General features: G+C 41.2%; 2 protein-coding genes and 2 long non-coding RNA genes across 8 annotated transcripts in view; 2 read left to right on the forward strand and 2 right to left on the reverse strand.

Annotated features, from left to right (window-relative positions):
- Nucleotides 1–7557: 7557 nt before the first annotated feature.
- LOC140529389 (uncharacterized) lies at nucleotides 7558–18586 on the reverse strand. Of its 3 annotated transcripts, none has more exons than XR_011975535.1 (4): nucleotides 18510–18586; nucleotides 9332–9405; nucleotides 8876–8949; nucleotides 7558–7749 (listed from the first exon to the last, which is right to left on the reverse strand). It is a non-coding gene; the product is annotated as an uncharacterized lncRNA (long non-coding RNA). The 3 variants fall into 3 exon arrangements; XR_011975536.1 differs by having other exon boundaries at nucleotides 18465–18549; XR_011975537.1 differs by lacking the exon at nucleotides 18510–18586 and adding an exon at nucleotides 15973–16076.
- LOC140529390 (uncharacterized) lies at nucleotides 18155–37369 on the forward strand. Of its 2 annotated transcripts, none has more exons than XR_011975538.1 (3): nucleotides 18155–18811; nucleotides 23537–23622; nucleotides 37202–37369. It is a non-coding gene; the product is annotated as an uncharacterized lncRNA (long non-coding RNA). The 2 variants fall into 2 exon arrangements; XR_011975539.1 differs by lacking the exon at nucleotides 37202–37369 and adding an exon at nucleotides 25902–26017.
- On the reverse strand, nucleotides 19230–39376 carry DYRK3 (dual specificity tyrosine phosphorylation regulated kinase 3). The gene is made up of 3 exons (XM_072648014.1): nucleotides 39082–39376; nucleotides 36453–36564; nucleotides 19230–26940 (listed from the first exon to the last, which is right to left on the reverse strand). Exons 1-3 carry the CDS (start codon nucleotides 39159–39161, stop codon nucleotides 25366–25368), a joined length of 1767 nt encoding a protein of 588 aa, XP_072504115.1. The 5' UTR covers nucleotides 39162–39376; the 3' UTR covers nucleotides 19230–25365.
- Nucleotides 39377–64419: 25043 nt separating this feature from the next.
- The window catches only part of EIF2D (eukaryotic translation initiation factor 2D), a 22521-nt gene continuing 15194 nt past the window's right edge, over nucleotides 64420–71746 (forward strand). The window contains exons 1-3 of one of the 2 annotated variants that reach the window (XM_072648015.1): nucleotides 64420–64766; nucleotides 68807–68997; nucleotides 70938–71021. In XM_072648015.1, coding sequence (XP_072504116.1) covers nucleotides 64711–64766; nucleotides 68807–68997; nucleotides 70938–71021 — 331 coding nt within the window. In that variant the 5' untranslated portion in view covers nucleotides 64420–64710. The remainder of the gene's footprint in view (nucleotides 64767–68806; nucleotides 68998–70937; nucleotides 71022–71746) is intronic. The other variant, XM_072648016.1, reaches the window with a different exon arrangement.

A 71746-nucleotide genomic window follows, 5' to 3' on the forward strand; every position in this document is an offset into this window, starting at 1 on the left:
GGGAGGGGAGGAGAGGGGAGGGGAGGAGAGGGGAAGAGAGGAGAGGGGAGGGGAGGGGAGGGGAGGAAAGGGGAGGGGAGGAAAGGAAAGGGGAGGGGAGGGGAGGAAAGGAAAGGGGAGGGGAGGGGAGGGGAGGGGAGGAAAGGAAAAGGGAGGGGAGGAAAGGAAAGGAGAGGAAAGGAGAGGAAAGGAGAGGAGAGGAGAGGAGAGGAGAGGAGAGCAGAGGAGAGGAGAGGAGAGGAGAGGAGAGGAAAGGAAAGGAAAGGAAAGGAAAGGAAAGGAAAGGAAAGGAAAGGAAAGGAAAGGAAAGGAAAGGAAAGGAAAGGAAAGGAAAGGAAAGGAAAGGAAATAATTGTCCTGACCTCAGGAAGCTTACCTTCTACTGGAAAAGTTTATGTTCTTGTAGAGGAGTTTAAACAAAGAGGCTTCTCTCTGTGTGAGGGTGAGAGAGAGAGGGAAGCACACAAAAGAGGGAGCAAGAAGCACATGTCTCCAGTCAGTGTTGTTGCTCAGTCATATCCAATTCTTCCTAACCTCTTTTAAGGTTTTCTTAGCAAGATCACTGGAGCCATTTTCTTCTCCAGCTTATCTTACAGATAAGAAAACTCAGACAAACAGGGTTAAGTGACTTGCCCAGGGTCAACACAGCTAATGTCTGAGGCCAGATTTGAACTTATTCTTAAAGATGAGTGTTCCTGACTCCAACTCTCTATGCACTGTGCCACCCAGCTGGCCCTCCAGCCAGTAGGTCAGTAGATAATATCAGACAGAAGAAACTATTCAAGCCATACTAACTGAATCATGAGTCAAGTGAAAGTAGATTTACAGCCGCATCAGAGTAATACTCCCACTTCACATTGTATTTGCCAAATGTAAATTTTGTAAATTCCAACATAAACACACAAGGATTGGGACCCATAGCATAGGACTGGGGAAAGTTGGATCTGGAGTTTAAATCCTGTTGCTGGAGTTTAAATCTTGTCTAAGTCATCCACTGACTGTGCCTTCAAGCAAGTCTTTCCACTAGATAATCTTTCCAGCCTCTTCTGTTGTGGTTCTGGAAGAGGACCATGACATCAGGGAGGGGATACCATGACATGCAAATGAATTGGATTCAAATGAAGGAAAGCTGTGCAAAGTCACCAGCCTCACTTTCTCCTCCGAAGCCATCTGGGTTCAATGGTGAGATGTAGATCAGGATGACTAGAGATGGCCCAGGGTGCAATGGGAGACCTTGGTCTTTTTAAGCCAAGGCCTTTTCCAAATCTTAATTTGTCTGATTGTAGCAATGCCTCTAAATCTATTATCCTAGGATACTTCCCTGTAAGAAGGTCCAGCTGAGAATTTTAGTAAGGAAGTGGCTAAGGACTGACAAGAAAGCGCTTGTGATCTTTACTACAAACAGTGATGACACAGGGGAGCCATAGAATCTTCTTCCTTCCCCAGAGACACTAATGTGTGATCTATTTGTCTAAGGTTGTCCTGTGACCTTGGACAAGTCTAGAGGCCTCAGTTTCATTGACTATAAATGAGGTGGTTGAGACTTGGAGGTTCACCAACCAATCCCAGGCCCCATCCCATTGCTGATCTGCTCAGGAACTTTAAGCTGTTGTTTTTCCAAACTAGACCAGTTTTCTCCTCCTGTGGCAGCCTGGTGGTCACTTCTAGCAGGGAATCACCATGTCAATGTCAAACGTATGTCAGACACCAGATACTGCAGCTTAGAACTCCTGAACTCGAGTGAGTCGCCAGCCTCAGCCTCCCCAGTAATAGGAATTACGAGCTTTTTTCAACTCATTCAGCTGTAAGTCACTGCTTCTCAAAGCAGTATATTCTACTTTGGGGCAGCTTTAACTTGGGGGAAGTTTTTCATTTTGTCACACTGAAATCTGCCTGCCTTCATGCATTGCTTCTAGTCCTGTACCACTGCTGTTCTCTCCTTGGCCTTTCATGAACTCCTGCTGGGAGAAGGGACATGAGGGGTGGTGGAAGCAGATACCCTGCTCGCTCCTGCCCCCTCCATGCAATGAGAGAGGGAGAGGGGAGAATGCACTGGCAGTCTGAGGGTCACTGCTGGTTTCCAGCTGTCTCTTGTACAGGGAAGCTGGTGTTAAAAATAGGCCAAGCTCTCCTCTCCTTGGTAAGACTTTCCAGCAGGAGCTCTGTCAATCAGCAACTTACCCAACCCTCCCCCTGGCACTCAGTCTTGGGCAAATGGAAAGGGTGACTTCCTGACCACAGCTCGAGGAGTGTGGCAGCCACGAGGCTGAGCCTCATGGGTTGTCTCAGCTCTGGCTTAAGAGTAAGGGATGCCAGCCTGAGGCAGGGAAGGCAGTCCTCCTCATGGGCCAGCCCTCAAGGAAGAGACTACATTCCCATCCCAGAAGGTCCGGGTGTTCCCCAGGGCACAGAGCTCCTTACCCACATGATCAACCTCACCATGATGAGTAGAACAACAGATGGTAAAGTTTAGATTCATAAGGCTGAGCCAAAGACACCGAGGACAACTTCCATCTCTCAGTGGCTATGATTTTAGGCTTCCTCTCCTTTTGCAGAGAACAATGGCTACATGGAAGGTACCCCAATGTACATTTTATCCCAAAATTGACCACCAGGAGGAGCCAATGCTCCAACTCAATGACTTCTGCGGAGTCAGGGCTTCTTGGACTGGAGGATGCTTGACTTCTGTCATTTCATCCTTCTCACTTCTTATTCCAGGTTGCACAAGTCAGTGTCTAAACTGTTGCCCCCAGTCTTTAAGCGCCCCAGATACTGATGATCTACCACCACTACTGGCTCTTTACCCATATCACCATATTGAGTAGCAGAGGAGAGTGGAAAGGACACTCAATCTGGAGACTTGTGTTCAAATGTTCCCTCTGACACTTACGAGTTGTGCCATCTTAGAAAAGTTGAGTAATATCTCTGAACCTCAATTTCTTCCTCTGAAAAGATGACCAATTAAACTAGAGCCAGGGTTTTTAGCTTTCCCTTTTTTGGGCTGTGGGACTTATTAGTACTATGCTAAAATATGTGGACAGCTAGGTAGTTCAGTGAAAAAAGTGTCCAGCCTGGAGTCTAGAAGACCAGAGTTCAATCTGACCTCAGCCCTGGGCAAATCACTTCATCCTGTTTGCCTCATTTTCCTCATCTGTAAAATGAGTTGAAGAAGGTAATGGCAAATCACTCTAGAATGTCAGCCAAGAAAACCCCAAATGGGGTCACAAAGAGTTGGAGATGACTAAGCAACAATAACAAAGTATGTGAACACATTTTTAAATAATTAAAAGTATTTAAATTATTAAATTATTAATGGGTAGTGGGTATCTGCTAATGGGTAGAGGATATCTACTACCACTACCTCCCATTAAATTAAATAATTAAAAGAAATGCCAAATTTCAGTAATAGATTAATGAAAATAAAGATTTTTTCCCACCCAAGGTCGTGTATGCCTTGAAATCTAGGTGTCTCTGGACCCCATATTAAGACCTCCTAGACTAGATTATCTCCAAGGTCCTTCCAGATCTAAATCCTAGGATCCCTTAATATTTGTGAAGCTGGTTGACCTTATGAGCTATAAGAAAAGCCTTCCTGTCTAGGTAGGAAGAACCAACCAAAGGGTGTCCTGGATTTCTACTCAGATATGCCTATGAGGACATATTAGTTTATTAATTAAGAGTATTAGTATTTTATTAGTTTATTATTTAAGAGCATTAGTATTTTATTAGTTTATTATTTAAGGTATTAGTATTAAGCACATATCAGTTTATACTAGAAGATGTATTTCACCCTGCTCTGGAGATACCAAAGGCCCAGGCTCTAGCTCCCATTCTCAAAGTCCTCTTTCTTGATTGACTTCCTTCAAGTCTTAGTTAAAACTCCAGTGTCTGCAAGAAGTCTTTCCTGATGCCCCTGAGATTGTCTCCAATTTATCCTTTATATATCTTGTTTGTACATAATTATCTACATGGTGTCTCCCCCACTAGAATGTGAGTTCCTTGAAAGGACTACTTTTGCCTTTCTTTGTATCTCCAGATCTTAGCACAGTCCCTAGCACATAGTAGATGCCTTAGAAATACTTGCTGACTCGACTAGTTGAATGACTTGGGCAACTTCAGAATTATAGTCCTTAACACTGCTGTATTGGGATTTTGTATTGATGGTGCCCTAGAAATAGTTATGGGGCATAATAACATGCACCAATATCACTGGTTACACTCAGCACCTGGGGTACCCCAGTAACAATTTTAACTGGGTGTTATACCACTCTGATAGACCTAATGCTAATTGACAGCTGAGCTAGCCAGTGGCAGGGACGCAGGAATGCCCAAACCAGTTCTCCTTTGCTGGTTGATCATCCATATCATGCCACCTAACTGTGGTATACCCCATGGCTCTATCCCAGGACCTCCTTCTTTTTCTTTCCAGTCACTACTCTCACTTGTCAATCTCATCAGTTCCCCCTTGGACTTAATTACCACCTCCAAGTAGATGATTGCCATATCAAATCTTTAGATCTCATCCCCTTTCTGATCTTTAACATGTCTTTTCAGCTGCCTATTGGATATTTCAAACTGTAAGACCCATAGGCATCTCAAACTCAACATATTCAAAATAGTGAACACATTATCTCTCCTCAAAAGTCTATCCCTCTTCTGAACTTCTTTATTTCTAGAGTCAAGAATAAAGAATCAATTATTAAGTGCCTACTATGTGTCAGGCACTGTGTGAATCTGTCAAGGTTCTATTACCCTTCCAGTTCATCACTCAGGGTTATAACTTTGGCATTATCCTTGATGTCTCATATATATAATCAGTTACTAAAACTTATCATTTCTATCTCCTCAACATCTTTTCACATCTATCACCTTTTCTCTACTGATACGGCTGCCATCTTCGCTCAGTCAACTGATCGATCAACAAGCCTGTATGAAGCTCTTACTATGTGCCAAGCACTGAGAATATAAATACAAAGAATGAAATAATCTCTACTCACAAGGAGTGAGTAAACAACCCCCTTCACTTAGACTACATCAGTAGCTTCTGAATTGGTCTTCCTGACTCAGGTTTCTCCCCTTTCTAATCCATTGCCCATGGATCTGCTTGTCATTTGTCTGAAGTGCAGCTCTAATTAAGTCATTTCCCTATTAAATAAATTCCAGTGGCTTCCTATTGCCTTTAGGATCAAATATAAACTTAACAGGTTGGCACTTAAAGCCATTCACAACTTGGCCCCAGCTTACCTTTCCAACCTTATTATATGTTATTCCCCTTTCTATATTCTGTAGTCCAAGCAGACTGACCTTCTTGCTATTCCTCATGACACTGATTTCCCATTTCTATGCCTTTGCACTGAGTGTCCCCTATTCCTTTTCCTTCAAATTCTTTTTTTAGTATTTTATTTTTTTTCCAATTACAAAAATTTTTAACATTCATTTTAAAAAAATTTCAAGTTCTAAATTCTGTCCTTCCCTTCTCCACCTTGAGATTAAAAGAAATTTGATATAAATTATACATGTAAGTCATGCAAAATATATTCCCTTATTAGTCATGTTGTGAAGAAAACACAAACCAAAAATTTTAAAAAGAAAAACAAAGTTAAAAAAGTATACTTCAATCTGCATTCAGACTCTATCAGTTCTTTCTCTGGAAGTGAAAAGCATTTTCCACGAAGAACCCTTCAGAATTGTCTTAGCTCATTGTATTCCTGAGAATAACTAAGTCATTCACAGTTGATTATCATGCAATACTGCTGTTATTGTGTACAGTGTTCTGCTTCTGCTTATTTCATTCTGCATCAGTTCATGTAAGGTTTTTCTGAAAGCATCCTGCTCATCATTTTGTATAGCACAACAGTATTCCACCATAATTTGTTCAGCCATTCCCCAATTGATGGACAAACCCTCAATTTCCAACACTTGATACTACAAAAAAAAAAAAAACCTGCTATAAATATTTTCATTTATGTATAGACCCTTTTCCTTTTTTCTTTGCTCTTTTTGGGGTACAGACCTAATAGTGCTATTGCTAGATCAAAGGGTATGCATAATTTTATTAACTTTTGGGCATAGTTCCAAATTGTTCTCCAGAAAGGTTGGATCAGTTTACAACTCCACCAAGGGTGTACTAGTGTCCCAATTTTTCCACATCCCCTCCAACATTTGTTATATTCCTTTTTTCATCATGTTAGCCAATCTGATAAGTGTGAGGTGATATCTTAGAGTTGCTTTAATTTACATTTTTCTAGTCAATAATTATTTAGACATTTTTTCATATGACTATAGACAACTTTGATTTCTTCTTTTGAAAATGACTTGTTTTATCCTTTGACCATTTATCAACTGTGGGAGGGAGGTGACTTGTGTTCTTATAAATTTGACTCACATCTCTATATATTTGAAATTAAGACCTTTATTAGAGAAACTAGCTGTAAAAAATTTTATAATCTTGGTCGCAATAGTTTTGTTTGTGCAGAAATCTTTAATTTAATGTAATCATAATTATCCATTTTATTTCCCATAATTCTGTCTCTGGTCATAAATTCTTTTCTTATCCATAAATCTGACAGATAAACTATTTCATGCTCCTCTACTTTGCTTATTGCATCACCCTTTATATCTAAAGATGTACCCATTTTGAATATATCTTGATATACAATTGGACTATGCCTAATTTCTGCCAAACTGCTTTCAGTTTTTCCCAGCAGTTTTTGTCAAATAGCAAGTTCTTGTCCCAAAGGCTTTCTTTGGGTTTATTAAATATCAGATTACTATGGTCATTTACTACTGTGTATCATGTACCTAATCTATTCCATTTTCTATCACTCTATTTTTTAGCCAGTATAAGATTGTTTTGATGATTACCACTTTGTAATAAAGTTTAAAATCTAGTATGACTAAGTCATTTTCCTTTGATTTTTTTCATTGATTCCTTTGATATTCTCGACCTTTCATTCTTCAGATGGGTTTTGTTATTTTTTTCTAGCTCTATAAAATAATTTTGGTAGTTTGATTGGTATGACACTGAATAAGTAATTTTTTCTTTTATTCAATATTTTGTTTTTCCCCAATTACATGCAAAACCAATTTTTAACATTCATTTTTTTTAATTTGAGTTCCAAATTCTCTCCCTCCCTACTTCCCCCCCCCATTGAGAAGTCATGCAATTTGATATAGGTTATATATGTGTAATAATGGAAAACATATTTCTATATTAGTTATGATATAAAAGAAAATACAGAACAACCCTCACTTACCCCCAAAAAAACAAGAAAATAAAACAAAAAAAAGTACATTTCAATCTGTATTCAGTCACCATCAGTTCTTTCTCTGGGGATGGAGAACATTTTTCATCACAAGTCCTTCAGAGTTGTCTTGAATCATTGTAGTACTGAGAATAGCTAAGTCATTCACAGTGGATACAATGTTGCCATTACTATATACAATGTTCTCCTGCTTCTGCTCATTTCACTTTGTGTCAGTTCATGCAAGTCTTTCTGAGAGCATCCTGCTCCTCACTTCTTATAACACAATAGTTAATAAGTAAATTAACTTAGGTAGAATTGTCATTTTTTATTATATTAGCTCAGCATATCCACAAGCAATTAGTATTTTTCCATTTGTTCATATCTGATTTTATTTGTGTGTACTCCTAGAATGTGTGTACTTCTTAGAATACCTTTCTTTCCTTCAGAACTCAACTCCTCAAGCTCCCAAGCTGCCTTCTACAGGAAGTCAAAAGGAGGTAGCCTGGTAGAGGGGAAAGAACACAAGTCAGAGGGCCAGGATTCAAGTCCTGCTTCTGATGCTTACTACTTGTGTGACCTTGGTCAAGTTGTTAACATCCTTCAACCTTGATTTCCTCATCTGTAAAATAAAGGAGTTGGCCTAGAGGAAACCTTTCCAGTTCTAGATCAACAATCCTTTAAGTCTTTATTAATCCTCTCAGTTTCTGGTTTCCTCCCCTCCCCCTTCAAAAAATTAACTTGTATTTGTTTTACATATGCACATAGCATCACAGATTTAAGATTGAAAGAAAACTTGAAAGTCACTGACTCCAATTCCTCATTTTATGAGATAAGGAAACTCAGGTCTAGAGAATCAGGCCTGGGCGATGACTTGCCCAGGGTCATACAGCTAGTATGTATCTGAGGTTGAATTCAAAACCAAGTCTTCTTAACTCTGAGTCTGCCAAACCAGAGGTTGGAAAATGATAGCCTGAGGGCCCAAATCCCTCCTACTATCTGCTTGTGAGCTAAAAAGGGTTATGTCAAAAAAAAGCTTTTTGACGTAAAAGCCATTTTTAGCTTCAGGATCATTCAGAAGCAGATAGCAGGTTACACGTGGCAATAGTTTGCTCACTCCTTCACTATAGCATGATAGAATGTAAACTTTCTGAGGGCAGGGACTGTTTCATTTTTGTGTTTGTATTGCTCAGTGCCTACCACAGTTGCTGACTCACAGTAGGTTCTTCATAAATGCCTGTTGATGGACTTATTGGTTGGTTGGTACTTTCAATATCTTAGACATACCAATATACCCTCTGACTGTCCACCTGCTATCCTCCACCTTACGTGCCTTGTCCACCTCCTTTTCTAGTCATGTGTGTCTTTGATGATTAGTGCCAATCAATTACATCATCTCTAATGTTCATGTCATGCTTGATAATATGTAACAGACTACTTACACCCACAGGCCGTTGAATCACCCACAGTTTCAATTCTTCTAAAAATTCACACTTTCCATTTTTGTTGCTCTGAAGCATTAATGGGGTAAATTTTCCTAATGTCAGTATTCTCCTGATGTGCTATGTGGGAAACCATATGTTATAGTAGGGAAAGCAATAGGTCTGGAGTCAGAAGACCTGGGTACAAACCTGAACTTTGACACTTATGACCCATGTGAACTTGAGCATGTCACCTGACTTCCTTTGCACCTTCATTTTATGATCTGTAAAAGGAGAAAATTGGGTTAGAAGGTGTCCAGTATCCTGTAGAGTTCTAAATCTATGATTTATAAAGCAGAGAACTGAATCCAGAATCTAGAAGACCTGGGTTCAAATTTCAGATACTTACTAGTTGTGCAACCTGAGAAAAATCACTTAACCATTCTGAACCTCAGTTTCCTCATTTTTGAAATGGAGATGATAGAAATAGTCTCATGTAGAGAGGTAATATGGAATAATAGATAGCAAATTAGCCTGGGAATGCAGAGCCCTGGGTTCAAATACCACCTCTGACACATAATAACAGTGCGTGCCTCAGCAAATCATTTAAGCTCTCACTGTCTTAATCAAATCTCTAAGACTCTAAGTTGCAGTGAATGTACTAACCTGCTTTACTAGAGGGCATTTTCTCATCCAGGAGGCATATGAGTAGGGAGAAGGTGATGAACGTGAAAGATGTTCTAGAGACAGAAATGACAAGATTTGGCAATTGATTATGTTGCATATTGTCTCTCCCAATAGATTGTAAGCTTCTTGAGGACAGGAATTGTCTTTTGTCTCTATTTATATGCTTAGCATAGTACCCTGCATATAGTAGGCACTTAATAAATGTTTATCAGTCAAGTGATTATTGTGCACTCCTAGCAACCAGGCACCAGAACCAAAGGAAACAGAACACATAATATTTGCACTAAAGAAACCTTCCACTTATTTCTGGAGACAGGTGACCCTGCCTAGGTGATACATCCAGAGCTACTTGTTCAGTCTTGGAAAACTGTCTCCCTCAAAAGTAATTCTGTAGAAATATTTGTTTAAGAATGTAGGATGTCAGAGACACTTTTAGTAAAAGTCTAGAAACTAAGGAAGACCCATCAACTGGGAAATAATAGAGCAACTTATGGTATAGGAACATAATGGAATGTTATTGCTCCATAAGAGATGACAAAAGGCAAAGTTTCAAAGAAACCTGGGGAAATTTGTATGAATTGATGCAGAGGGAAGTGAGCAGATCCAGGAGGATGATTTTTACAATAAGAGAAACAGTGTAAAGAAAAACAACTTTGAAAGAGTTAAGAATCATAGTCAATGAAATGATTAATCACTATTCCAGAATACCAATAATGAAGCCATGCTACCTATCTCCTGACAAGAGGTGATGGGGCTCAAGATGCAGAATGAGTCATATATTTTTAGATATGACTGATGGGAATTTGTTGTGCTTGACTATGCATATTTGTTACAAGGATTTTGTTTTTTCCTTTTTTTGTTTTTCCAACTACATGGATGGGGGTGATAGAAGGGAGAAGAGGAAAGGTATAGCATCTATTTCCCCCTCTACCCTCAAAATAAGAATAGAACAAGAAGACAGGGGGAATTACAGACAAAACAGACAGCTTTGAACATTAGGTGTTGAATTAACTACATATATTAAAGGAAAAACAACTTTCACATTAGGGAGATTCAGATTCATGTATAATCTTTTGTACATGGAGATGCTTGTTTTATTTGGTGTTTATTAAGTTCAAAATTTTTTTTAAATGACTAACAACAACAAAAAGAATGTCAGAGCTAGTAGGGACTCTCAGAGATCTTCTTGTTCAAACCCTTCATTTTGCTGGTGAGGAGAGACAGACCAAGAGAGGGGAAGTAAGTTTTCCAGGGCAACACAGCTAATGTCATTGCTTCATTTGTTATTTTTCATGATGCTTCACCATGACGTTTGAGTAGGGAAAGGGTACCTGAGTTCTAAAAGTAGAGTGAGGTACCAGAGATGACAAGGGTCCCTAGATTATGGGGGGAAGATTGTATTTAGCAAATAATTTGTAAATGTTCCAACCACATCACCTCTGCAGGTCCGTAACACAATCACTCCATAGTGAATAGTTTTCCATCTCTTTGTCCCACTGTCCTATCCTTACAGAGCTGATCTTTCAGGATCTCTCGGTCTTAGCTTCTTTACAATCCATCTATTACTTACAATCTTAGAGAATTCTGTTGTTCAGAAGTTAAATGTCTTGACCATCATCACACAAGTGAGTCATGAACTCAGGCTTTTCTGACTCTAATCCATGCTGCTAGTTTCCCTCTCTTAATCTAACTCATGTTAATTATCGTGCTTTATTTACAACAGGAGCTGAGGCACTCACTACTCTCTCTCTCTCTCTCTCTCTCTCTCTCTCTCTCTCTCTCTCTCTTTCTCTCTCTCTCTCTCTCTCTCCCCCTCCCCCACCCTCTGGATCTCCAGGGATCACGGATCCTCAAATGAGCCAGCCATTTATAGCTACTGCCAATCCCCAGCAGCTGGGAAGTCTCTGGCTATGTCCCAGCGTTAAGATCAAACTGAAAATGCCCCTGGCTTAAGCTGACAGCTGGGGAAGTTGTGCCCCCATGTGCCACTTACAGCCCAAACTGGCAAAGACCTGTTCATTCCTGACTCCTTGATACAGTGCTGGGATTGGGAATGATTATTTTCTTTCAAGGGAATTCCTTCAGCTTCTTCTCTAGGGAGCAGGAGAATAAATTGGGCGACCTGAGCATTGGACTTGGAGTCAGAAAGACTGGGATTTGAATTTTCCCACAGACATTTATTAGCTATGTGATTCTGAGCAAATCATTTGATGTCTCTGTGCCTCAGTTTTCTCATTTGTAAAATGAGGAGGTTGGATTGGATAAACTCTAAGGTGGTTTTCATCTCTGAATTTATGATGCGACAATTTCTCAAAGTCCATTCCAGAGCAATGAATCTTTGTCAAGATATCATAGTCACTATATCATATGGATCTAGGATGCTTTGGAGAGTCTGGCTGAGTTATCAATTTCATCATTTCTTGACTCTCCAATGGGCTTGAGTACTATACAAAACATTTCAGACATAGCTCCTGTCCACCACTGGTTGGGTCTACTTTAAGGTAAATCTCATAGGATAAACCCTGGGGAAAGTCTAACGTTAATAAAAATAAATGACATCTAGAACTTGACAGTTTACAGAGCACTTCACATGCATCATCAAGCTTGAGCCCCATAAAACAACCCTTCTGTGAGGTAGGCACTTGAAGTACCATTAGCCCCCTCTTATAGTTGAAAAAACAGAGACTCAGAGAGATCAAATTACTTTCCCAAAGTAACAGAGCTAGTAGGTAATAGAAGTGGGATTGGAAACCATATCATCCTGAAGCCATAACTGATGCTCAAGCCTCTGGGTCTACCACTCGGGTATATCCCTAACTACTTGTTGGTGCATATAGTAAGCTGGAAATGAAGCCTCTGCTTGGTATAGAACTCCTGCCTGCCACCTGACCTTGTTACTGCACTCAGTGTTAGCACAAAAAGTTTTTTTGTTTGTTTTGTTCCTGAACCCCAAGATAAGAGGGGCACCCTACTTATACTAATACTAAAGGATTAAAAAAAACTACCTCAGTAGCTTGCTGCTTAAGGCTTTCCCAGTCCCTGTCCCTATCCTTCAAGCTGAATTTAGTTTGTTCTCTGTTTGAGTTGTTCTTCATTTGTTTGGGTTTAGGGTTTGTTTGGTTTTTGGTTTTTGCTTTTTGCTTTCTGTTATTTTGCATAGATGTTTCCTGATTTCTTTACAGACCTGACACCTATCTGTCTTAATAATATTATGCTTGTCTTGACACATGAGTAATGTATCCCATTACATTAGTGTACCACCATTTATTGACCTTTCCCCTACTAATGAACATTTAGATTCTTTTCATTTTTTTTTTTTGCAATTACAGACAGCACTGCTATGAAAAATCTTTTTACAACTGAATCTTGAAAAAAACTTTTTGATAATGCTTTCAGGGTATGTTTCCTTAAATGGAGTTAACGGGACAAAGGGTATGATTATTTTTATACCTTTTACCTTGCAGTCATGTTTTGTTTCTCTCCTTTACCCCACCCTTACCCTCTCCTGCCCCCATCCTGTCTATTACCATGTGCTGCCAATTCTTTCCCAGTCTACATTGTCCCTTGGTTCAAATTTGCTCTTGCCTCTGCTCCACTGCCATTGCCACCATCTTACTCTAGACTCTGCTGGACTGCTGCAGTCTAGCTTCTCCCTACTCAGCTACCCTATGCCAAGACGTTTCTCCTCTGCCACCTACAGAGCTCAATTCTGCTCTGAAGGAGGCCACACGATAGTATGTTGGTAAATGTTTAACAACTAGCTCTCTGGATGGGAGTGGAAGGTGTAATCACAAAACGCTCAGTTTTAATTTGCATTATTGACTTCTCTCCATCACTTTTTTAAGTCTAGACCAGGGGTGGGGAACCTGCAGCCTTGAAGCCACATGTGGCCTTCTAGATACTTAAGTGATCACTTAAGGCTACAGGTTCCCCACCCCTGGTCTAGACAATCAACAAAACAGTAAGTCAAACCCTGATTTATTATGCTTGCTGATTTCCAAGGTGTCAATGCTGACACTGAAAATTTAACTATGGAAACAATTAGCTAGCACCAACTCCCTCCCCACCCCCAGCCACATAGCCAGGCAGTAAAGGCTCCAGAAATTTGGACATTCCCTCCCCTCCCTTTTCTCTAAAGTAAGAAGGCAAGAACGAAGAGCTCTAGGCTCTAACTTCTCCTAGAAGCCCAGGAAGATTCCATCTCTGAGCAGGAAGGAGATATGGAGGGTTTTATTTTAGAAGTAGCTTCAAATTCTGATGCTAACTACTTGGATGATTTGGGGCCAAGTCACTTAATCTCCCTCAGTTTGCTCATCTGTAAAAAGAGGAGATAAGACTAGGTGACCATGAAGATCGCAATTCTTAACCTCTGATTCTATGAGCTGAAGTTTTGAGATTCTGAGTACAGCTGCAGAGGAAAAGAGAGAAGAAGAGGCTGATATGTGAAAGGGTATCCCAAGTCAGGTCACTAGAGCTCAGGCAAGGAGTCCTCAGTTACTTCATTTGGAAAACTGGGAGAATGAATAAATGAAAAAGCATTTATTAAGTCCTTATTCTGTGAGGTACATACTACAGGTAACTGGGTAGTGAAGTGGATAGAGTCCTGGCCTTGGTGTTGGGATCACCTGAGTTCCAAAACTGCCTTAGGCACTTACTTAGCTATGTGCCTGGGTAAGTTACTTAACCTCTCTCAGACTCAGTTTCCCTAATTAGGGATAAAAATAGCATCTAACTCCCAGGGTAATGAGGTTAAATTTAGATATTTATAAAGCATTTTAAAAGTCTTAAAACCCTACATAAATGGTAGTTATTACTATCATAAGAATCAAGAACTTGAGGGTGGAGGGAGGGATAGAATTTGGAACTCAAAAAGTTTTTTTAATAATAAAAATTGTTTTAACATGTAAATTGGGGGAAATTAAATATTATATATAAGAAAGGAAGGAAGGAAGGAAGAAAGAAAGAAAGAAAGAAAGAAAGAAAGAAAGGAAGAAAGAAAGAAAAAGAAAAAGGAAGAAAGAATGAATCAAGGACTCGGAGTCAGGAAGACAAGAGTTCCAATCCTTGCCAGGAAAAGTCACTTAACCTTTCTGCCTCAGTTTCCCCATCTGTAAATAGGGACATTAGAACCTATTTCCCAGGTTTCTTATGAGGATCAAATAACATATAAAAGTGCTATATAATCATAGGCATAATTTGCTAAGTAAGTGCTGCTATGAAAATCTTAACAACTAGCTCTTTTAAAATTTTGATAACGCTTTCAGGTTATATTTCATGAAACAGAATTTTTGGCACTAAGATTCCCTTGGGCCACAAGAAGGGCTGTGATTTTTATGTCTGTTGGAGTAAATGAATCCTTTAACCAAGGCCTGAGGCTTTGCAGCCTGGACAGAGGCAGGGCTCTCTGCAAACCCAGGCTGCCACGAGGCCAGCAGAGGGTGCTGTGGACAAAGCCTGGGCCAAGCCCCGTAAGAGTTTCTAGAGGAAGTAGCCACATGGCCCGCAGGCACCATGTGCTTCTTCTAGGAGCTTGATACGTAGGGGGAGCCTGGAGGCCACCCTGCTGCTCCCACGGGTGTGTGAGTATAGGGGTGAGAAGCCAAGGCTGAGGACTGGCAGGGGCTCCCTGACTTCATCAAGCAAGTAATGGGGACCCGCCTAGTGCCACCCAGGCTGTTGCAGCCAGAGGGAGAGGAAGCAAAGCTCCCTGTTTGCTGTGCATGGGGGTGGGGGTGGGGGTGAGAATTGGGAAATTGAGAGCGTGAAGCTGGGAGTGGGAAGACCATTAGGCCAGCCTAGTCTTGCCAGAACAGGAATCACCCCCATTCAGTCATGCCCAACTAGTGGGAAGCTGTGGGGTGGTAGAGTTTGGAGGAATAAAAGGTTGCCAAGCTGAGTGTCTTCTCAACCCCCCCTTCCCCACCCCCATCCCCTCCAGCCTTCATTCATTCTGATCATCCCCTCCACTGCCAGCCCCTGCTGACTGATGAAGTTTAAAGCATGTTTTGCTCTTTGCCTGGGGCAAAGTCCCCCTGGCAGGATCCTAGGCTTGGCCTGAGTTGCTCCCTACTCCCCCTCTTACTCCCTCTCCCAAACCTCTCAGGGCCCAGAATGAAAGGCTAGCAATCCCCACCTCCCCCCATATCTCACACTCCTCACACTGAGCCAGCTCCCTTTGCCAGCAGAGACACTTGAGCTGGGAGATTACCCCGGCTCACTCAATTACCAGCAGCAGCTCATGTGATTGGCACTTGTCCAGGGAGACATATGCAGTCCAGACCTTCAAGTTGGGCACACAAGGCTATTTAGTTCCTGCTAGGTCCAATGCTGGAGAGAGTAGTCTGGGAATGGCTTTCCTATTGTGTGCAAGACCTGTCTGGCGCCTGACCTAGTCCCCTCCCCCAAGACTAGGCAGGTAAACCCACTCAGCTCTTTTTGGGGGAGGGAAGAGGAGTGGGACGGGAAAGAAAGGGAGCAGTGAAATAAAGTATGAAAGATGTAAGAATTCTTATTTTGTGAATTTGATCACAAATAGCAATATTTACTGAAAGGGAAAAACTAGAATACCTGGATATATGCCTTAGCCCTATGCCTTGTGTGGTACTGGGCAAATATCTTACCTTTGGGAGCCTCAGTTTTCCACTGTCAGTTGGTCCTAGGAATGGGCACAAGAGGTTAGAGAAGAGGGAGCTGGGGCATTGCAAGTAGGGCTGGTGAACAGGTAGCACCTGTGATTGAGGAAAAAGGGGCAAGAATGGGAAGAATGGGGGTTGGTGATCTCTGGTACCACCCATGGGGTATATTCACAGAATGTTATGCTTGGGATCAGAAAGAGCTGGTTATAAATTGCTATGGACACTTACCAGCTATGTGACCATGCAAGACTTTAAGCCTCAACTTCCTCATCTGTAAAATAGGGGTGATAATGGTACCTACCTCACCAGGTTGCTGGGAAGCTTAAATGAAATACATACATAAAGTACTTTGCGAGCCTCACAAAGTGTCATGTAAATATGAATAATAATTGCTATTATTCATGAAATGGGGCTAACACCTATAGTATCTACTTCACAGCATTGTTATGAGGGTCAAATGATAATGCTTTACAACTCTTAAAATGTTATAAAAATGTCAGTTCTGATTATTACAAGGCTGGGGGCATAATTACCTTGAGGAGGTTGCTCAGGCTACTAACAGAACATACAATATACACACAACACAATACAAATATTCAGCAAACATCTGTGGAATGTATCACTGAGTTTAGGATCTTGGAAGGACTTGTAAATAATCTAGTCTTTATTTTACAGGTGAGGAAACTGAGACCCAGAAAAGTTAAAAGATTTTCCCCAGAGTCATAGATCTGGTTAGTGGCTGAGCAAGAGCTAGAACTCAGATCTCCTGTCTTGTGGCCAAATGTTCTCTACAGTATCATGAAACTGCTTCTGGAAATAATAATAATGCTTACTATGTGCTAGGTACTATGCTAAGCACTTTGCAATTATTATTTCATCTGATCCTTACAAGAGCCTTGTTGTAACCCTGTTATTATTCCAATTTTACAGATGAGAAGACTGAGGCAAACAAAGATTAATTGACTTGCCCGGGGTTATATGTCTGGTAAATGTCCAAAGCTGAATTTGAACTCAGGTCTTTCCAACTCCAGGATCAGAATTCTATCCCCTTCACCACCTAGCTGCCCATGGGGTGAATGGAGAATAAAGCAGAGGATGGGTAGAAGAGTGGGTTTGGTATGCTCTAGGGATTCTCTCTGGGCCTCACCACTGCAAAAGTCTGAGCACTCCAAGGAGGGCCTAAAATACTCCTAGATTTGATGTCTCTTGTGTTTCTAACTTTACAATTCTGCAATGTGGGGAAACCTATGCCCTCCCCCTCTGCAGCTGAGGCTATTCCCTATCTCTTTTCTAGGCTCAAACTGGAAACCGTTTTGAAATAACATTTGACTCTTAGGAGGGAAAGGGGAAGGAGTAGGGAGTGAAGGAAGAAGGGGAAGAAGGAAGGCCATGACAGCTGCTGTCCAGCCACTATTTCAGGAAGCCTTGTGGAAGAGTGAGATGCAGGACATGTGTGGAGGGCGGAGCTTCTGGGCCCAGACCCGCCGGTGACACTCAAGACCTGCCTCCTTACAGGAGGAAGAGTTTGTAGCTAGTCACTATGTTTTTAGCTTCTCACAGATCTCTAAAGCCCCTTCCATCCCCTCTGGAATCCCGTCCTTTCTGTGGACTCCCCCAACATTATTTAGCAGGTGTGGTCCCTTAGAGAAGAGAAAGGGGTCTTGAGGACTGAACAGAGAAGGGAGCCAAAGTTAGACATTTGGAGCAGCTGTTCCAATAGAGCCAGAAGGCACCCTGTGGCTGAGGTAGCCTCATTCATCCCACATACTCACCTCTGCCCCCCGGACTCTGTTTTGGTATGTTGGTGGGACAGAAATAAAACATGTTGATTTAGCAACCAAGGAAAATAGCAACCAAAGCCAGCCTGTTGCTGGGGGAAGCAGAAGAGAGAAAGGGAAGAAGAATCATGAGGGCAGCTGGTTTCTCCCTCAGGCTTCTCCACCTGTTAGAATTGTTTGGGACCCACATTTAGGGTAGGATTTGGGAGGGCTGCTGATGGGAAGAATCCAGCTCCATCTTCATGGTCATGAAATCCCCAGGGTGACAGCTATGGCATTCATTCTCTAATCCCCATAGCCCACCAGTGGCAACTGGGTAAAGGAAGGTGTGACCTTCTCATCCTTTTCACCTCTGTTTAATCCTTAATGCTCTTTTTCTCACTAAATGAAGGTCACAAATAATTATCTATCTAGTGGACATACTCAGAGCGCACCCTCTGACAACGATTTCCCTTCACTACACCTATTTCTCCTGCAAGAACCCAGGAAAGAGGGAATAAGAGAACTAAATTTTCTTTTAACCTGCTATGGCCTTGAAGTCACATGTGGCCCTCTGGGTCCTCAAGCACAGCTCTTATGTGGCTTTGAGGTCACAGATTCCCCACCCCTGGTAGATTTCCTCTAAGCCTTAAGCACCTGAAATTTGTAGGTTATTGTTTCGCATCCTAACAAAACACTCCCTGGAACCTATCTCTTTACCTCTCACAAGGTGACAAATATTGGTTATCATATACTTTTCTGTACCTAGCACGAAGCTTTGCATATGGTGGCTACTTGATATTTGTTCAACAAATGGCCTATAACCTTACCCACTTCAAATCAGCTGAGAAAGAATTAAGACTCAGAACCCTTTAGCGATTTGACCATGGTCACAATAACTTCATTATGTACAGAATTGGTTCTTATACTAGAACTTGGAACTCTACCGACCATTCAAGGGATGATGAGAACCTGAGTTCAGATGTAGAATGTTTGTTCTGGACCTTTTCCTTCATCAAAGAGCTCTTCAACAGTCAGAAAGCAGAACTGGGAAGAACTCAGAACAGGTAGGTCAGATCCCTAAGTAATTTTGAGCCCTTTTGTTTTCACTGCTTTCTTCCCCACTGGACAGGATCAGAAAGGGCAGGTTCCAACACAGACAGTCTCCCAGAGTTGTCCCAGTCTAGTTGCCCTGGCCATCAATCTGCCTGGCATATATTTCCCAAACATCCAGGAAATAACTGAATTTCCTAAGCCTGAATCAATCAATCAATCTCTCTGTCTCTGTCTGTCTCTGCTTCTCTCTCCCTCCCTCCCTCCCTTTAAATGGGAGAAAAAGCTGTGGGAGCCCATAAAGGTATGCTAACTCCCCCCAGGAAGATTTAATTAAATCACTGAGTATTCCTTTAATTGCCACCTGGAGAACAGTTATGTCCAGCAACCCATACACCTCATGCGCAGGCATTCACAAATTCCAGAGACCAGTAGCATTTTGAAAGAGTGTAATTCAATCTCTCAGAGGATTGTTCAGAAACTAAACACAGCTCTACATTCAGTTGAAAAGCTATATTCCTCAGTTAGCAAATCTAAGGAAAAGAAGACTTTAGCACAATCTCAAATCAGTCTTGGTTGCCAGGGCAAAAAATGATTCAGGATCCATCCAGGAGAATCCCAGAGTTGAGGCTGTAGTTTTTGTTCCTTCTCTTCCTTTTCCTTGTTCTAACTTTCAATTTCTTCAGCCAGTAAAGGGATTCAGCACAGACTGAAAAAAGCACCCAAACATTTAAGCTGCTCCATTCAACCTAATCTTTAAAGCCAAGCTTGAGGCCTGGGAAGGGCCCCGTACCAGTACCAGAGCAGAGGACTGATAGCCAGGGTCCCAGCTGGGTGAAAGAGCCCCAGCAACATGCATAACATTTATGCCATTTCTTTCCACCATAACACTCTTATGGCCATGTAACCAGGCCATGAACATGAGCTTTGTTAGAGGTTTGGGATGGATCTGTAGTGGTGGTATTCCCCATTCCAAATCCTCCTCTTTACCCCTTTCCTACATAGCCTGTTTCTCCAACTCTATCTGAAAACTTCAAGCTGGAGTACAAGGTATGTGGAAGCAATAGCAACAGTAATTCATGAGTTCCCAATGGAACTCACACTAGGATATCTTATAAAAGGTGTATTTTACCCAGAGACTGTTTGCCCCCTAAAACTGATTCCTCCTGAATTTAGCAACAGTTCACCTAAAAAAAATTTTTAATAGAAAAACTGTTAGCAGAATCAATCTCATTGTAAAAGAATTAAACAACCCAGAAATGGTTAGGAAATGCGGTTGATATCTTGAGTCTTAAGAAACCACCAACCTAAAGCTATTCCTTGGCCAGATCTGAAAGTTTAAGTTTTTCCTTTCCCCTTAACCAACCCTAATCTTTTTTGAGCATGAGAGGAGAAAGCGACAAGACAGCCAAGGAGAAATAAAGGTTCTTATTCACTATAATCAAAGCAAATTTCCTAGAAAAGTACCCATTGTACAAAAAGCTATGAGGTATTACAGAGGCTAGGCTTAATTTGGTCTTTGAATCCAACTCTTTCCTTGGACAGATAAGGAAACTGAAGCAGAGTGACTTGCTCAGGGTCACACAGCTAGTAAGTGGTCAGGATCTGAACTCAGGATTTAATGACTCCGTGTCCAGCTGTGCCCCACGCAAATAGGTTTCTCTCCCATGTTTCAAGCTATGCTGGATCCAATCCCACCCTTCTGGGAGTCTAGACAATGTATTTGTAGCTCTGCCTTATCTTAGAGACTATGCCTTTGTAGGACAGAACTATATTCATTCCATAAATGGATATACCAAGTGTGGGCTCTGAAATTAGCAAGATTAATTTTGACACACAATTGGAAAGACCCATTATCCCCAAGTGCAGTGTGGCTGGAGGCAGGCCCTATAAGTCAGTTCATTCAAATCTTCAGGACTGCAGTTGTGTTGAGGTCACCACAGGGCAGAGGAGAGAGATGTTTTTAAAAGGACTATAAAAGTACAGCAGATCCACTCTCTGTAGCTTGGTGCTGGCAGTGGACAACTCTTAATTTTCCAATCCTGTCCCGCTCCTTATTTGTTCAGACTCTAGATTCCTCTTTCATTGATGTCTGCCCTGGCTGTGACTATGTATAGCACATTATAGTGTTTTAGGGATCTGTAATCTCTGGCTAGACATTGAAGAGACTCTGATGAGATTGTGGAAAAATGCTGCTGTGTTTACATGTCAAATGCACCTGATACAAAAGAATGTTATTTGTGCCACTCTCAGAGAGCCCTGCAAAGGAGGAAGAGTATCCAAGAGCATTCCTGGTACTGGTCTCCTTTCCAGCTCTTCCGTTGTTAGAACTGAACAACAGATGCAAAAGAAAAAAAATATTCAGTGTGTTGGAAAAAAAACTTTCTATGACTCACCCGAGTGGTAGGAGTGATATTCTGTTAATAAGTAAAATTTAGAGTAGCTCATCAGCTGCCACCCAAAATTTAACTTTAATTATGCTTAGTTATTAGAATTCGGAAGAACAGAAAAGTTTTCACAATACAAAGTTATCACAGTTCCAAACTCAGATGCCCAATGGCAGATTTTATTTAAGCTTTTTTGTTGTTGAGTTTACGCAAAAGCACCCCATTCTCAACAGATTAAATGTCATGGAAACCAAAAACTTAATGAGATTGACTAGCTGATTTTCCTGTCCCCAAACTCCTTCTAATTCCTAGGAAAACAACACACTCATACTGCCACCGAAAGCAAGAAGCTTGTTCACCCTAGTGGGTGAACAGTGAAGAAGCAATCTTGACTCATTTCCAGTGCCAGGTTGTGGGAAAGCAGGGCCTATTGGCACAGGATTTTTTCAGTGATCAGATTAAATATATCTGATGGTTTAAACAGGCAGTTCCACAAATCTCCCTTCTGATTCCACTCTCAAAAGAAAATTTGAGCATTCTGGGGGTCACTACAACAGGGGACCAAAGGGATAGTGTGATTTATAATTTACTCAGGGACCAGAAAACTTCCACACACATGGAATTTCTACTGGTGAAACTAAGCACCCATAGGGAGCTGGGTATTGTACTAAGTATACTGAGGACATGAACTTATCCATGAGAAGTATACATTCTAATACAAGGAATGAAATTTAATGATGACTATCGAAGGCAGTATTAAGTCTGATGGGAAAAGCAACAGGATTAGCCAATCTCTTTTGGTTGGAAATTTTATGGTTGGCAAAGCTCCCAAAACTGTCTTTCTTGATAGCTTGTGAGATAACAAAGAATGAAAACCTTAGAGCTGGAAGAGACCTTGCGGCACACCCAGGATAAATGTAGGAACAAAGCCCATAATAATCTCCACCTGATTCATTAGTTACAAAGCCTAAGGGTGAGAAATACTGGGATTATTGTTGCAATGCCAAGGAACTTATTGACTTGGTCAACTGAAGTGAACTTTGTTGTGGGCACTCCTTCTGTAAGAGAAGATCTGAACATATCTAAGCTTTCTCATTCCATGTGACTCCATGCCCCTCCATGTATGGAAGCTCTACTCAATGTGCTACAGGCGCTCCTCTGGTTCTATTCATAATTTTGTGGATGGTAATACAGCACTTGGCTTGTTCCTCTGTTACTCCTCATTAATTCAGTGTGAGGTGGGAATCCTTCAAATAGGTTAACTTAATTAACCAATTGTTTGACTGGAAATCCTATTAACACCTAAACAAGTTAGAGAACTTGCTGAATAATAAAGCAGTCTAGTAGTTACAAAAGCTCCGAGAGAGCAAGGACCACATTTTTTGCATTTCTTTGCATCTCCATCACTAAGCAGTTCCTGGAACATGGTAAATGCTTAGCAAGTGCTTGTTGTTGTTGGTGATGATGATGATGATGATGATGGTGATGATGGAAGCAGATACTAAAAATCTACCACACAGAAAACAGTTAGAAACCTGTCTCTACCCATCATACCCATCCAAAAAACTCCTCAAAACCATCTGTACAATAACCAGCATGCTTTAAAACTGCCCACTCTCCTCTTCTGTAATTTCCCAAATGCAATCAGCTCTTGGAAGGCAGAAAGGCCAAGTCAAAATGGCTATACTTTGCGTCATTGTCTGGGCTTCGAAATCTGAACAAAAAGACACAGAACTTCACCTTTCCAGACAGCCTTCCAACATTTGTCTTCCTAGTCTTGTCAGCTCTGTCCCTACTAGCTTTTCCTCCCATTCAGCTGAGTTTCAGTAATCCCAAAGTCAAGCCAAAGTATTCTAACGCGGAAATCTCTCAATAGAAAAACCCATCTTGGGCCCTGCAACTGCAGAGATTGCCAGCTGAATTAAAGTAAGGTCATTTTAAATTAAAGCACAAAATTTCCGCAGGCTATACCTTTTTTTCTCCTAAGAAAAAGATATCAACGGTGTTTTAGAGCTTGCTTAGAGTGTGCCTCCATCCTGATAACAGTTACCATGGTGCCCTCAACTTATGCTATGTCTAGATAGTAGAGAAGCTTCCCAAACAACCAGCCTAAGAAGCCAGAGAACTCAGCAGGAGGTACAATGATCTGCAGGAGTTGGATGAGAAGTCTTCCTTCTGCAAGCCAATACTAGAGATAAGCAGTGTTTTGAACAGTGTTTGTGGTTTGTTTTTTTAAAGGACCTTCTCAGTCATGCTAGTTAGATGCAAAATGCTCTCTCCTCAACCACCAAAAAAGAACTGGATATTTATAAGGAAGTATCAGTCTCACTTTTACCATCTCTATTTTTTCAGAGAGCCATTCTGCTTTGGATACTGAGGCCAAGCTGAAGTCTACTAAGTTTGGAAAACTACTCACAAAATAGCCTGACCCTTAATAGGTACTTTATACATGTTTATTGATTACTGGGACTTCCCAAGGAAATCAGGGATGTTTTCAGGCCTGGATAGTAAGTTCATAAATTACATATATGACATTTTTCTTTCTTTGATCTATCAGAAACCCAGGATCATAGGTTTTATAGCTAGAAGAGAATTTAGAAACCATTCATTCCAGGGTTTCTACGAATTGAATAAGGGAAGGAATTCCCTTCCAGGTAATTTCCAGTTACAATTCTACATACAGCAATAGTGAAAAGATGGAAAGGGATTGTTCTGATAATATATCCCAAAGAATCCAACAGGGAACTGAATCTTTGTTCCAGGGATAGGTGTTAGTGGGACTGGGGACAGGAGAAGAGAAGGCAACTGAAATCAGTGGATTACTTGAAAACTGTCCCTGCTTTTCCCTCTGGATGGCTAAGCAAGCCATTTGGCTAGTAATGATTATTATTTGCCACTGTTCACATTTTCAATTATATCTGATAAAGGTTGAAGGGAGAGGAAATAATGGGGTTACCCCCATATAAATAATCGGGGTTACTAATAGTTTTGGGATGTTCAAACTGACTGCTGTACAAATAAAAGCTCTCTGCTTCTCACCAAAATCTACCCTGAGTCAAGGATGTTACCTTAAGTGACAGTTATGGCAGGAATGGAGAAGAGAGACAGATGGAAAATGGTAGATGCTGACAGGCAGAGGATAAGTTACTTTGCATTCCTGGTTCTCCCAACGCTGGATTTTCTACTGCTAATATTGTTTGTACATGTATGATTTGGATTTGGAGGAAGGAGTGCTGAGACTTGGGATGAAAAGGGGGAGTCAAAGAGAAATATATTAAGAGGCAACTTAGTAAACTGAGAAGCAAGTTAAAGAACCTGAGTTTTAGTGCTGATTCTGCCTCTAGCACTATGGTTGATCATGGAACAATTGAGATGTCTTAGAGTTGGGCTTCAGTTCTCAAATAAGTCTTCAGGGTTATTATGAGAATGAGGAATAAGGACTTTTATGTCCTCCAAGCTTCTAGAAAACAAGTTAGAAGCATAAGAAAAGAAGCTGAATTCTAAGAATTGGGGGAAAAGAACAAGACCCACAAGATTTATCTCTTTTTTTCCCCCATCATTCCCACAAGGGACCTTTTTTTCTGTAATGAAGACCTGAAAACAGCTTCGTGGGGCAAGAGATTTTTTTCCACTTCAACTGTCACCACATTACTAAAATCATCTCCACTCCTGCCCGTACTCCTCACCATCAATTCAAAGGGCAAACAAATATAATTCTGAAATGTGGAGCTTTCTAGTATGGAAATAACATTCATAATTCCTATTTTATCCTCTTTCTTAAGATGCTCTGCTATTTTGATTTCCTCAGCTGCTCATCAAAGGAGAGAGATGCTAGGGAAGAATGAAGATCATAGCCAGGATACATTTTCCTATACATTTTGTCCCAGGAGCGCGGGATTTATCCCAATAAAATACATTAAAGTACATCTAAACTTATTGACCAACAAAGTACACTGACCTATAAAAAGTAATTTAATAGGTACTCCAATGTGGCTGAAACAAGGCGGTTAGATAATTAGCCCTTAAAAAGTTTATTTCCATATATATAAAATAGTTTTGCCTTTAAAAAAGTCTGGTCTGTCAAAAACAGGGGTTCTGAGGATGTTGTATTTTCCAATCTGCAGGCTTTCAGGATGATTCAAAATATCATTTATGCACATTTCCACACAGATCACTCTCTACTAGCTGATGAGTTTGGGCAGGACACTGCACAGAGGTATACTGCCATTAGTTTCTGACATTAAATTAGCTTTAAGCTTGTTGGCTATTCCAGTGACTGGAGGCAACTTGGAACCCAATCCCTGCAAAGCATTCACAGGATTTACTATCCGTTTCCCTGACATTTTGTCTGTAGGGAGAGGTCTAGGCACTGGTTTACTAATCCAAGGGTGTCTCAAGGCCTGAGCTGGGGTCAGGCGGGCAGAGGGATCCCAATGAAGACATCTTTTCAAGAACTCTATAAACAAGTAGTCATCACACCCTTTTAGAGCTGTTACCCAGTCTTTGCTGCCAGGGGGACCTCGCTTCTTACCCCGGCGTGAACGTCCCCCTACAAGGACAGCCCTCCCATCTGCCTGAGTCGTCACAGAACAATAGCGAGGCAGACCCTTGGAGTTGATAAAGTACTTGGCACGCTTAGCTTGCTCAAGAAGTTTTGGAGGAGGCATCCCTAGAAGCTCCATTATACAAGCTAACTGATCTCCCTCATCCTCTCCAGGGAAGAGAGGCTGTCCAGTCAAAAGTTCTGCGAGAATGCAGCCAAAGCTCCAGACATCGATCGGCGTACTGTAGCGACTTCCCAAGATGATCTCTGGTGCTCTATAGAAACGAGATTGGATGTATGTGTAGAGCTTCTGGTACTCAAAACAGCTGGACCCAAAGTCAATTACCTTGGTTGCGCTGCGGCCGTGCTGTTTGAGAAGAATGTTTTCTGGCTTCAGGTCACAGTGAATGATCTTGTTTCTGTGGAGAGCATCCAGGGACTGCAAGATAGATTGAGCAAATTTGCGCACCAGCTGGATGCTGAACCCCTGAAACTTGTTCTTTTTGATCAGCTCATAGAGGTCCATGCTTAGCAATTCAAAAGCCATACAGACATGGTTCCGGAATGTAAAGCTTTCTAGCATGTGAATAACGTTCATGCTGCCTGTTTTATCCTGTTTCTTAAGATGCTCTAAAATCTTGATTTCTTCAGCTGCTTGTCGATGAAAGCGCTTTTCATTGCGAACCATCTTCAAGGCAACATACTGGTGAAGTTTGTGGTCATAGACTCGAGCAACTTGGCCAAAGCTGCCTTTGCCGATGATTTTCAACACCTCGTATCTATAAGCCAAATGGTCTCGAGGTACGTGGATGTAGCCTCCCTCAGCGTCATCATATCCCCCGTTGTTGGGGCCACCCATGACGCCATGCCTTTTCTTAGCATTTGGACCCACAAAATAAACTTCAGGATAATTGATGATTTCGAGCTTCTCATAAGGAGTCAGGTGATGCTTATACTGCTTAAGTGCTTGTTCAGGAGTCAGAGGTACCACTTTTAGTGCTTTGGATGAACTACCAGATTTGACAGTATTCAAACTGTCTGAACTTTTACCCTGAGCAATAGTGGGAGGATACTTTTCAGAGGTATTTGTTACTATGGATTGAAAAGCACTAGTTCTTCTGTTGCCATATTCTTGAAACAACTGTTCCACCTTAATGTCACCTCCGTTTGGGACTGCTTGAGTGTGGTTGGTTGTTAGCTTTTCAGTAGTAATCTAGAAAGAAGAAGATATATGAGACTTAAAAGGCAGCAGAAAAAAATGTGAAACTATTCGGAGAGAAAATGAACCATAAAAACTCCATAAACTCCTAAATTTAGTAATGCCCTTTATTAAACTTAAAATGACCTAAAAGGGAGAAAGAAAATTGCGCTAGAGATCTCTGGATGAAGCTTCAGGAAATAAGTATTACTGGTCCTGATTTGGTCAATAGCTTGTTATTAGACCTTAGGCCACTGAATAACTCAGTGTCCGATGAGGATGGTACAACAAGTCCAAATTTCCCCCCTCTGGTTTTTAGGGCCTTCCATACTCTGTCTTTACCTTATATACCCAGTACTGTATTCTTCTACTCCCCAACATGAATCTTTTGCTTCTTTCAGGACAGCCTCCTAAAAGTCCCCCACATATGCCATGTTTGTTCTTGTCTGCGTTCTTTTGCTGATGCTGGCAATGTCCTCTCCTCTCCCTATCCAAATCTCACCAATTTTCAAAGACTGGCTCAAGCCTCACCTCCTCCACTGAATTATCTAAGGTTAGCCCAAACTCAGAAAGCCCTTTTCTTTCTTTGATCTGTGGAACTTGTAATCTCTACCACAAAATTTAATACTAAGAGTTTTCTATTGTGTGCTAACCATGTTTGCATCCATTTGCATATATCATGTAATTTTTGTCTAAAAACATTCACTACATGGTGATCAACTTTCTGGAAATAATCCTCTGTACTAAACAGGCTGCTTCTCAAAGAACAGACAGATAGCAGGGTATAGCTTAAAATAGAAATGACCATCTTTTGCCATGGATGGAGTATACAATGGATTAGTAATAAGATACCTGAAATCTTACAAATCTAATTAAAAAGGTTTTAAACTAAAAAGGAAGGGAAATGGAAAGAACTGCCCAAGGAAATGGTATAATGAAGGAAGGAAAATACAAAGACTAACAGAGAGATGGCCAAAGCCAAGAAGCAGTGAAATTCGTGACCTCAGTTATCTCTAGACAAATACTAAAAATGAAGATGAATTAGCAATCCATCCAAATGAATTCAGGCAAATATGATCTCAGAGGTCTCACAATTAATGGGGTGAGAGATCCATGACTGAAAAAAGGTGTGGAAGGATATACTTTATTCAGAAGGAACAGCATAGTTTCAGAGGCTGGGGAGAGTAGCTCCATATATAAATACTCATGTATTTCATGAGAAAATTCAGGTACCAGAAAGGAAGGCAGTATGGTATAGAAAATTTGGGTGAAGATCAATCAACAAAGGCAAAAATAGAAAAAAAAATTGTCATTGAAGTATAGTACTGAGCACCTGATCAGAAAGAAGAGATGGAGAGTTTGAGGAAAAGATCACAAGCATAGTATGGGAGCATCATCATAGTCGTGATGGGGGTATTCAGTCATCTAAATATCTTCCTGCGCTCTCTTTCTCTGCCCAAATCAGAAAAGTTGATACACTTTAAGGATAATTCAATTCTTCAGAAGGTAGAGGAACTGATTACTAGATTGGAAATGATAGGAACCTTGCGGGGGAAATGGCCATTTTATCTTGAAATTAACGACAGAAAAGAAGAGAAAAGCTGGATGTTGTCTGATGTGCACTCTACATTTTAGGAAAGTAAACTTCAGGGAGTTAGGGGAAGGGCAGACTGGCTGACATATGGTTAAATTCACTAAGAGAGATAAGCTCAAGCTAGGCTTCAGAATAAAATTCTGAAGACACACAGAGAAATACTACTGATAAGAAAGAAAAAGCAGAGGAGATTCATTGACCAACATGAGTTTTTAAAGGCAGAATACAGAAATCAGAGACAAAAGCAAATTAGGGGGATTTTTTTGATCTAGACTTAAAATTTCATCAATTTAGGGAATTCCTGGTGTGTGAATTCCCTCCACACTGATAGATGGATTATACTAATTTAGAGCCTTCAAAAACTGCCCATGGTATAGCAGAGTTAAGGGATTTGCCCTGAAAAACAGCCTCAATTCTTTAAGGAATGGTGTTACAGGTACTAAAGCTTGGAACAAGCCAAACCTGTGCAAGAAAGCAAAGGGCAATAAAAAGTAGGAAACTTTAAAAAAAAAATTTTTAACTATAAATTGAGAGAAGGGAAAAATTTGCTCCTAAATTAGGTCAATGGTTTGATGATAACTGATGGAAGAGAATGTAGAGTTCTTCAACCCTTATTTTTCATTTTAATCTGCTAAAGAGAAGAATCTTTAGGGTGGAAAGAACAAATCAAAACTGATATTAACAGGTGGTGCAGTGGATAAAGAGCCAGGCCTAGTCAGGAAGACCTGAATTCAAATTTAGCATCACACACTTACCAGATGTGTGACCCTGGGTAAGTCTTTTTACCCTGTTTGCCTCAGTTTCCTCATCTGTAAAATGAGCTAGAGAAGGAAATGGCAAACCACTCCAGTATCTTTGGCAAGAAAGCTCCAAATGGAGTCACAAAGACTCAAACAAAGATAACAAACACTAAACTAACTAAACACTAAAAAAAAACAAAACCCTAAAAACTAAAACAACTCAACAAAAACAAAATAAAATAAGAGATAGGAAGAAACCACCTAGCTCCTCTTGAGGCAGCTAAATGGCACAGTGAATAGATTTCTGTACTTGGATTCAGGAAGACCTGAGTTCCAATCCTGCCTCAGACACTTCCTAGCTGTGTGACCTTGTACTCTCTCATTCTCAGTTTCCTCATCTGTGAATGGGGATAAGAAGAGCACTTGTTTCATAGGGTTATTGTGAGAATCAATAAAGATAATACTTAGAAAGTGTTTTACAAACTTTAAAACATTGCATAAATGTTAGCTTTCGTCATTATTATGATAACTCATGAGCTACAGTCACCAATAATCTACACTTGGCAGCAGTGATTGTTCAGCCCTTCTCAATGACTTTTAGAAGATCTTGGAGAAGGGCAAAGATTACTCCAATTTTCAATAAAGAGACGAGAAAGGAGTCTATAAATTATGGAACAACGAGCTTGACTTTGATTCCTGACAAAATTCTAGAACTTATTATTAAAGAACTGGTTAGTGAATATCTAGCCATGGAAGCAATGATAACTATTTAGAATGAATGGTTTTATCAGGAGCAGGTCATGGCGGACTACTCTAACTTCTTCTTTTGACAGTGTCACAAAATCGAGAGATCAGGAGGATGGGATAGATATATTTTTCTTAGATTATACAAAGTTTGCAGCAGAATGTCTCATGCTATTCTCGTGAAAAAGATAGGGAGATGTGGGCTAGATAACAGTATACTTTGATGGATCAAGAATTCACAGAATGGCCAGACCCAAAGAACAGTCATTAATCATTTAATGTCAGGTTGGGAAGTGGTCTCTAGAGCAGCGCCCTTGAAATCTGTGTACTACCTTGTGCTGTATAACATTGTTTAAACAGGAACTTGGATGAAGCCTTTATATGAGGCTATAAAAGCTATGAAAGCATAACTATAATTTTCAATTGAAAATTATGACACACAAAAAAATGACACAAAACTGAAAGACAGCAAATATACTGTATGACTGAATCCAAAAAAAATATATCTCAACAAGGTAGTATATAAAGCTGAATCTAGTCAAATGAAATTTAATATAGACAATGCAAATTGCATTTGAATTCAAAAGAATAAACCTCACAATTACAAGATGGAGAAAGTGTGGCTGCACAGCAGTGAGAGAGTAAGACAGACCTAGAGGTTTGGAGGCCTACTTGGCTTGGTAGAAAAACCACTGGATTTAGAGTAGGGGCCAGGACTCCCAGCTCTGTTACTTATTACTTGGTGGTCTTGAGCAAGTTACTCAGCCCCTCAAAGTCTCAATTTCTTCAGGCTGTCATTTTGTTAGGCATTATGCTAAGCACTGGTGATAAAAAGAAAGGGAAAATAAGCAAAACAAACAAAAAAAATGAAGTGGTTGAGCAAGATGACCTTAAGGTCCCTTCCAGCTTTAAATCCATGATCCTATGAACAACAGAGAACCCATTAACAGGCCTCAATACCTTGTATTAATTTCTACTGAGGCACTGGGTCAAAGGGTTGTGCCCTCCAGCTCTGAAAAGCGTGTCAGTACTCTGAGATGAGGTTTTATTTGGGGGCTTACTCATTGGAAGTGTTTGTTTGGCCAGACTAGACTCTGGGCAGCTGCTAAGGAGCCCCCTGGCTTTGAAAACCCAAATGTTGGTGCTTCTCTCTCTGGCAACTATATATTTATGGTCAGACAGTTGGAAGCCCTGTCTTTTGTCCTTTCTGTCTGTAATTTGTTTGTATTTTCCATGAAGTTCAGGGTGGTGACTTTTTCCCCTGAATTAAGTGAATGATACATGTGCTTGATTAAAATAGATTGCTGACCCCTCAAAAGTTGCTTCATAGCAGGCCCTCTTGTGTATGTTGGGATCCTTGCTGTTACAGCATCAAACTTCACAAAACTCAAAACAGATCAGTAAAATAAAGCTTTTCCTCCTAAAAATCCCAATATTCTCTAGTCTCCACTGCATTCTATTTTATTTATTTGGTGATAAGCAGTGATTCTTCACAGGAAAGGTCTTATAGAAAGATGGGAACAAAGGGAATGTTAAAGTTAGAGGTTGAAAAAGGAAAATTAAAAGCAACAGTCAAGAACCATTTGTATGAATGATGTGGAAAAGGTTAAGAACAATAGAAAAAGGGAAAGAAGAGATTTAAAACCCTGGGATATCTTAAAAGAGTTATTTTTAGTATATTTTAAGGAACTAGAACCCTAATCATAATATGGATAATTTTATGCTTTCTAGAAGCAGAAGTAGATCATGTTTTGCTTATTTTGCCTACTTAGCAGATCACTTTAGATCAGAGGTTTTTAACCTAGAGTTCACAGACACCCACTCACTCTGTGAGCTTGTTTTTTATTTGTAAAAGTTACTTTGATAACTGTATTTTAAACTGTATTTCAATACATTAGTTTCCTTTGTTATCCTTTGTATTTTGTTTTAGGCATTAAAAAATCCCTTCCAAGAAGGGGTCTGTAAGCTTTATCATAATGTCAAGGGGGTCCATGACCCAAAAAATGTTAAGGACAAACCTCTGCTTTAGATGAAGGCAATGGCCCTGAGCCAGAGTTCTGGCCTCTAGATCCCATAAATAATGTGATAATCATCATTAAGATGATAATCCAAAAGGGCCATACCTTCAGAAAATGGAATTTAATCATAGCTTAAGCAAAAAAGCCATTGGTACTCAAAATGTCCTAGCTTATTGTAAATCAAATCAAATCTAGCCTAAGAAAACATACGAAGGGGAAAAAAAAAAGATGGATGAAATGCAGCTTTAAATAACTGGTTGCAGATTGCAGACAGCTTCCCCAAATAATATTCCTTGTAAGGGCTATTAATTAATTCTTGGCTCCTTCTAGGTCACCAATGGCCCAAGTTGCCAAAAAAAAAAAAAGTGTTACACTCTCTTAAGCAGCATCAGAGCAGTCATTACAAATGTGGCCACAGATGTTTCCCATTTTGGTCTTTAGTTTTAAAATAAAGAGGTGAGATGTGAGCCAGTCTCAGCCCCAAGTTCCAAAATTATGGTTTAGCAGCAATATTAATAGAACTACAAACACTAAACAATGGAACTCAAATACATAATTCTTAAATTGTATTAGTAAACAGTGTATCCACTCAGTAAGCTTAGAAAGTCACATAAGTACTCCTACTCTTAGGGGTTGTAAGGGCCTCAGTTTCCTCCTCTGTAAAACAAAGGAGCTTGAATAAATGATTTCTTTCAGGTCTAAAATTCTAGTGTTCTATTCTAGGACTATATTATGCTGAACTAGAGAAAGAACTTGCCTATTTGGGGTTAGTTTCATTAGAACTGAGATCTACTTATTAATGATAAAAATATTTATATCCATTTCAATCATTACTTCTTACATTTTCCATCTTACTTAGTGTTTCTCCTTACTTATCTTTGGAACTCTTCAGGGTTCACTCTTAGCAAAATGGAGAAGTTGGCAAAGCCTATATCTTTGGTAGTACCCTCTTGTCTCCATTTCAGTATCCCTTACTTCCCCCTTCTCTATTCCTCACCTAGCACCCAATACTCTTATACTACTTCCAACCCCCCCACCAAGAAGGCTGTTCCCATCTAGGAAAACCCATTGGAGATATTCTGACTCACTTGCCTTTATTAAAACCTGCCTTCAACTAGCTATTCAAGTTAATGTGCTACTTTTCCATTTTAATGAAGAACCAATTCTCTTTATTGTAGTTAAGTTATTTTTCTTGTGTCCACCTCTCTGTGATGCCATTTGGGGTTTTGCTGGCAAAGATACTGAAGTGGTTGGCCATTTCCTTCTTCAGCTCATTTTACAGATGAGGAAACTGAGGCAATCAGGGTTAAGTGACTTGCCGAGGGTCACACAGCCCTGTCTGAAGGCAGAACTGAACTAACAAAGATGAGACAGAGACTTCAGGTCCAGCACTCTATCCAATGGGCCACCTAGCTGCACCACCCTACCCCCAAAACAATAAAACTCAAATTGTAGAATATGAGTCAACAATAGTCTGATGGGGAAGATAGTTGGGGATGGGCACATCCTGTGCCCTTTACCTCATATTCTACATATAAAAAGCTGATTTTGCCTTTATGTTCATGATAGCAGTGCATCTCAGATGCAGAACACTGAAAAGGACAGATGAATCTCCAAGTAAAAGATTTTGTTTCCATAGAAATTTAAAAACAAGATAGAGGATACTATTTAAAAGGAATTGAAAAATTCCCACTAGTGTCTGTGAAAGTTTTCATCAAAGACACGAAATGAGGGAATTTTTTCCAAGCAGGGAGGGGTCCTTCTGATGGATGTTTTCCTTTTGTGCAACCAATACAGATTTTTGGCTCATATAAATTAGGAATTAAGTGCTCTATGCTATAAATAAAATCTTTCCATTGTTCTAGAGAAAATCTTCCACTGCGCACTCAGCATATTAGACTACAAACTAGCTACAGAACATTATACATTTCTATTCTAAGGTTGGTCACAGTGACACGGCAATTTGTAGCTGATTCTGAACGTATCCAACTACTACAGATGTTAAACCAAACATGGCTAGTCCACCTCAAGTGTGAACAGCTAACACATCATATTTGAGAGAATGTACATATTAAATGTTTTTAAAAGACAAAATTTAATTGGGGGAGGGGGACAGGGATAGCAGCTAGATGAAGCAGTGCATACAGCATAAGACTTGGAACCAGGAAAACTAGTATGCCTCTCATACTTATTAGCTATGTAGTCCTGGTATAGTCAGCTAACCTCTCTCAGCCTCACTTACCTTATCTGTTAGCTCAGGATATCAATAGCATCTAACTCACAGGGTTGTTGGAAGCATCAAGCAGGAACAAAATGAAAAGAACTTTGCAAACCACAAAGCAGTATATAAATGCTAGTTATTATCATTGCATTCAAAAGAGGATTTTATTTTACATCATTCTGCGTAGCCAGCTATGAAGTCCACATATTTCTTTTATGCTTTTAGTTATTGTTGTGTTGGTCAGTAATTTTTCAGCTGTCCCTGACTCTTTGTGACTCTATTTAGGGTTTCCTTGGCAAAGATACTGGAGTGGTCTGCCATTTGCTTCTCCAACTCATTTTACAGATAAGGAAACTGAGGCAAACAGAGTTAAGTGATTTGTCCAGGTTCACACAGCTAGTAAGGGTCTGAAGCTAGATTTGAATTCAGGAAGATGAGTCATCCTGACTCCAGGTCACTCTATCTACTTAACCATGTAGCTGTCCACATCCCTTTAGTAACATACATACATACATCATATTGCTGTAAAGTCAGAATTTTAAATCTATAAATTAATAGATTTAAGATTAATATAATCAATATTTATGTTACATCAATATATCTCTAATATATATTATACATATCATTTTATTATATATGATATACTTATATTACATCAGTATAATAATCTAATCTAATCTAAAAAATATTGAGACCAGAATGTAGATTAAAATTAGTACACAAATCTAATAGCATACTGAGTACAAAGTGACAGGAATTAAATACCGTTTGCATTCTCAGCAGTATGGCTCCATTATGCCATTGCAGAGTGACTGCTGAAACTAGAATTCAAATGAACTTACTTTTGAGTCAGATTACTGACAAAGTAACCCACTTCTAAAAGTACTTCACTTTTTTCACTCAGTTTCCCTGAGACACACCATATGGTGGCTGCGAGCAATTAAGAGATCTGATGGCTATCTGAAGGGGTATAGTGGTTATGGAACTGTTAGGGATTTTCACATGGTGCAGGAAGCAAACCACTGTATGCTATGAATGGGAAGGAAATGATACTGTACTTCAGAAAAGAGATAAAAATAGAATGACTGCCCTTCCAAATGTCTGGCCTTATGTTCTTGGCACATGCTTCAAATAGTATGCGTCTAGAAAGTAACAAGTAAAAAGGATGATTCCACACTGGCTTCTCATTAAACAGTAAAACCTGAATAATGCATAAGGAAGAGAATGAAGATTAATGATTTTCCTTTCTTATAAAAACCATCTTAGGTATAAAACAGGAAAGCATAAAGACTATCACATATAATCAACTCAATTGCTCACAAGTTTATAACCATAGTAAATTTATTAATTTCCGGACAGCTCCTCCCTAACACTTAGCTTACATGGGGGCCACTAGTCTTACTTGAATGCAAATAGCAGATAAATTCACTTACCCAAAAAAAGGAATTCAATGCCAAATGACCTTTGGAGTAGCAGGTGAGATGGAGCATGGTATAGAGGATAGAGAGCCAATCCCAAAACAAAGAAGTCCTGGGTTCAAATTCCATTTCTGACATATATGACTATGGCTGACTATATGACCCTCACTATATGAGCGAGTCACTTAATCTTTTAGTGCCCTGGGGTACTCCAACACTGCATTGGTAGAATTTTGTAAACTGGGATTTCCCTATATCATTAAATCAGGAGAAGTGAGGCTGGTGACCTGCATAGCCCTCCCTCACTCAAAACAAAGTCAAGTGCAAGTCATGTCATCATTTCTCTGATGGCATGGTCTTCTTCAGGACAAACACACAATATCATTAAATCACAGTTCTAGTCCCTATCTTGATGTTATCAATTATCTGTAAGTACTCCTACTTCTAATATCTGATGGAGGAAAACTATGTGTATGTGTTTGTCCTTTGTTGCCAGAGAAGAAGACCACTTTAGAAAGTAAACACTGCCTACTTAAAAGTAGCACACTGGATTTTTTTTCCCTAATGATTTATATTTATTGCAGTAATCAAGATAGGAATTGGGCTTTGTTCCAAAAATCATTCTGTATATCTAGTAGGGGGGCTGTGGGAAGGAGGACATAAGTGTTTTGAGAAACAGGATCAAATCAAATCATGATCTACGATGAAGCAAATGACCAAAGTCTTAGAGAGTCTAGTAAAGCTTCATTCTTAACAAAACAATTAGTAAAGTACAAAGGATAAATTACTTACATATAATCTTCTAGGTAGAGCTGGTTCAGAAGGATTGCAGGCTGTATTTGGGCCAGATGGACATTTAGTTTCATCTAACATCATGAAGGTATCATACATACCATCTCCCAACCTAGTTGAAAACATTAAGCAGACATTAGTAGGGAAGTCATTATGATTGGCATTTGTCTGCCCCACCTCCCCCCAAAAAGGCTTTGATGTTAACTTCTATGTTTCCAAGGAACTGTTCAGACAGCTATAGGAAGAACTCTTTGACATCAAATACAATGAAAAACGATTAACTGAAATAAGACTAGTAGAGCAGTTTTCTTCTTTTTTTATTTAAATGATTTCATTTCTGTACCTGTATTTTTTAAAATTAAGAATTCACATAGATCTCATTTTTCAAATAACATAAAACATTTTTCTTTGATAAGTTTCATACATTGTTCAATGAAAAGGTTTTCTTTCACACTGCTTCAAAATTGAGGTTAGCTTAGACCTAAAGTTAAAAAACTCATTAAGGAAGATGGAAAAGAATACTGGAAGCAGAATCACTGCATTCTCATCTACCTGTGATTGTGCTTCATTTGGAGTACTCAGCACCCTGGGCCTCAGATTCTCTGTCTACAAAATGAGAAGGCCAATTCCTCCCCATTCCCTGCTTCACAGGATAAAAAGATAAGATTACAGATAGCAAACTGATTTGAGTGAACGTCACAAAATGTATCAAGATTTTACATTATTTCCCCCACTTCACTTTCTGGCAGGAGAACAACGTCAATGAACAAAGAAATTATCTACAGAAATGACAAAATGAAGAGCCTAGAGAAGAAAAGGACTTGGTTAATCTACAAATTTATTCCACTGGTTAATATGTTCTATTTGCTACTAAGGATTTAGATTTCTTAAATATACGCTGTGTACGCTGTATTTGCTTTTGGTACATTTTGTCACATTATTTTTCCTACTGGTGACCAAGATACCAAGGATTCCTGTACTATTTTAATTTTTTTTCAAACAGCCAAGTAATGAAAAAAAAATTTAAGGAAAGACATTTAGTAAATCACATAACTGAATTACTCACAGGCACCGAAATAATACAACTACATGTTATGGTAAGAAGCACATTAATAACTATGTTACCGAGGAAGTAACATTTTTTTTTAACCAGTAGAACTGATTTTACACTTTTGCATGGCCAATTCTAGCCTTGTAGTTTAGAGGCTATTTGAAAATTGCCTTTGGGGAAGTAGTTTAAAATACCAACAAAAAAACAAAACTTCTAAATGATTTTTTTATAATATGACCCCCTTGTACAAATGTGGCATATTTGGACTAATTTAGGTTTTTAATTGAATTCTGTTTCATTGTCAAGGGCTAAGAATTCTAGACTATCTGACACTTTGCCAATGGGCTGCAGAAAACATGCTAGAGCCAGACAAGTAGCGACAGAGTAGAGAAAAAGACGCTAAAGACCTGAATCATTGGGTAATATCTGTGTGACCTTGGTTCGCTTAACTTCTCTGTGGCCTCCGTTTCCTAATTTGTAAAATGACAAGGGCTGCACTAGATAGTGCAAAAGGTCTCCCCCTGCTTTAAATCCTACCAGCACCAAAACATCATCTAATTATATAAACAACAGAGGAAATAAAAGATAGGAATGCCGCCCCAAAACACTAAGTGAAGGAGGAAAAGAATTAGAAAAAGAGAAGCTCCGTAAAGTCTTACTGGGGCATTTTACCTATTCTAAAGCCAGACCACACCCCACCGTGCAAATCCCCAAATGTTCAGTCCTGTTTTTATCTCCCATGACCAACAGGGATTCTCTGAAGGAATTTTGGTCCCCAGCTTTCCCAGTTAGCAAATGGCTTGGCTTTTCCGTTTTTCTTGGCTTATGCCTCCCAATCTAGCTCCTCTTTCAGGATAATCCCTCCTTCTCTTTCCCCTCCTAGGCTCTACTCCAACTCTCTCCCCCTTCTTGGGTGGCAGAAGGCAGAAGAAGAGAACCTACAACTGCGAGCAGGGGGTGGAGGTTGCAAACATCTCCCCAGAAAGCTCACAAAGCTTTGACAAGTTCCCTCTCTCCTCTTCTGGGGTGTCTGTGTGATGTTTACCAAACCTAACCCCCATTTCCCCCTCTACTGGGGTCCTCTTTTCCAAACCCAGTCTCTCCTTTCTGCTTGGCCAGCCCTACCCCAAACTCAGACCCCGCCCCAAATCTCCTGAGATGCCCTTCCCCACTGCTGGACCTCGATCTTCTACAAGAGTGCCCCTCCCCAAACCCAGTGCCCCCTTTTTCCTGCTGGCCCCCCTTCCTCAAGTCAATTTCCCCCTCCCTACCTCCTGGGGTGCCCTTTCCCCACTGCTAGGTTCCACTTTTCTGCTGGGTTGTCTTCCCCAAACCCAGTCCCCCCCATTTTGTGCTACTCCCCTTCTTCAACCCACCCCCACCTCATCTCCCGGGGGGCTCCTCCCCTCTGCCGGTGTTTCTCTGTTGCCCCCTTTCTCCAAGTCCAGCCCCCCTTCTCATTGCGGGGGCTCGCTTCTTCTCTGCTGGGGTCCCCCGCCTCCAGGCCCGCCCCTCCCTTTCCCGCTGCGCCCCTCCCCCCGGGTCCGCAGGGCCCCGGCCCCAGGCGCGCGCCCCTACCTTCGTGGTTCCTGGGCCGGGGGCCCCGCTCGCGCCGGCCCCGCATCCTTCCTGCCGGGACCGCGGGCAGCACCGCCCATCGCGCGGCCCGGGACCCCTCCACGGCGAGGGGAGAAGGGGCCCTGGGAGGGACTGGCCGAAGCCGCCAGCGGTGGCGGAGATGGCGTGGGGGCCCGGCCCAGCCCTACCGAGCGCTGCTTCCCCGGGAGCCGCGGCCACACACGGCCGCTCCCGCCAGCGCCCGCACACGTCTGCTCCCTCCTCCCTCCCGCCCTCCCAGGGGCCGGGCGGGAGCCTGCGAGGGGAGGAGGAGGCGGGGATAGCGGCCTGGTTACCGGGGCAACAAGGCACGCCCTGGGGACGGCTCCCCAGACCGACGTGGTGACGCTCGGCGGGAGGGGGCTCGAAAGCATCCCCTTTTCCCCTCACGGCTCTCCGGGCTCTGCCTGTCCCTTACCTGGTACCCTCTGCCCGCGGTCCTGCTTCCGAGTTTGAAAATGGAAAACTGGGAGAAGGAAGGCCAGAGAGAAGAGGAGTAGTCATTGTTCAGTCGTGTCCGACTCTCCGTGACCCCATTTGGGGTTTTCTTGGCGGAGATACTGGAGTGGTTTGCTATTTCCTTCTCCAGCTCATTTGACAGATGAGGAAACTAAGGGGAAAATAGTGTGAAGTAATTTCCCCAGGCTCTCACAGCTCGTAAGCGTCTGAGGCTGGATTTGAACTCAAGGAGTCTTCCCCACTCCGACCCTGGCACTTCAACCCCCGCTCCACCTAGCTACCCTAGGAGGGCGAGGGACCCTTGCTTTGTATCTGTTGTCTCCCTGTTATATTGTCAACTTCTTGAAGGCAGAGACTGGCTTTTGCCTCTTTCTGTGTCCCCCTGTATTAGCACAGCGCCTGGCATAGAGTAGGTGCTTAATGAGTATTTATTGAATTAAATCCCTTTTCATTTTGTAAATAAGGACCTTGACATTTGCAGGGGGGAATTGATTTACCCACAGCCACACAGCTAGTAGGTATTAGAGCATCAATTTAAGTACCTTCAGATTCAATACTCCTCCTCCAACGCTATGAGGAAAGAGTTAGGAACAGACAATATACATAGGATGAATGAAGGGAAACATAAAGAGTATATTTTATTTTAATCAATTAAATATTTTAATATATATTTTCTAGACCCTGTGCTAAGTACTTCACAAATATTTCATTTGATTCCCATGACAACCCTGGGAGATAGGTGCTTTATCATCCCCATTTAAAGTTAAAGAAACTGAGACAGACAGAAGTTTAGTCATTTGCCCAGGATCACAAGACCAAGTAAAGTATCTGAGACTGCATTCAAACTCAGTTATTTTCTACTCCAGGCTCAATGATCTATCTATCCACTGTGCCCTCTAGCTGCTTCTAGGACATAGGACAAGAGAAATGCCCCCAGAGGAAGGTGTATGAGGCTTTCAAGAAACATGGAAGGTCATGGTTGTCCTCGATGATAACATCCCAGGATGTCACTCCAGTTTCCCTTAGTAGCCAGTTTTCCAGATTTGTGGTTTGTTAAGTTATCCAGCCCTTTGGAGGAATCTATTCATATTTTCAGCTTGTACCACCTTTTCTTTTGAAAGTAGCAGTGGGGGTAGAATGGAGTTCCAAAAGTTTTTTTCCTGCTGAAATAAAAGCAGAACTAGCATCCAGAATTACAAAAGGAGGCCTTTTTCATGGTTACTGTTCATTCATTTCAGTCGTGTCTAACTCTTCATGACCTCATTTGGAGTTTTCTTGGCAAGATACTAGAGTGGTTTGCCATTTGTTTCTCCAAATTATTTTACAGATGAGGAAAGTGTCTGGGGCCATATTTGAACTCAGAAAGATCAGTCGTCCTGACTTTGAGCTCTTTCTGCCTTAGCACTCTATCCACTGTGCCACCAAACCAGACCTCAATTCTACTTTCCTTTCCTAAGACCTCCATTTCTCCTCTGCTGCCTTTGTTAAGAGAGTGATTCTTGAGCCATCTCATCTATAAAGGCCTTCCTAGATTTACATCCCCTCCTTCCCCTCCCATTGGAAATTTTACAATTAGAATGTCAGAAGTCTATCTTAGAGGTCTTAAAGTTCAACTCTCTTGTCCATCTCCTTCCTCTTACATCCCATGGAGGAGAACTGATTAGACTAAAGACTCACAGAAAAGAGTCGAGATTACAGGTCTTTTGTCTCTGGATCCTGTGTTCTTGCTTCTTAGAGTCACATGCGTGTGTTTCAAATTGGCTCTGTAAAAAGTTGGCAGGTTAACACTCTATCTGCCTATCTTACCTAGAAGTTGGCCTAGTGAAGGACATTTCTTTAGCATTAATTGAACAAGGGTGAGTTGAGTTGAGTTACATGAATCCAGATAGTAGGAAAAGGGCTAATGTTTAAATTGAATTCCAAACACTTTAAAGGAATACAGTTGTAAGCCTCAAGTATATTTTCAGATCATTACTGAGCCAATAAACTAGTTGGAACAATCAAACCCTCAACACCGAAAATTAAATTCATTGCAGACATTGTTCAGCGGATCTCGAAATTCTAGACACCAGCGCCACATGGTGGCACTAAGAGGACTCAACACCCTTGTCAATTCAGACCCAAGGCTAGCCAAAAGGCATATAGTCCATTCTCCTTCCAAGGCATAGTGTATCCAAAGTCTTAAGACCCCACAGACTCCTCAGACTAAGGATACATTTCCTCCCATTTTATTCTTCTTAATTTTATTGTTGTTTTGTTGTGGAAAAATACAAAAAAGTGGAGTAAAACATTCATTAATTACTCGACATTAGAAAATTGAAATCTGGGTGAGGATAGGAAATTAAAGATCCACTGGGATCTGAAGGAAGATGGTGGTCAACATGACTGTGGTGGTTTGACTGACCCATGCTACCCTCTGCCTCTCAGGATACTACTTTAGGCAGGCTAGCTTGTTCTGTAAGTGGCAATTGGTTGACAGATATCGGGAATGGCTGGCTTTTCCACAGGAGTTGCTTACCCAAAATAAAAAGGAATCTGTCCTGCTTAAAAATTTTAGCTCTTCACACGTCCAAGCAATGTTGTTTTGGGCACTTATGCATCAGACTTACCAAAAACACATAATAATAACACATTTATATAGCACTTTAATGTTTACAAAGTGCCTTACAACCCCATTAGATAGTTAATATAACAATTACTATTATCCTTATTTTACAAATGTGGAAACTGAGTTCAAAGGTTAAATAACTTGCCTAAGGTCATGAAGCTACTGAATGATATCAAGAGGATTCATATCCTTTGACTCAAAAAAAATATCATGTTTTCAACTGAACCCCAAATACTTGCTATCTCAGAGGAGATCAGTGAAAACCCTGATTAATATGGTGGGTTGCCTGAAATCAAATGATAAATTTAAAGGGCATAGACCTTTGTCTGATTGGTCCCTGTCCAATGATGTTATCATAAACATGTAGCCCTGTGCTGAGAGATATCACCTTGCACATGACACGGAATTATTTATTAGTCTCTAGTGACTCGGGCTTCCCTGATTATAGTTGTTAACTGAGAGTCAAGAGTTAAGACTTTTTTCAAGTTATGGAAATAGCTCTGCTTTTCTTAATTCCCAAACTTTTCCAGTGCTATCTCCCTCTTGGATTTCTAGCAAGAACTTCCCATACCCTTTGTATCTACCCACCAGTGACAATAATTGCTTGCAACATTAGCAATGACAGTGGGAAATGTACTTTCCTAAAAGAGATTGAATCCCTATCTTTCTTCTTTTCCTATATATTTCCTTCCTAAACATAGGTCAATGACCTAAGGGGTACCTAAAATGAATATTTTCCAGCTTTGTTGGTTATTTTGTGAGTTAAGAATGTCTATGTTCAGAATTAAGACATCAACCGAATAGGCGGATAATTTCCATTAATCAATTCCTTGTTGAGTTGCACCACAGCTAGGATCATTTTGTGTCTGAAAAATTAAAATCCGTGCTTCACCTGGTGTGGAGAGGTGGACCTTGTGAGTTATTCAGATAGTACAGATCCAAGGTGAATGAGGACGTACTGCTCAGCAGTTCCACAAAGTTGCCTTTACCTTCCTTCTGAAACAGTACAATTAATGTAATCGCTCTATGAGATATTTTATGTTTTAAATATCCCCATCCCAGCTGAAATCACTCCCCCAAGTCATAACTAGAATGGCAAGATGGGTCTCCAGAGGGTGTAGAGACTCTAGGGGTAACTGTGAGTGGCTACCTTGATAACATGATAATTTTTCATGGGTTCTTTCCCTTAACAATACGCCAGTAGTCTTAATTTATAAATTTATTTTAAAAATTAACAAAATGCCTTTTAAGGCATTTGAAAGTGAGTGGAACCAGGAGAATGTACACAGTAACAGCAATATTGTAACAAGAATCAGCTGTGAAGGATTTACTGACCAAGACAATTCCAAAAGGCCCATGATGAAAAATGCTATCTCCAGAGAGAGAACTGATGAACTCTGAGTGCAGTTTGAATTATGCTTTTTTTTCAATTTGTTTTTCTTATTTGTTTGTGTGTTTTCTTTTGCAATATGGCTAATATGGAAACGTGTTTTGCATGACTTCACATGGATATTGATTTCACATTCACGTTGATATTATATTGCTTGCCTTCTCAAGGAGTAGGGGAGGGACAAGAGGGAGGGAAAGAATTTGGAACTCAACATTTTAAAAAATAAATATTAAATTTTTAAAAATGAAATTGGTAAGTATTTAATCAAATAAAAAAATTTTTAAAGCATTTACTCAAATGGTAGAGCAAGAACAGTAGTTACAAACAGCATGGACACAACAGTGTCCTTTCTATAGAGAATCTTCACAAAATTCACTGTGAGACTGGGTATCATTGTCAGTGACAGGTGAATTGATCCACTGATGGATCTGGCTGGCTCCTCTCAAGTCACAGCATCTCTCCTGGTCAGGCAGATAAGCTAACCAGATGAGTCAATCCACTGCTTGACTGGGCTGGGCAGATCACTTGGGCACAGGACTGCAGCTGGATTGGGCCAATTCTGCCTCTAGGCTGTAACTGTCTGGGTTCTGGTGGGCTGGTCAACTTCTCTGCTGCTGAGTCATTTATGGATCTGGGTATCTCTGCTGGATGGATTAGTTTGCTGGACTCTCCAGACTCACTCTTTGATATGTAGTCCTCACCACCTCCAGCTTGTGGATTGTCTAGTTGTCCTAGCATTTTTTTCAGCTAGCCTATTACACTGCTATTTTTAGCAAAGGCAATGACCGTTATCCTAAGATGGGCATTTTTGAGTCCCTCAGAGTCTTACCTTGGAACCTCCCCTTCTTATTATCCCCTTGTTACACTTCCTAGTTTATGAGCCACTACCAACAAAGGTATAGAGCAGGCCTGTACAATATATGGCCCACAGTCTGCTTGTGGCGCTCCAAAGGATTTCAGATGGCCCATGAAAATTGTGAAGGATGTTGGTGTGTTTTTGTTCTCAAAGAGGACCATGATATCAAGATGATGACATGACTAGCAGTTGACTTTGATTTGAATGAGGGAGGGTTGTGTAACGTCACTAACCTCACTCTCTTCTCCAGAGCCATCTGGGTCCAAGGCCTGACATTCACCAGGACAACTGGAGATGGCTCAGGATGGTAAAGGATGTAAAAGAAAGTACAGATACAGCAGGTGCTTTGTCCACACCTGGTTTAACCCACCTTCCACTAGTCACTATTGTGCCTGGCATGTAACTTGGCAGGTGGGTTGCCACTGTGCATTTGTTGCTGTTTGTCACGACCCATGGCAACCATCCATTGTCAGTCTGTCTCTAGTCTGAGAGGAGCAATTTCATGACAAATAAAAATCTTAAGTAATAAGTGTAATTAATTGGTCTCAATTGAAATTTCCCTTTTAAAATATTATTTATTTGCAAAATAGATTTAATCACTAATTATACCTTTACTTGGAAAGTGAAACCTAAAAACCTATCTGCAGCCCAAAGAAGTTTAGCCTGTTTTAATTTTGGCCTCTACCTACTGCCAAGTTGTGCAGGTCTGATATAGAGACAGCCTGTACTCAAGGGTCAAGTTCATTATTTCTGATGACCTTTTCAGATGAATTTAAGCTATTCAGACCATTTCCAGGAATGGAGTATTGTCTTCACTTCTGAGAGACCCTTTACATTTCAACATCCCTGTCTTTTTGCCCCTTCCAACCTTCAACTTTGTTGAAGTCTAAAAGGATGCCTCCTAACATCTGCATTTGCTCATGTGTCTTTTGCATCTTATTCAGTGATTTCAGGAGAAATAAACCACTCTCCAATACCTGTTATCTGTCCTGAGGACTAAATTTTTTAGATAGGATTCTGTAACCTACATATTAGGGAGTCATACTTAAACATCATTTTAGAAATTTCCCTAAAGTTACTCTTTTCCCTTTTTGGGGTCAGCCTCCCCTCTCAATATACCTCATGTCCCAATAGGTGCCAAAAAATATTGGACTTATACAGAACAGGTTTATCCTAATCACTGGGCACCAAGCAGGCATTCTGTGGATCATCCCAACAATACAGTGTCCCTTAACAAGGAGCAGGTGCATATATCCAGCTTCATGGAAGATGGTCCAGTCTAGCAAAGGTCTATGCCTTGTAATTTCATGACACGGACTTAGTTGGGGACTAACCAAATAAAATGGGGATCCCTGTGATCATCCTTTCTTTATCCTTTTTCATGTTCACATGAACAGTAGCTACAAAGCATTGCCCCACAAAATTTGGGATGTACTCTCCCAGTTCATTTGTTATCTCAGAACCTATGTATAGACTGTCCATGTTTTACAATCCACTTCATGCTTTCCTCTTTCTTATCAAACATAGAGTTACTTCAAGGAAGGCTCAGCTTTGATCCTCATTCCTTTACCACATCAATCCTAATCCCCTGCTGCCAGGGTCATCTATCTCTTGAAATGACTTTGTCTTTACTTTGTATGTATTTTGTATTCATGTATTTCTATTTGTGTTGCTTCCCTAAAAAGAAGGTAAATGTCTCTGAGGCAGCAACTGTTTCTTTCTTTTCTTTGTATTCCACCACCGCCACCCCTGCCCTAGCATGTAACAATGTCTGGTGCAGAGAGTAGTTCTTTAATAAATACTTGTTGAGTGAACAAATGACATCCCAGTCCTCTTGGATTTTCTATTTAAGAGAGAGATTAAAGAAGATATAGTACCTGATCAGATCACTTTATTGGGCTCTGAATACGCTAGTGGAGGCAAGTATGTCCTCAAAAGCCATTTCTTTGCACATCAGATAAAGGCTCCTCTCTTCTATGTATAATGAACTTCCTTAACATTCAGAAGAACTTTTAAGGCAAGAAGTCTAGAACAGTGGTTTTCAAAGTAAAGGCTAGGGCCTCCTGGAAAGCCATGGTGGCCTAACCCAAAGGGATGTGGATCAACCAATCAGAGGGTGGGAAGACATCACTTTCCATCCCCGCTGCTATAACCATTTGTAGAATTCATCTGCAACACAATCATATGAACCTTTATCCCCTAACACTCCCCAACTCCTCTCTCTTTGTGCTATATAAGCTCCCAACCTCCCCTATTCAGAACTAGGTATCAATCACTCAGGGTTACTGCCCATAGTAGCAGTTCAGGTACCACTGGAAAAAATTCTGTCATCATATTCTGCCTTCCCCTAGGTCCTATCATAGCTGAGGAGTCCCTCAGACAGTGATCTCTGTGTGCTTGGGGACAGTGAAGTAAAGGTCCTTCCTTTCTTCCCACTTTTTTTAGGAGGGAACAAAGTGAATCACACAAGATAAGTGGATGTGGAAAGATTGTGATCATAGATTTCATTATATCAATTTTCTCCCTAAACCTATCCATCTCCCAGACTTCCCTATTACTGTCAAGGACAGCATCAGTTACTTCCAGTTACTCAGGTTCTCACATCCTCAGTGTGATTTTTGACCCATCACTTTCCCACACCCCACATCCACATAGTCAGTTGCCAAAATCTGTCAATTCTCTGCCCTTACCAGTCACATCTGTCCCCTTCTCTCAACTCATACAGCCACCACCCTAGTGTGTAGTCCATCCTCACTTCTCACCTGTACTATTTCAATGGAACACTCAATTCTTTCCTCTCTCTTTTCCATTCTCTAGACAGCTGCCAAAGTGATTTTCCTAGAGTGCAGATCTGATCATGTCATTCCCTTACTTACTAAATTTCAGTGGTTCCCTATTGACTCTGCTGTTCAGTTGTTTCAGTTGTGTCTGAATCTTTATGACCCTGTTTGGAGTTTTCTTGGAAAAGATACTGGAGTGGTTTGTCATTCCCTTTTCCATCACATTTTACAGAGGAGGAAACTAAGGCAAACAGGGTAAAGTGACCTGCCCAGGATTAGGCCTCTAGTAAGGGTCTAAGGACAGATTTCAAACTCTGGTCTTCCTGACTTCAGGCCTGGCACTCTATCCACTGTACTACCTAGCTACCCTAATTAACTCTAGGATCAAATATTATCTATATTTGTTTCATCCATTTTATTTCTTAAAATAAGTTTTATAATGTGTATAATTATTAGAGCAATGGATAGAGCACTGGGCCCAGAGTTAGGAAGACTTGATTTGGCCTTAAACACTCACTACCTATGCGACTCTGACCGAGTCATTGAACCTTGGCCTCAGTTTCTTCATCTGTAAAATGGAGATAATAATAGTACCTACTTCCTGGCTGGTTGTGAGGATCAAATGGGATAATGTTTGTAAGGTACTGTGCACACTTTAAAGTGCTACATAAAAATGAAAACTCTACAATAATAGTAATATATTATTACTACACACATATTAGAAGTACCTGCTCAAAAATCTTTCACTATATTAGAGGTACATGACTAAAAACATTTAGAGACCACTAGCTTAAAGAAGCTCCTTGTGTCTTTTCTTGGTAAGTAAAGGATATTAGGCTTGGAAATTGAACGAATTCAGGACTTACCAGTTTTTATTCCATGCTAGGGATTAAACAGAAGAGCTAATTAGGAGCAAGTGTGATCAACTGAACAAAGTTAAAAGATAAGGCCTTCATTTGGGACTTAGATTACATCATTCTGATAAGTATGAACATCTCTACCACAAAGAGATGGCTTGTGACATCACCTTAATGAGGTGTGAGCAATGACACTTCATGAGGACGGAAAATTGAATCATCAGGGACTCTTTCAGGTTTAAGCTACACCCTTTGAACATGGCCTATAAAAAGCAGCAGAACCAAAATGAGGGGAGAACTCTAGAAACATCTGAGAATGTACATATAGCAAATTACTGTGTATCTATATTAATTATTAATGGTGGCAGTGGCAAAGCTCTTTATGTTCTGATTTTTGTTGTTATTCTGTCCTGTCTGACTCTTCGTGATCCCATTTGAGGTTTTCTTGACAAAGATACCAGAGTAATTTGGTATTTCCTTCTCCACCTCATTTTACAGATGAAGAAACTGAGGTAACCAGAGTTAAGTGACTTACCCAGGGTCACACAGCTAGGGAAGTATATGAACCTGGATCTGAGTTCAGGTCTTCCTGACTCCAGACCCAGGGCTTTATTCTCTGTGCCCCCTTTCTGTTCCCTACTGAACTGATTGGTGACTGCATTCATAGAAACTCCAGCCTTCTGGAGGAATGTAAAGAGTAAATAAAGGCCTGAGATCATATAGTGTTTGGCTAGAGGAACAACAAGGAACTGAGCCACAGCATAGAAGAGCAAAATTTGAATTTTGCTTGGATGGTGTAAGATCTGAATGAAAAGGAGTTATCTTTCTGCAGAGCCAAGTTTATCTAAATCCTTATGGCAGTACTATAAGTCTGAAGGACTTAGAGGTTATAGGACAACAAATTTGGAGCTAGAAGAACCCTCAGAAACCATCTAACTGATTCTCTTCATTTTGCAGAGGAGCAGACTGAGGTTCAGACAAATAAAGTGATTTGCCCAATTTTATGTAGTTAAAAAGTAGTTAAAGCAGGATTTGAACCATCAGACTGTAAGTGTAACACCCCATACATTGTTCCGTATAGGTCTAAGACTTCACTTGGATGTAGAAAAGTTCATTTCCCTTCTAAGGCAGACTGAACACTTGATGTAGTATTTCATTAAACAGACCAGAGGCCCGTTTGGGATCCTGGGGTGGAAAGTGGAAAGAAGAATGTCTTGTCCCTGTTAGTCATTATGGTTTTTCTCTGTATTTGCTTATGGGATCCTTTGAGTTCCTTGTGTTTTCTGCATTGTTTCTGTGACCTAAATAAATAATAAAATTTAAAATTATTTTTGTGATAAACATTATTAATTTAAGTGCTTACTAGAGAGGGGAAAACTCTTCCCCCACATCTGTGAAGACCTGAGATCTGATATTCCTAGGAGAGAATCCAGGTGGAGGCAAAATGAACCATTTTGAAGTTCCTAGGAGAAACCTTTTCCTAGGACAAGCTAGAGAGGAAACACAAGCCAAAAGAAAGGATTTTGAAAAGGACCTTATTCTCGGTTGGAACCAACTCAGGTTATTCCCCTGGGAGTTTACATTCAATGTTTGAATGAAATGAAGCCCTCATAGGACATTGAACAAATAACAAGATTTACTAAACCATGGCAGGAAAAGGAAGTTCAGTGGTTATGCACTGAAGACTTCCAGAGTTGATTCAGCTTGCCTATTGCTCATTGTGGCCTACCATCCAACATCAGAGTGAGCCTGGAGCTCTGGTCTTCATGGTTGTTTCATACTCAGGCAAGCAGGAAATGATGTCAACAGTCTGTATTTTAGTCCCCTGAACCAATGGAGTCTTGAAAACGGTTTCATTTTCATTTCTCAAAAAAAAAAAAAAAAAAGCAGAAATTTTATGGATAATAAATATATTTTTTACATTACCTGAATTCCTCTCAGTATCTTGTTATATGCCATGGTCCACACTAACTGCAGGGAATACAATATAAGCAAGGTCTTAAGTAATATTCTACTAAGTTAGATAATACATAAATTCCCAAAATGATAAATGGTCAAAGGATATGAATAGGGATATGAACAGAGGAAGAAATTAAAGCTATCTATAGTCATATGAAAAAAATGAAAAAAAAATCACTATTGATTAGAGAGATGGAAATCAAAACAACTCTGAGGTACCACATCACATCTATAAGATTGGCTAACATGACAAACCAGGAAGATGATAAATGTTGGAGAAGATGTGGGAGAGTTGGAACACTAATTCACTGTTGATAGAGCTGTGAGCCGATCCAACCATTCTGGAGAGCAATTTGGAACTATGACCAAAGGGCTACAAAAATGTGCATACCCTTTGACCCATCAATATCTCTTCTAGCACTATATCCCAGAGATCATAAAAATGGGAAAGCTCTTTCTGTGGTGGCCAAGAACTGGAAATCAAAGAGATGCCCATCAATTGGGAAATGGCTGAACAAGTTGTGGTATATGAATGTAATGGAATACAATTGTACTATAAGAAATGATGAACAAGAAGACTTCAGAGAGGCCTGGAAGGACCAATATGAACTGATGAAGTGAAAGGAGCAGAACCAGGAGGACTTTGTACACAGCAACAATCACAGTGTGTGAGGAATTTTTCTGGTAGACTGAGTCCTTCACAGCAATGCAAGGACCTAAAAAATTCCCAATGGACTCTTGAGGCAAAATACGTTTGACACCCAGAGAAAGAACTATGGAATTGGATCGCTGAATGAAGCAGATGATTTTCTCTTGTGTTATGTTTTGTTTTGTTCTGTTTTCATGGTTTTTTTCATTCATTTTAATTCTTCTATGCAACATGACTAAGGTGAAAATGTATTTAATAAGAATGTATGTGTAGAACCTATGTAATTTTGCACACCATCGTGGGGGAGAGAAGGGGGAGGGAGGGGGAAAAAATCTAAGATATATGGAAGTGATTGTAGAAAACTGAAAACAAATTAATTAATTAATTAAAAGATAATACATAAAAGGGAGCTGGGAGAAGTAGGGGCGAGGTAGAATAGTAGTCTGGGAAGTTAGAGGTTGGTGTGATATTTCCTCAAACAGATGTTCTGGGGAGGAACTTACCCACTGGAAAAGGAATTGCAGGAGTGGAAGCATTGCCAGCATGAGAGGGTTATGGGGGTGAAGGTGGAAAAGTATTCAGTGGAGTTGGAGATTCACCCCACCCACAAGGACATAGCCCTAAATAATCAGGTCTGTATGGACCTGGACCATGACAAATCTTTGCAGTTCCCAGTGAGTATCTCTATGTAAAGAAATAATCATAGCAAGAAGCTACACCAGGAATATCAGTTAAAACAAAGATGATGATGCTTCTGTCAGTCTCTGACTTTTGTCTTAGGGCAGGGAGAACTGTCCGGTGTCACCACTTGCTTAATGTCCTTCAGTACATCAGCGCTGGGAGCCCCATGGAGGAGAGGAGAGGCAGTCTCTTAGAAGCCTTTCATGGGGCAAAAGTTTTACGAAATCTTTGCCCCATGAGACGCTTCTGAGGAACTAACTACCTCTCTTCTGGAAGGACAGGGTAGATAATTGCTTCCCCCTTGTTCCCAGAAAACAAGCTTCCTGACAGCAATGGCACCCCTTTGTCCGCCATTCCCTCCCTGGAAGGAGTTGTGCAGTGATAATGAAGTGTTGTCCAGTTAGCAATGCAGAGACCCCAATCAGATCTAGATTACAGTAAACAATGAGCTGCAATGGGCCTGCTTTCTCCCACTGCCCACGCTAGGGCCCACTCTTCTGTTGCTGAGCTGCGATTGCTTCTGGGAGCCCCTCAATTCTCCACTGCTGTCAGCTGTGCTGAGGACATCTCTGTTCACTACCTTCTGGCCATTACTAGCAGGGTTCAAGTCTGCCCACTGGCCTCTGATGCTGGGGCGAGGGGGGGGAGGGGGGGGTCCTGTGCTTCTTCCCACTCTGCCAGAGTCACTTACTTTCCCTGTTTGCAAGGACTATGTGCTTAGGTACTACCACTGCCCTCTTGTGCCAGGGCAGGTCAAGTGCCACTGCTAGGGCCTGAGGTCTCCTGCACTAAGTCAAATGTTGCCCCTTTCCCCATGCTAGGGCCTAAAAGGGCTCCCCCCACCCCCATGTTAGAACAGAGTATTGCCTTAGGCTTGAGGTCTGCTGAAATTCCCTTCTATCTCCTCATGCCCTTGCCTGCCTCCCTCTGCATAGCTTTGCTGAGAGCTTACACTACCACTGCCCTGCCCTGTTTGGCAGGAATGCTATGGGTATTGCTCCTGCTGGGGCTAAGTGCTGCAGGCCAATGAGTCCCTGGCTACTCCACCACTGCTGATGATACCAGTAACTGTCACGCAGGATGACTCAGGCAACTCCAAAGGGGTGGATTTCACCTTACCCTCAGTAGTCAGCCTCTCCAGTGAAGGAAATTCCTCCTGTTCAGTAGGACCCCAATAAGGGCCTGAGGGCCTGGCATCTCAAACTCACAATGCTGCCATGAAAATTGCAATTAAATTTTAAATTTCATCTTTAAATCAAATTTAATTAATTTCCTATCTACATTCAGGGAAAGACACACAATAAAACAAAAAAAACACCTCAGAGTTGGAGACCCCTTTAGGCTAGTACACATGCTCTATCTGCAATATCCATTTCTGCTATGGTGGGGGAGGATGCTGGTACCTGAGCTCTGAGTGGAGTAGGGTTTGGGGATAAGGGTGGGGATGGGCTTCACTACAAGTTGCAGAAAAAGGGAGATACAGTTCACAGTTTGGGTATGAGAGTGGAAAGTTTTTAAACTGATAAGACACCCTTGTTTGTCCTTAGAAAAGTAACTGGGGTACAATTGGCAAATTTGTCCATGTCCTCAATTCCAAAAATATCTCTTGCCTCTTGGAAGGAATAACATATTATCTTTTCAAATTGAGTCTCCCCTATTGCTTTGCACCAGAGTTACAACAAAGTTCACACTTAAATTCTTCTTGGCCTCTCAAATACCAAATAAAAAAAAACCAAACTGAAATAGTTCCTCTAGCATGGATGTTAGGTGATCCTAAAATTCCAAGGATCTCTGTTGTTCTGCATTCCTTCCTTGCTCCTTTATCCCACCCCTCACTTGGCTGGCTATGTCCATATACAGCTATGGGACTGATGACTGCTTATTGAGTTGCAATGTCATTTCCAAAAAAACTATGAAAAATCAAACTTCTTTCCCCATTCACACGCAGATGTAACTCCTTTAAAGTTGAGAGGGGCCTTCTTTTAGTAGGCACCCACTGAGATTAACAGAGGCAGCTAGAGAGTGAAATGGATGGAGTGCTGGGTCTGGAGTTGGGAGGATCTAAGTTCAAATTCTACTTAAGACACTAACTATTGGGTGACCCTGGCCAAGTCACTTAACCTCTGTCTGCCTCAGTTTCCTCAACTATAAAATGAGCATCACAACAGGGTTGCTGTGAAGATCAAAAGAGACAGCATATGTAAAGTACTTAGCACTGGGCATGGCCCGTAGCAAACACTACATAAATGCTCATTCCCTTCCCCTTCTCAACAATACAAAGGCATACAGTTCCAGCAAGAAGGAAGCACATCTCATCCTTCTGTATTTGTCCTTTTCTAATGAGGGCAAAATCTCTTTAATTTCACCCCTGCTCCCCCATTCAATTCCTCCTAGCTACTTTGAAGATAAATTGAATTTTGAAGAAATCACCCAGTGGGATTCCAAGGACACTTAAATCACCAAGCTGGACAACCCATGGACACCATGGTCAGTGGGCTTAAAGACATTTTGCCCCTGTAATTTTCGAAGTGCAGTTCTTAAAGACATAGAGCATATTCCCATCTGTCTGTCATTCCTTGCTGCATCACAATGGAAAGTTTGCTCTCAAATCTTCCAGGGAGAGGAACGTCTCACAGGAGGAGAGAAGTAGGCAATGACTGACATTAGTAGAGCAGTGAGGCATCAAACCAGCTCCATTTGGTTTCTCATCAGAAGGGTGAGGGGAAAAAAGCCAGTTAACTCAAGCTTGGGATCCCTGTGGGGAAAGTCTCATGTACAAGGAAAGAGGCATTCCCTCAGAAAGGAAAGGAATTTTTTTCTTTTCTTTAACTGTTTTTGGGTTGAGGGAGGTGCTGTCACAAGCAGCAGGATAGGAGGTAACCTCTTACAAATTTAAAAATTGATGTTTGTTTACTAACTTGTATCACTATGTATTTGGGAGTATGGAAGAATGTTTATTACTGGATATGACTATGAACTATGTCACATCAACTTTTCTAGATAGTCTTTAGGAACTGGAGAAGGTACAGAAAGGTTGTTGTTATTCAGTCATAATCAACTCTTCATGATCCCATTTGGGGTTTTCTTGATAAAGGTACTGGCTTTATCCACTGAGGCAAACAGATGTGACTAGGTAACACAGCTAGTAAGTGACTGAGGCCAGATTTGAACTCAGGAGTCTTCCTGAATCCAGGCCTGGTACTCTATCCACTGTGACAACTAGCTGTCCCATAGAGTAGTAGAACCTTCCTAAGCCACTAACGGGCTCCCAGGATTTGACCTTTGCCAAAGGAACCCCTGTAGATTTGCTAAAAACAGTCTTAAAACTTAAGGAAGTATATAAAGATGGAGTCAAAACCACTCCATTTTAACTCTGGTACTTTAGCTAGGTGAGAACATGCCTCAGTCATTTAAAAGACTTTAGATTAAATGAAATGCAGCATAAGAATCTATTATTTTTCAGAGGGACTGAGGAAATTTGACCCTTGGCACATCTATAAATTGTAAATCCAGTTAAGAAGAGAGAGACAGCCTGAAGTTTGCGTGTGGAGTTTTAGCTGAATTGGTCTTGAAGGTTGTCCAATGCATAGTCCAAATAGAAGAAAAATTCCCTAGAATGCTAGATGGTGACATCTTCCAGATTGCTCCTATTTGCATATGATGTTGTACTGATTTCATGAATTATTGGAGCACTAATGAACCTCTTAAATGAGATGCATAATCACTCAAAAGAATTTGGCCTAATTGTCCATGCAGGAAAGAAAAATAAGGGCATCCTATAAAGTTGTCCCACTAGTAAGGATCTTGGTCAGATGATGTAGGTGGAAAATGAGCTGGCTTGGAATGAAATAGGAGGGGCTGGATTGCTTTTGGAAAATTGCCCAGTTCTTTTTAAAAATAGATTTTTATTTATATCTCTTGCTTTTACATTGCCTATATGTCTCCCCTGTATCCTTCACCATTTCCTCCCAGAGAGCCATTCCTTATTTTAAAGAAAAAGAATTATCTTAAAAAGAGGAAGAAAATTAAAAAAAAATAGCAAAACCAGTCAACACATTGAAAATATCTGAATTTATATGTTGTATTTCATACGTGTGGTCCACTTTGGTAAAGGGGAGTTGTTTTCTATCTCTTCTTTGGGCCATACTTGGTTTTTATGATTTCACAACATTCAATATAGATTATTTCGTGGTTGTTGTTCTTTCCGTTTACATTATTGTCATTGTGGGCATTGTTCTCCTTGACACACTTACTTCACAGTATTATCTCATATATCTTGCATCATTGTATTCATCATGTTTATCATTTCTTATAGCACAGTAATATTCCATTGGAAGATAGGTGGTACAGTGGATAGAGTGCCAGGTCTGAAGTTAGGAAAACCCATCTTCCTGAGTTCAAGACTTACTAGCTGTGTGACCTTAGACTTAACTCCGTTTGCCTCAGTTTCCCCATCTGTAAAATGAGCTAGACAAGGAAGTGATAAACCACTCCAGTCTCTCCGACACAACTAAAGAGTCCGACACAACTAAAAAACAACTGAACAATGACAAAAATACTCCCTTACACTCATGTACCACAATTTGTTTGGCCATTTCCCAGCCAATAGACATTTAGTTTGTTTCTAGCTCTTCACTTCTGCAAAAAAAAGTGTTGCTATAAAAAGTTTAGAGTACATGGAGCCTTTCTTTTGAAAATGACCTCCTTGGTTGCCAGTGCTTTTAATGACCCCAGGCTTTTCCCTGAAACAAAGGCCTATCTTTTGTTAACACCAATATGATGGTATTGTATAACTGAAAAAGAATGAAATTAAATGAAATTAAAAAGAGTAAAAGAATAAAAAAAATTAGCAAAACCAGTCAACACATTGAAAATATCTGAATTTATATGTTGTATTTCGTACCTGTGGTCCATTTTGGTAAAGGGGAGTTGTCTTCTCATATCTCTTCTTTGGGTCATACTTAGTTTTTATGATTTCAAAATATTCAATATAGATAATTTTGTATATTTTTATATTGTATTATTGCATATTTTATATATAATCCCTGAAGGATTAAAATTTCACTCACCCAAAGGGCAATGGGGAGTTGCATGGCTGACTCTCTTCCTCCTTAATATTTATTTATCTATTTATATACCCATTCTATCCCTCACTTCCTCCCTCACTATACACACCCACTTCCCTGAAACCTTAACCATTGTCTTGCCTCCCTTACCCTGTGCCCTGGGAAGAGAAAAATACATCTCAGGCTCCTGTTCCCAGCTTTGGCCTTGCAGAAGATAAAGCCCTCTCTTTTCTCCTTTTTCCCTGCACTGGATTTCTTGGCTAGTGAGATGAGCCAAGCTTATAAACCCCAGGATCCTGGGCTAGGGTCTAAACAACTCTCCCTATGACATAGGTCCTCAGCACAAACCTGTCTGTTCCAGGGCTCCATCAAGCAGTTGCTACAAGGATGATGATGATGACAACAAGGATGATCCTTTTAGAGTCGTGCACAGTCTAGCTCTAGCTGACCTTTCCAAGCTCACTGCACATTACTCTCTCCTATATGCCTTAAGATCCAGCCAAACTGGCTTTCTTGGAATGAGATACACATTTTGGGTGTGGCCAATATGAGAATTAGTTTTCTTTGATCATACATATGGTTTTCTTTTTCTTTCTTTTTTTTTCAGCAGAAGGGTAGGGCAGGGGAATAGGATAGGCGGGAGAAAAAAATAAATATTCATTGAAAAAAATAAATAAACTGTCTGCCTTCATTTCTTTATATGGTATATTCTGTCTCTTTTCTCGATATAGTTATACAAGCTATCCCTCCATGACAGGAATGTACTTTTCTCTCCTCACTCTTCCCTCCCCTCCACTTCACAGAATCCCCAGTTTCCTTCAAAGTATAGTCCCTCCCCAGTAATCCTAATCCCACTACTTGCTAGGACCCCTCTCTTAGAAATTATTTTGTATGTATTGTTTGTAACCCTGGCTACATTTATATTTAATTTTATATGTACATGTCATTCCCTTCCAATGAAATGTGAGCTCCTTGAGGGTAACCAATGGTATGTTTTTGTCTTTGTAGTCTTATTTCTTAACATGGAGCCTGGAATGGTGGTCACTACAAAAACTTTTGGTGAATGATTGCATGGATGGATGGATGGATGGATGGCAAATATCTCTATTACACTCTAAGATTTACAAAATATGACCCCACAAATACTTGTCAGGAGAGCTGGTAATAGCTCCATTTGACAGATGAGGAAACTGGTTCAGGAAGAGATCACTTGTCCATAATGACAGCAAGTCAGCCATAACCAAAAGGATAGAAAACCTTTTCCCAAGTTCTCTACCTGCCAGTTCAAACTCAGAGGAAAATAGCATTACCCTGAGCACTTCTTAATCTTCTACTTACCTGTATTGTTTACACAATCAAGTAAATCTATACTGGCAATAAATACTATGTGTATTCAGAGAGAAACTGCATAGAACCTTGTGGTCATCTCTGATTTTTTCTTCTGTATCAACCTGTTCTCCTTTTGGGCTAACAGGCATTTCCCTAGAGAATAGTGGAGGAGGGGACTCTGGCAGTAGAGGAGGCCTTCAATCAAAAAGGCTAAGAACAAGAATTTCCAGTCTCTGTAGTGATCTGTGTATATACACATTACACATATATACACGTGTATACATACACACATACAGAGCTGTTACTTGGAGTTGGCAGAAACACAAATCAATCATCAACTGACCAGCTTTGATTAAACACCAGCTATGTGCCAGACACTATACTAAGTGTTTATGGGGTGGGGAGGTGGGGGGGGTACTAAAAAATGAAATTTCTGCCCTCAAGGAGCTTCTGTTCTGTTGAGGATATGGATATGTACACATATAAGTATACAAAATTTAGACACATAGTAGGGGCCATCCCCCATCAGGTAGGATGGGTCTGCACCTTGATACCTGCCAGTACAACACAGGTGCCTCTTATTAATGGATGGATGATGCAGTAATCCCTTATTGATCCCCATTGCTGTGGAACTATGTTGAAAGTGATTAGTGACTGAGCCAATAAAAGCCTTAAACTTAATATCAAGTAAGGAGAAACTTCCTCTCTTTGTCTCTTTTGAGTGTCATTTGGAACTCTGCTGCCTTTCTCTTCAGCTTCTTGATGGGTAGGGAGAGGGAATTTCTCTCCCTTTCCCCACACCAGCAGTAATGGCAGCTACATACTCAGGGCATTGTGATATGAGCTTGACTAGCTGAACTAGCCCCAACATGGCACATGCTCTTTAGCAAGAAGCCAGAGACCTATGTGTCACTGGAAGTGTCTTCAGCAGATGCCCAACTCTGTAGAAAGTTGCAAAAGTCACCTTTCACTAGCAATATAACCTTGACCCCAAACTCTTGAGCTAATGAGGTAGCCACTAAGGCAAAAAAAGTCCACTGATCACTGTTTAGTCATCTGTGCTCAGGGATAGACACACAAACAGAAGGGGGCATCCAAGGGCTTCAGATTTTGTCTCAGGTTCACCTAAGCAAGCACATATTCTGGTTGCCATGTGTATATAGCTGCCATAACTTCTGTGGGGAGAACAAGGGGAAAAAAAATCTCCCTCACCCAATTAGGAAGTCCAAATGAGAGCTGGCAGAATTCCAAGAGACATGCTTGAAAAGGAGGAAGACAGAGGAATTATTTTTGTGCTGAGTGCCTCTTATAAACTACTGAATGAAAAGTTCTTCCTGGCTTAAAACCTACTCATCTTTTTTTTTAATCCCACAGTTACAGGGAACAATGAGGACCATAATGACATCCCAAGGCACGAATCCTTCCTCAAGTAAGGGGCCAGAGCTCACAGGTGCCCCAGCAGGGACCAAGACCCAGGCCCATCCACACTCATGCTCCAACGATCACAGGTAAATGCAAGGTGATTTAAGAGAGAGGCACCAGCAGCTGAGACATCAGGAAGAGACTTATATTTGAAGGTGTTTTTTGAGGAGGTAGGAATTAAGAGGGTGGGGACATGATCACTGACTATCCTCTCTGAACTTTTCCACCGCCTGAGGGGGTACAATGAAGAGAAACCTGACCCATAACCTTCAAACTTTACCAACCTACAGCTTGTTCAGACCTGTCTTAAAAAAAAATTCATTTGCAACAAACACCAAGGCTTGTTGCCAAGGAGCTTTCACAAAGGATCTCTGGTGACTTTGCTCTTGCTATGAGTGACAGCTAGCCCAATTAAACCTGACTCAGTGTGCCCTTTTAAAATCAAGGAGGAACTGCTTGTCTTAGGTCCAAAGTTAGACTAGTTGGAGCCAGATATGGAGACCTATTTAGCTGAAAATGGAATTCCTTCTTGATACCATGGATCACAGCTCAACATTTGACCACAAATTAATTAAACGTTGGCTAGAATGGACACTAACTTCAGACAGTACAAACATGTCTATACACATCCAAACTTCCTTTACTGTTGAAGAGAATGCTAAAATGCTATTGAGAAAGTTAATAGCTACCAATGTGGATCCCTCCAAAATCCAAATTAATGTTTCTTTTGTTAGGTAAGATACCTCTTCTGTACTTGTTTATAGAATATAGCTTTACATCTATAAAGAATCTTAGAAGCATCAAACCTCTTTATTTTATAGAATTGTGACTTACCCAGTTCCACAGATCCTAAGTGACAGAGGCAGAATTAAATCCCAGGTCTTCTGACTCCAAGACCATTTTTTTTCTATAGAAACACACTGACCTTGATTCAGGTCTTGGCTCTGCCACTTTCACTGTAATTTTGGGCAAGTTGCTTATAACCAACTCTGATGAACAAAATGTACTCTGTGCCATAGTGCTGCTGGGGATTGATGATACAATGACAACACAAAATTCTTTGCTCTCAAAGAGAGAATGTTATTGTTCTTGAGTATAATGAGGTGAAAAGACAGTGACACAACAGGGAAATTTACCTAAGTATAGACATGATATTTTGAGGAGGGAAAGAGTGTTACTAGCTAAAGGGATCATGAAAGGTCTTATAGAGGAGGTGGTATCTTAGAGAAGCCTAGAAGGATCCTTCAGATTCTAAGGGAACAAGTACATTTTAGGTATGGGTAACTAACTGTCTGTAAAAAGATCAGCAAGTAGGAGGTTACATGATGAATTCAAAGAAGAGCAAATAGGCCAGTCTGGCTAAAAGGTAGAATGAACGAAGGGGAGAAATGTGAAGAAAGCTTGGTATGTGGGCTGGGGCCACAATGTGAGTTCTAAATGCCAATATAATACATATAGACTGGAGCTCTTTATTAGAATTCCCTAACACATTGACAAGTTGGGTCTTTCAAAAAGGGCTAGCTATGTCTCTCCTAGGGATTCTAGGGGTAGCCATGAAATGATGAAGTTTTCTTTCTAGAGCTATAGAGCTCACCAGCTCTATAGTGAGCTCCCCCCCCTCACCATTATCAATAGATAGCAATTAATCAGCCTGACTTAATCAGCTTTAAGAAATGAGTATTTACTATGGTAACATACAACACTCTGTTACTCCCTCTGTTTCCCTGACCCCGCTGTCTGTGAAATATTCTCCTACAATAATACGATGTTCAATAGAAAGCAGTCTCCAGCTTTAGAGTACACATGTTTGCTGGCAGTGCTTTTTTCCCCTTCTGGGAGTACTCAGGAATTTCTCCTTGAGCAAGTTGTAGCTTTTCTGTTGGCCTCCTGGTGAAGCCTTGAATCTGCCTTTCTGTACTGAGGACATTTATTCTTGGTTCCTGATGGAAGATGTGGCCAATAGTCTCTGTTGTCCTGGGGATACTGTCAGTCCATAAACTTAAGTACCTACTATTGTGCCAGGCACTGTACTAAGTGTTGGGGATAAAAATGCAAAGAAAAAGAACCAGTCCTCAAGTTTAAAATCTAATGGGGAGAGACAACATACAAATAACCACACACAAACAAGCTATATACAGGATAAATAGAAAATAATCAGCAGAAGAAATGTCCTAGGACAGGGGTGGGGAATCTGAGGCTTTGAGGTCACATGTAGCCCTCTAGGTCCTCAAGTGTGGCCCTTTGACTGAATCCAAACTTCACAGAAGTTTGTTCTTCTTACCCATATATGAATACATATTAAGTTCTTCTTAATAAAAGGATTTGTTCTGTAAAATTTGGACTCAGTCAAAATGTTGAGGTTCAGGGTGCTGGGGACCCCAAAATACCAACATGCTGGGTCCTGTGCAAATGAATTTGACACAAACCTTCTTAAAGTCAAAGAAAAACAAAATTTATTAGAGATTCACCATACTGGGTTGACTTTTAAGGAGCCTAAGCATTTGTAACACTTGTATTAACAAGCCGGCCAGATAGAATCTCAACTAGACAGAGTCTGAGCTCGATTGAATCTGAGCATCTTCATGGAGGCAAGATGGAACTTAAATACAGAAAGTTCATGGGAAAAATCTAGAGGTGATCTTAAAGAGACTGGGGTTACTAGTGATGTAATCAATAGTGGAAAACAGCTGGAGGCAATTGGGAAGTATAGGGCTTAGGAAGGAAGCAAGAGGGACCATCCAGAGATAACAGATGATGGAGGGCCAAGCTAGGTTAAGGGTAACAGATTTGAGTATGAAAGGTTAAGTGGGAAGATTAATGGAGGGCCAGGCTATGTTAGATTTGAGTATGAAAAGCCAGATTAAGTGGGAAGATTCAAGGGTAGTTCAGGGAGGTTCCTAAGAGTCTGTACTCCTCAAAAAGGCCACAATTAAGGAACCAGAAGGCTTATATGTGGCCTCAAGTCCACAGGTTCCCCACGCCGGCACTTGGATTAAGAGGGATAGGTAAAGGATTCCTGCAGAGAATAGGATTTTATCTCAGACTTGGAGGAAGTCTGGAAATCCAAAGAAGGAGTTTCAGCCAATTGAAAGATATACAGCAATGAAGACAGTGTCAAATCACTGGATTATCAAGTAGTTGGGAGGGTTAGGAAGTAAGAAATTTGGAGAGGTGGGAGGTGGTAAATTATGAGGAATTTTGAAGGGCAAAGAGGATTTTATGAAAAAGTTTAGATACACAGACCCTCTAGAGTTCATAAAGTTAAGAGAGAGAGAAAAGAGACTGAGAGAGAAGAAACAAAGGCTCAGGCTGAGTAATTTTCCTTAAGTAATTCTTTCTCAGAGGCTTAACCCACACTGCTTCCTTCTGGGTCACTACTTACTTGGATCTCAACTTCAACTGGCTTTCCAGTTTCATACAGACCCCACAGGGTGTTTCTAAGTCCCTCAAACAATCTGAACAGTTTTCCTATCCCACTTAAGAAAGAACTCAGACCTTGTTCACATGGAGTCCATAACCCATATGTGTTCTTCCTTAATAAATATATCAGGGCTAAATGGGGTGGGGTGATTTTGAAGTCTCTTCTCCCTAGCCCCACCCCCACCAAGCCAAACTGTTTGTATTTAATTCCTGAGGCAATAGGGACTCACACTGGGGATAGCATAGAACAGAAGGAAGAGTGCTAGATTTGAAGTCACTTAGCTGGGTTGGAATCCTGGCTTTTTTATTTGCTGCACGAGTGACCATGCACTAATCTCAAGTCTTTGAGTGCCAGTTCCTTTATATGTAGAAATATGGAGGATGAACTAGTTCAGATGTTCATAGATTTAGAGTGGGAAGGCCACCCTCATTTTACAGATAAGGAACTGAGACCTGGAGATCTGAAGTGACTTCTCCAGTTACACAGCAATTGTTTTTGAGGCAGGATTTGAAATCAACTTTGCCTGACTCCAGATCCAGTCCATATCCATGAAGTCATGCCTTCTTGGTTCAAGACTAGTTTCCAAGATCTTGGAGTTAGAGTTGGAAAGGTCTTTAGCAGTCATCAAGTTCAATACTTTTGTTTTACAGGTGAGGAAATTGAGGTCCCAGAAGTTAAATGAGTTGTCTGGGGTCATTGTTACCGTTCAGTCATATTATACTCTTCATGACCCCATTTGGGGTTTTCTTGGCAAAGACACTGGTTTGATTTGCCATTTCCTTCTCTGGCTCATTTTGAAGATGAGGAAACTGAGGCAAACATGGTGAAGCGACTTACCCAGGGTCACACAGCTAGAAAGTATATTAGATCACATTTGAACTCAGGTCTTCTTGACTGCAGACCTAACACTCTGTCCACTGCTTTTCACCACCAGCTACCTCTAGTGGTGGAGGAAAAATTCTAACTCAGGACTTCTGACTTTAAATCTATTACTCTTTTTACTCTACCATGATGCTCTTTGTGACTATGTAAGTGTTAGTTTTTATTACTCTCATTTTGTAGATGAGAAAACCGAGGCTTTGAGATACAAAGTGAATCGTTCACAGTCCAACAGTATGTACTGGAACCCAGAATATTCTAACTCAAAGGCCAGTACTCTTTCCACCCTTCCATGCTGTCTCCCAGGAAGCAATAACTAACAAAAGATTAAAAGGTCATGGATCTAGAGCTGGGGGGAGATGACCTTCAGAGGCCCTCCAGTCCAACCCCTTCATTTTAGAGCATAAGTGGTGGGAAAACCAGAGGCCAAATAATTAAAACCTTCAATCAAATCCCGCCCCCATAATCCATTTTTTGAGAGAAAAAGGCTTTTAAAAGAACATCACAGGTTCATCCAGTGAAGCTAATCTGGGAGTATGCCTTGGAGACAGGTCAGTTCCTGTAATAGCCTTGCATATTACCCACATCTTCATTTCTATTCAATAAGGAATAATATTAAGAATATAGATTTCTAGGATACCAAAAGATCTCAAAATGCCTTCTGAATCATCCAAAAAAAAGTCAGTAAGTTTCCACATGACAGTTACAAGACCCCACTGGAGTTTATGAAGCAGGGTGAGAGGGGGTCGATGTGGTCAGACTTGTGTTTAGGAAGATCACTTTGTCAGGTGAGGGGCAGGGGTGTTCTGGAGTCGGGAGAGACCTGAGGCAGGAAGACCCACCACCAGCAGGGATGGAAAGGTGAAATGGGCAGGTGTTGACAGGAGGGAGAGGGAGAGGGGGAGGGGAAGAGGGAGAGCGTGGCGCCCAGGGGGCGGAGCCTGTAGCCGGAAGGGGCGGGGCCGCCTTTCGAGGCCGCTCTCGCTAACCGCGTGTGTTTCTCTGCCTCTGTTTCTGACCGGGCCTTTTTAGGAGCAGGACCAGCATGGCCGCCCCCAGGGCCTCGGGCCGGGAGCCGAGTGGGTCGTGGCCCTGATGGAGTCCCCTCCTTAGCAGGCGCGCCGGGGCAGCCCCAGCCCAGCCCGGCCCGGCCCAGGCCTAGCCTCCGCCCCCTGCTGTGTTTCCCCGGCGGCGGCGGCAGCGGCGGCAGCGGCGGCAGCGGCGTGGCTCCGTCATGTTCGCTAAGTCCTTTCGGGTTAAGTCCAATACGGCGCTCAAGGGCTCGGACAGGTGAGGGTCGGGCGGTTCCGCCCAAGGAGTGACCTCGGACCCGGGGGGGGGCTTGGGGGCCCGCAGGGGCGGGGCGCTGGGAAATCTCGGGAGGCCTTGAACCCCAGAAGAGCTCGGTGCACCTGGGGGACGGTGAACCCCAGAGGAGCTTGTTGGACCGGACCGGGGAGGCTCGGGCATACTGGGGGAGTGTTACACTCTGCCCCCCCCCCCCCCATTTCCTTTCTAGCCACAGAGGTTTCTAGATCTCTCCAGGCCCAGCCGGGTGTGGGAGGGACTGGGAGGGGGATTGGGCTGTAGAGGAAACTTTGCTGGGAGGAGCTGCCCCACCCAAGGATGAACGTGTTTGGTACCACGGAGGTTCTGGTGTTAGGCTGGCAGACCCTGGGGTTGCCGAGCAGTCACATTCCTGGAGAGCAGGGAGGGACAGTAGCGATCGTCCAGGCCAGTTACCTCATTTTATAGGGGAAGTTTGTCCAGGGATAGCTAGCAAACCTGAAATTTTAATAGCTCTGAAGGAATTCACAGATCCCTCTGCATTCATGAACGCACCCATTGGGCCCTGATGATGAGCATCCTACAGAGGGGGTAATGGAGAAGTGCATGAGCTGGTTGTAGCACGTAACCAAGGTGAAACTGAAGAAAAAACAGGAGTTAGACAACGTCTGCCGGGAATTCTAGGACTGAGAATAAGGGTGGGTTGTATGGAAGGAGTTAAGGAAGGGCAGTCTCATGTGCCCTGTTGGTTGGGCCCTTTGTGATAAATGTATGAGAAGACGTGGAAGAGAAGGACTGTGGAAAAGCAGGCACAGATGAGTTGCCTATTGCTTTTTTTTTTTTTTTAAGGAACTTCCAAATACCTGACATTGCAGGTCCAATTCAGTGTTTGAGAATAACCAGTGAGTTAGTTCAGTACTTTTGATTCTCAGTCAGTCAAACAATTAAGGCCACTAAGTTGTGAAGTGGATAAGGCATTGGGCCTGGTGCCAGGAAGAACTGAATTTATATTTAGCCTTAGATATTTATTAGCTTTGTGACTCTGGGTCAGTCATGTAGCCTCCATCCCCCTCAGTTTCCTCAGTTGTAAAATGTGGATAAAAATAGCACCTGCCTCTCCCAAGGTTGTCCTGAAGATCCCATGAGATAATATTGTAAAGCTTAGCACAGTGTAGCACATAGTAGGCACTTAATAAATGCTTGTTGCCTTCCCTGACCTTTCAGTTGACAAGTATTAGTGCCTTTATGCCAGGTATTGTGATGGGTGTTGAGTTACAAAGGCAGCTCTTAGTCTCCAGGAGTTTACAGTCTATCCGGGCAGCCAATCAGTTTGCACTTTTATTGGTCTCTTTCAAAAGCAAAGATGAACAGCAACTTTTAAAATGCCTATTGTGTGCCAGATGTAGCACTTGGTGCTTGGGATACAAAAACAAAATTGACCACAGTTCCTGTCTTCAAGAGACTTACATTGTGTCAAGGTAGAGATGACATGTAACATAAATATTACATGGAATATACAAAATAGATACAATATGGTTTTGAGGGGAAGAGTCCAACAGCTGCTATACGGGGAAAGGCTTCACGGTAGAGAAAGTGGTGCTTGAGTTGAGCCTTAAAGGAAATCAGGGATTCAGAGGGAGGGAGGTGAAGGACTTCATTCAGGTAGTACAGATATAGGGATCATGGGAGATGGAGTGCCATGTTTGAGGAATAGCCAGAAGGCCAGTTTATCTGAACTGAAGTATGCGTGGAAGGGAATAAGGTGCTCATAAGGCAGGAATGGTATTGTGGTGCCAGGTAAATGTAAACTATAGACAGGGCTTCCAAACTGCTATTCTGACCAAGTCTGACCATATCATTCTCCAGCTCAAGAAGCTTTTATGATTTCTCATTGCCATTAGGTTAAAATAAAAACTCCAATTGGGCATTGAAAGTCCTTCACAATCTGACACCAGCCTATCTGTCTTTTCTGGCAACCTACATATTACTCCGCTTCGTGTACTCTACTCCAACTGACCTGATCTATTTCATGTTTTCTTTCCCTGATATTCTGTGGTTTCTCTCTTCCCTGCCTTTGTATGTCCATTCTTCAAATATTTTTTTCCTCATCTTTGCCTCTTATAATCTCTAGCTCTTTTCAAGACTCAACATAAGGTCCATCTTCAAGAGACCTTTTCTGATTTCCCCAGTTATTGGACTCTTCCCCCCAAAGTAATGTGTTTGTATATGACCTATGTCTGTGAACACGATGTATCCTCCCAGGAGACTGGCTTACTTTTGTATTTATATTCTCTGGGCCTGGCACAACACCTGGCAAGCAACAGATGCTTAATAAGTGCTTGTTGATTGGCTGATTGATTACAGTATAATACTGGTGGGGGAAACCAGCAGCCTCTTGGGAGAGGCAGTCACAGAACTCCCTCCTGTTAGGGGTGCCACCTGAGCTGGGCTTGGAAGGAAGGTAGGAGGAATTCTAAGAGGTGAAGGTTAGGATGCAGTGCAGTTCAGGCTCAACCTGTGGAAAGGCTCAGAAATGGGAGATGGAGTTTTTGTTTGAGGTGAGAAGCCAAGAAGGCCAGTTTGGCTAACCTGTAGAGTGCATGAAGAGGGAGTAATGGGTAGAGCCTAGAAAGGAATGCTGGCACTAGATTAAAGAAGACTTTAAGTGTCACTGAAGTTTGTGTTTGGCCTTAGAGAAAATAGGGAGCCACTGGAGTTTCTTGGTTAGGCTTGTTCTTTTGAAATATCATTTTGGCAGCTTTGAGGTAGATGGACTGGAGAAGGGGAGAGATAGGAGACACAGACTAATTAGGAGGCTGTTGATTGTAGTACCCCAGATTAGGGGTCATGAGGCCCTGAATAAGCATGGTGGCCATGTGAGTGGAGAGAAGTGGGCAGAGAAGAGTGATGTAAAGAGGTAGAATCGATAAGATAGGGCAGCTAATTGGACCTGAGGGTTCAGTGAGAATAAGAAGGTGATACTGAGGTTTACACCTTGGGTTACTGGAAGGATGCTAAAGTTTGTGACAGAAATAAAGAAGTTAGGAAGGGGGCAAGCTGCCTTTGGAGTCAAGGGAGGAGGTAGATAAGTGGAGAATGAGATTCACAGGGGGTTAAGTAGTGGCAAAAGCTGTAGTAAAGATCTATAACTGCCAAAGCAGTATTATGAAGGATCACTTTGAGATCAGTGCTCTACCATACTATTGTCTTATGCTGGTGGCTGACTCAGTTTTCATGGCAAATAATAGAAGAGGTACATAGGGAAAGTGCCCTGGGCTAAGGAGTCTTTTCATTTTAGTTTAGGAAACCAAGTGGCACAGTAGATAGAGCACTAGAACTGGAGTTGGGAAGACCAGAGTTCAGATTCAGTCTCAGACACTTACTGAGTGAACCTGGACAAGTCACTTAACCTCTGTCTGCCTTAGTTTCCCTATCTGTAAAACGGGGATAATACTAGAACCTATCTCCTAGAGTTGTTGTGAAGACAACATGAGATAATATTTGTAAAGTCCTTTGTAAACCTTTAAGCATTATATAAATGCTAGCTTTTACTGTTATCAGCTTGTGACTTTTTATACCTCACCAGGCCCATTTTCCTCACCATAAGTAAGAGGATGACCCATTCCTGCCTATTTCTGTTCCCCAGGAAACTGTATGGGGACAGGTTAGGGATAGGAGAAAAAACAAGGAATCCTTGTGGCATTGAGAACCAAGTGTCATGCCCTGAGATAGTGTGGTGAATAGAATCAGATTTGCACCATGAGCCTGGAGACTTGGGTTCAAGTTCTGAATTGATCATTTACTGGTCATGTGACCTGTGACTTCATCCCTCTGACTCAGTTCCTGGTCTGTAAAACAAGGATAATGTCTGCCATTTCTCCTCCCTCCCAGGATTGTTGTGAGGAAAGCACTTGGTAAACCTTCAGGTGCTACTACAGAAGCAGTATTTCCTTGAGATGTGTGTCATTTTCCTTACCCCACTTTGTCAGAGGGAGGCTGCTCTGCATTCACCCCTCTAATAACGTTGGCTGTGCTTTTTGTAGGAGGAAGCTTCGGGCTGATGTGGCATCTGCTTTCCCTGCCTTTGGGCCAGAGCAGCTCTCAGAGCTAGTGCCTGGGAAGGATGAGCTCAACATTGTGAAGCTCTACGCTCACAAAGGAGATGCAGTCAATGTATATGTCACTGGTGGAAACCCTGTTCTGTTTGAGTTGAAGGGAGCTCTGTATCCCACAGGTATGCAAATGGAAGCAGTAGTTCTTCACCTGACACTTAGTTCTCTTTCCCATTTCTCTCTCCCACATTCTGATTCTCCCAAAACCAAATGAACAATTAAAAAAAAATAGCCAGTTGCCCATCTTTAGTCTTTTCCAAACTTCTGTTTTCCTTATACTAGAATGAGAATTCTCATGACTGTTAGAACATTAGGAACAAGGAGGGAGAGAAGAGAAATTAGTATGAAAGGAGATAGAAGGAAATAGATCGGAAGGAAAGTTCTGAAGTGAAAGAGAAAAAGCAGGCATCCTGAGAGGGTAGGATTTTGTGAAGTATCTCATAATGTCCCTTTAAGGAGAGAGGGGGAAGTCTCTCCTTAGCTATTTTTCATTCAGTTAATGTTCATTATGTGCCAGTTCTATGCAGGGCACTGTGGGGGATAGAATGACAAAAGCAAAAAAGTTCCAGCCCTGCAGGAGCTTGGAGGGGAGGGAGGAGATATCTTTCCACAAATAAGTAAACCTAAGATACTTTGAGGAGGGAGAGGGTGCTCACAATTGTGGGCATCAGAAGAGGTCCCAGAGTTGGTGGAGTCTTGAAGGAAGATAACAGTTCTTAAAGACTGATATCAGGAAACTGTATATGACAGGCATGGGGGCTTTTATGAATGAAAAGAAGTGAGAAATGGAATGTCAAGTTTTGGAAATAGCTGAGAATCCAGTTTGACTGGAATACGGAGTGAATGGAAGGAAGTAATATGAAATAAGACTAGAAAGGTAGTTTGGAGTGTGACTCTAGGAAACCTCAAGTGTCAAGCTGAGAGCCATGGGAAGTTTTTTAATGATAGGGATTGGGAGAGGTGGGGGAGTTCAGAACAATCTGGGTTTTTTCAGTAAAGTAGGGAGCTAAGAGCTAAGAGCGCTTTACTAACGGTGGGTTTGGAAGTGCCTTATTAGAGTGGGGCCAGGAGAGAATATAAGGTTTGGAACAGGGAACAGCAGCAGTCAGAGAAGAACATAAAGATTACCTTGAGGGCCTGGTTTAAATGAAATAACTTGAATTTGCTGTGAATCCATTCAGCATGGTTGCATGGCCTCCGTTGTTGTTCAGCACCCTGGCATGATGGACAGAAATATTGTGAGAAAAAGATTCAAAAGGGTTGTGCCTAATTAAAATATCCACCTGGGTCCCAGAAAAGAGAAAGAGGTAAAAAAGACAGCTGTTGAAATCTAATTAACTATTGATAATAGATACAGAAATTAAGGGAAGCCACCCATTGAGGACATCTAAAGGGCATTTGTGACAGATGGGATGGCCCTTGCCCCTTAGCAATGTACCTCATAGTTGGATGCTGAGCCAATGGCCTTTCCTTTATTCTAGCCAAAGCAATTCCCAACACTGTAGTTTGTTAGGTCTCTTAGAAGCTGGATTGACTGGGTAAATGGAATGTGCAGGGAGAGTGGGGGAGCAGGGAAGGTTTTTGCCTTTCTTTGCAATCTCAGCCCTTAGCTTAATGTCTGGGTTGTGAGTGCCTCATGTCTGCTTCTTGACTAAGAATCACAGTGCCCTCAAGGCCCAGTTCTGTACTTGGAAGTTTAACATACTTCTGGCCTTCAGAGGAGCTTGTCTTATAGACTTATGGGGCACATCGCTGCGGAAAAATTAATATGCCAAGACGACCATCAGGGCCAAATAAATTATGTAGCTAATGAGTCACAGAGCAATGTGATGTACAGTGCACAGCCCTGCACTGAGAGTCAGAAGTCTCGGGTTCTAGTCCTGTCTCTGCTTCTTATTAGCTAAGTGATCTTGGGCTAGTCCATTAATTTTCCAGTGCCTCAGTGTTTTCATTGGCAAAATGTTTCCCATGCTTACTTGATATAGTTCTTGTGAGTGTTTTTAAGACTGTAGAACTCCTTGAAAATGTAAGATTTCATTACTGTGGGCTTCTCTTTGGACAGTGTACACCTTATGGTCTTACCCTGATCTTCTGCCGGCCTTCACAACATGGCCTCCTGTGCTGGAGAAGCTGGTTGGTGGAGCAGGTAAGGAAGTCTCCATCTATTCATTTAGGCTGTTTTTAAAATTCCACCAAGGAAGGAGTAAGAGGTTTAACATGAAGTGCATTGAGAGTCTAGATTTTTTCATGAGACTCACTGAAAAGAATCCACAAATTCGTATCTGGAGTCTGTTATAAAGCAGACAGGTCACAGTGCAGTGACAAAGCTCATCTGGAAGTCCCAATTCTTTGCTCCTCTTCCCAACCTCATTTCCTGATATTGTAATCATACAGCCGACAACTTGTATCCTCATGGAGGGAGGTCTAATTCTGTTTTTAATTTTTTTCAGTTTTTAATGTCATCATTACTCTTGGTAATTCAAACCAGGCATAAATCTTGCCAATCTTGCATTAAATTGGTAATTTTCCTTCTGTATATACTTCATATCAGAGTTTGGGATCCATAGCTGGCCTGCTTTTAATATGGGGAACTCTTATCATTCCTCCATGAAGTCTCTTTTCCTTAGTTTCAGTATCCCCAGGCTCACTCCTCCCTTTGGAATGGAAAACAAGATATGCTTAGGTATATCTCTCTCTCCCTCCCTCCCTCCTTCCTTCCCCTCGAAGAAAAATATCCATATAAACTTACCCTCCCAGAGCTGTCTGGCAGGGGCTGGGAGGACGGCCTCCCCTCCTAATTCATTTCAGTCCAACAAATGTTGTAAAAAATACCTAGTCAGTGTCAGGAGTCCCCCAGGAGTGCGATTTGCA

The sequence above is a fragment of the Notamacropus eugenii genome, chromosome 2 (genome assembly GCF_028372415.1).
Source record: "Notamacropus eugenii isolate mMacEug1 chromosome 2, mMacEug1.pri_v2, whole genome shotgun sequence".
Lineage (NCBI taxonomy): Eukaryota > Metazoa > Chordata > Mammalia > Diprotodontia > Macropodidae > Notamacropus > Notamacropus eugenii.

Coding starts and splice junctions, on each gene's coding strand:
- DYRK3 (XM_072648014.1), bottom strand. CDS start 39,161: ATGGGCGGTGCTGCCCGCGGTCCCGGCAGGAAGGATGCGGGGCCGGCG. Junction 36,565..39,081: donor CCGGCCCAGGAACCACGAAG/GTAGGGGCGCGC, acceptor GTTTTCAACTAG/GTTGGGAGATGGTATGTATG. Junction 26,941..36,452: donor CTCTACCTAGAAGATTATAT/GTAAGTAATTTA, acceptor TCTTCTTTCTAG/ATTACTACTGAAAAGCTAAC.